General features: G+C 43.1%; 1 protein-coding gene across 1 annotated transcript; it reads right to left on the bottom strand.

Moving 5' to 3' along the window:
- Positions 1 to 1,049: 1,049 nt before the first annotated feature.
- LOC144271838 (TGF-beta receptor type-2-like) lies at positions 1,050 to 30,517 on the bottom strand. Its single transcript, XM_077829426.1, has 8 exons — positions 30,445 to 30,517; positions 29,791 to 29,808; positions 27,464 to 27,614; positions 16,546 to 16,748; positions 8,676 to 9,490; positions 7,785 to 7,926; positions 5,222 to 5,349; positions 1,050 to 1,385 (listed from the first exon to the last, which is right to left on the bottom strand). The coding sequence occupies exons 1-8, from the start codon at positions 30,515 to 30,517 to the stop codon at positions 1,203 to 1,205; spliced, it is 1,713 nt and encodes a 570-aa protein (XP_077685552.1). The 3' UTR covers positions 1,050 to 1,202.
- Between the last annotated feature and the right edge of the window lie 30,431 nt (positions 30,518 to 60,948).

Raw genomic sequence — 60,948 nt, 5'->3', positions numbered from 1 at the left:
AGACTTATGGGCAACGTGCCCCTCTGAATGCCACCCCATACATTGCCTTCGTGGAGATGACTTTATCGTGCCAGAGCTTGCAGGCTTCCTTGCACAGCAGAGCCACACTCTTCTCATTGCCTTTCAGTCCTCGCTGTGCATGGGAGTGTGTGTGTGGAGGAGAGGAGCAGGGTTTGGGTCAACGAAGAGGTTTGGAAGTGGGGCGTGACTTACCTTATCTTCTGCCATTCAGCTAAGAGCCTTTCCAGTAGAGGGGGGGAGCCCAACACAGTATTGCTGTAATTGGAAAGGAAGGTCCAAGCCCCACCAACCTTCATGTCATTTGCCACTTGACTCTTAGATCACAGAAGATGGAGATGGAAACCATCTATGTGATGAACTAGACATTCTCCCCAGTCATCCTGCCGATATCACCGTTAAAGTGCACGTGCTGTTACAATATATCTTCTTTAGTTTGATTTAGAAGATAGCTGGGAGTCAGGAGACATGTGACTTGAAATTAATACTTAGCTGACATTCCGCATAAGTGCTATATAGAGTTGAACCACATTCTCTGAATTGTTCTTGTTCGTTTTTTTAGCCAAGTAACTTTGTACTCTTAACACACAGCTGGAAAAGTCAAGTATTCCCAGGAATTATACATTGGAAAAAGATGCGTTGGTGTTAAAGCCAATCAGGCTTTTGCTAATCTAATTTCAGGTATCTCCTTGCAATATGAAAAGGGCTGGCTGATCTCTGAATGGGTAATCGGAGACAATGCCTGTTTTAATGAGCTCCTGTCTAACACCTGAGGTTTGAAAGGCTAGAAAATTAGGGGTAAAGCTCAGTGGTGCAAGAATGAACATGAAAAAAATAAACTTAAAGGAATAGAGGTGGAATCCAGGTGCTTATTAATAAAGGTTAAACATTAATTTTAAAATAATAAAGAAAATGTATTAACATTGTACACTAAGTACAAAATAATAAATTTCTAAACAATGTGGCACTTTAGCCAAAGTATTGATCCCAGGGCTCTTTGCATTGTACTTATGGAGTGAAAGGTTCCGATAAATAAGTTATAAACTAGCTCTTAGTTCATTTTAGGAAGATGAATTGAGGTCTGTTTGTTTATTTTTTAGAGCCACATGTTTGTCTTTTATCTCCTTGTTTCTTTTTGATACGAGGCTTTCATTTCCTCCTGTCACTGGGTATTTCTATTCCCGTCACTGTTCCCCACTTAGAGGGGCTGTTTTGCTGCCTTCGTTGTCTGTATTGTTGTTGAGGATGTCATCACAGTCCATTTGTGCCATCAGATTGAACCGTTCCGCCACACAATGGGCTGTAAGGCGAGCCTCGGGGTCATGGTCCCAACACTCTGTGATGGTGTCGCACAGAAAGTGCATTCCCTGAAACGAGATGATCTGAGATCAGGTTTGTAGGGTCAGGAGAGAGAGGCATGGGAAATCCACATTTTGAAATTCTAGGATTACGGTGCTTTAGGTGATTGATTGTCTCAATAAGAAAAGGAGTACTTGTGGCACCTTAGAGACTAACCAATTTATTTGAGCATAAGCTTTCGTGAGCTACAGCTCACTTCATTGGATCCGATTAAGTGAGCTGTAGCTCACGAAAACTTATGCTCAAATAAATTGGTTAGTCTCTATAAGGTGCCACAAGTACTCCTTTTCTTTTTGCGAATACAGACTAACACGGCTGTTACTCTGAAACCTGTAATTGTCTTAATGTTACTGCAGTTATTTCCCATTCTAAGTACACAGGAAACAGCGGTTTCACAGATACTATTGGGTCATAACTGGTGGTAAATGCTGCCATTCTAATTATTACTTAATATTTGTATTACAGGAACACCTAGAGTCCCTATCTCAGATGGGGCCTCTCACTGTGCTAGGCATTACCTAGTCTCATAGCTAAACTGACTCAAAGTTTATAACCTAAGAGGGAGATTTTTAAAGGCGCTTAAGGGAGTTAAGTGCTCAACTCCCTTAGTCTCCTTTCATCTGTTTTGTCTAGGGGGTTGGAGCCTTCAGAAGGTGGGTAGCAGAATAGGCTCAGAGAGGTGAAGTGACTTGCCCAAGGTCATACAGCAGGCCGGCTGTAAAGCTCAGACTAGAACCCAAGTCTCCTGACATGCATTCCTGGGACGCATCCCCTGGAGCACGATGCCTCTCTGTGTGGAGAAGAAATGACTTTACCAGAGCAGTTCGTCTTTCCTAAACTTACCCTTTTTAAAATCCAGTGTGCTGTACTGCCGTTTTCTCCCCAGGAAATCATGCCAAAGAACATAGTGATACACAAGCAAAAAGTTTGTTTACTGACCACCAGAGGAAATACTTTTTTCACCCAGGCTTGTCAGTGCACTCCCTAGCACATTAGTCTTTCCATTATAATAGCCAAAACTCTGTACAGCCGATTACTTTTTATCCTATAGTGCTTTTAAAAAGAGACCAGAACTGTCAGGTGTAGAAATAAAATGGCAGTTGACTGGCCAATAATTTTTTCTGTGAGCTAACAACTGCACAGAAGCTGTGTCTAACCTTCCTTTCACCCCACAATTCCTAATTCGTGCTACTGCATTTTACATCATCATGTCAAATTTGCAACAGACACTATTGGAAAGAGGAAATTCTTCTAAATAAAACATGTTCACAGTTTTCAATGGATTTGTGTATTCTGTGCATTCACAATTACAATATCGCTAAAAACCTCAAGGACCCTAATGCTAAAGATAAGTATTATATTTTGAAGTATTTCTCCAATACTCTCTATATCCTTTTCTGACCCCTCACACAAATCTCAGACCAGTCTCTCTCTTCCGATTAAGGAATATACATTGGGATGACAAAAGTTAGAGAGAATGGAGTTGTCTATTTAAAGTGATAGAGACCGCATTTCAATACTTCCTAAAATAATTCATGTATTTGTCTTACTGAAAAGATTTAGATTCACTTAACAATGAACAAATTTCAACCTAATCTTTTAATAAAGTTTTCACAGATAGAACCCAGCTTTGCCATCTGTCCTGGTTGTATTGATTAAGTAGTAGATTATCTACCACTTTCCCGAATGTCTTATTTTACCCTGCAATAAACATTTTGTTTTTAAAAAAAGTTAGTTTAGAAATAAATTAGATCCTTTAAAACAGGCGACTTCTAGGCTAAGAGGACAAGAAGCAAGTTGAAAAAAGTTTCTTCTTGCTTTTCTAATGGCACAACTAGATATATATATATATATATATATATATAATATATATATATATATATTTTTTTAAATTCAACCTGATTTTACATTTCAGTCATGTCACATTTACAATATAGGGTAGTAAATTTGTCTGTGGTTGTTTTAACAGCTTTACGTTAAAGTTGGAATTTCCAACAGTCTAAGGGAGTTTTAGGCACCAGATCTGGGTGGCTAACTCATTTAGGTGCCTTTGATAATCTCAGCCTAAAATGGTCAGGACAAAAGGAGCTGGCATTTTGAGCAGTGCATTGAACTTGGAGCCTGTTCTCATTTTTTCTTCATGGGAGGGTTGTGGGTAACTCCCATTAAAATGAGTAACTTGTGCCAGTCTCTCAGTATCAAACGGATAATGTTCCTCTAAGTAGTAAGGACTGTGACAAAGTTCCTCCTGTACCTTGGTGGGTCTTGCGCTTATTGGCGGATTTGCTCACTTTGAAGCTTCACGGCAGCCCTCAGTTTGACCGTTTTTGTGAACCCACGGTCCAGGTCAACTCCTCCTGTGTCTGACCAGGAGTTGAGAGGTTTGGGGGGAACCCGGGCCCTCCCTCTACTCCGGGTTCCAGCCCAGGGCCCTGTGGAATGCAGCTGTCTAGAGTGCCTCCTGGAACAGCTGTGCGACAGCTACAACTCCCTGGGCTACTTCCCCAGGGCCTCCTCCCAACACCTTCTTTATCCTCACCATAGGACCTTCCTCCTGGTGTCTGATAATGCTTGTACTCCTCAGTCCTCCAATGGTATGTATTCTCACTCTCAGCTCCTAGCGCCTGTTGCTCCCAGCTCCTTACATGCGCACCACAAACTGAAGTGAGCTCCTCTTTAAACCCAGGTGCCCTGATTAGCCTGCCTTAATTGATTCTAGCAGCTTCTTGATTGGCTGCAGGTGTTCTAATCAGCCTGTCTGTCTTGTCTCCAGAAGGTTCCTGATTGCCCTGTTACCTTACCCAGGGAAAAGGGACCTACTTAACCTGGGGCTAATACATCTGCCTTCTATTACTCTCCTGTAGCCATCAGGCCCGACCCTGACATCACAGGACCTTTGGTGGTAGTGGGGTGGGAAATAGTTGTAGAATGAATAAACACATGTTCTATTTTCCTCCCAGCAGGTGGCTGTCACACACACATTTTAGGAGAACTAACTCTAATGTGCCAGGGGAAGATAAGGATCATGATCTGAAACACAACACTTTTTCAGCTTAATAAAAATCAATCGAGGGAGAGCTGGGCCTTTGGAATCTAGCTTGGCATAGCCTCAAGTAGGTGCATATTTTATCTGCAGTTCCAAATTTTACCTAAAAGCAGGTAGAGTGCAAATCTGCACCCTATGTTCAAAAATTTAAAGAACATAGTTGTGAGATTTGAGGGCTAATGACTGGCTTCAAATGCAAGTTATAGCAGCTGAGTGAACATTGCCAAAAATGTGCTCACAAACTTTCTTCCAGCTAGAAGCCACAGATTCATTTTGACACTGTTTACAGCATGGTTCTTTCCATTCCTACGAGTGTTTATACAAATAGTGTTTTGTTAGAGAGGCTCATGCAAAATGTAGCAAATGCAGGGCTCAAATTTTATTCTGCAAGTGTTGTGTGTGTGGCCATCTTGAAAACTCTTTGTGGGTTTAGAGGACCTCCATTTAGGAAGCAGAAACCAATACCCTGTGAATTAAGTGAGCAGTTGCACAGTGTGTACAGGTGACTTGCTCTGAGCTATAGGTTTTGGCTCCTAACATCGAGTCTATTTCTCAAATGAGCTAAGTTGCAGAATAGGGGTGGGATTTTTTTTTCAAAAGTGCTTACATGATTTAGGAGTTCCTAAGTTACCTAGGCAATTATGAAACACCTCCTTCCTCCAGTGTCTTTGTGATTCAGGTGATTTGGACCATAGATATACTGATATTGTCATTCAAGAATAATCATGTCCATTCCAAGTCAGGACAATGTATAGATGACTTGGGTTGCTATAGTCTTTTCTTTGATTTAGTATTTACCTGATGCACTAGCCAGTTGCAAGGTATCTCTGGGCGCCCTCTGCCGTGCAGCACAATGTCTCTCATGGTATCCACACAGGGTTGCTCCTGGACTTTCGACCCAAAAGGTAGCTCGTAACTTTTTATCTCTAAGTGATAAATCAAAGGAGCATTACCGGATGTCTTTCATGGTTTGGTGGTATGCATGTGTTTGTTGATCTGGCTGCTGTCCATGGCACTGAACCAGAAAGAGTATGATTTTTGTAGACCGGTCTAGAGCCACAAAGTTTGGATGCAGAGCTTAATATCCTCAAAGGTCAGGAGTGTTGGAGCAGGGTTTTGGTTCAGGATTAACTTTGGTTCATCATTAACTTAAAATGACCCCTTCCCCCACTGAATTTAAATTTGCAAAAACATGACAGCAGCCCCTGCTGTACATGACCTCAGTGGACTTGCAAATGAAAAGGCAGGAGGAGAAAACACTGATTCTTAAAAAAAAAAAAAAAAAAAAAAAAATTAAAACATTTCAGAATCTTTTCGTTGGAAAGGATTTTTTGCTTTTGGCCTCCTGCCTCCTTGTGACGGCACTATTTCATCACAGATTCGGTTAGTGTTTTCAGGGAGTGACTTTGGGAGCGGAGACCCACTCACAGACTGTACATGTGCCCTCTTGAGAGTAGGAGACCGGGAAGTGTTCCCGATGGAGACTCCAGAGCTGTGGAAATAGCTACCTCATGTGGCATGGGGGAGTTGAGAGACTTACCCTTCAGAATACGGTGCAAAACTCTTCTTGCCAGCTAAGCTTTTGTCAGGAAGGGTCTAAGATACAGTGACTCGCTTCAGCCTTTAATTTTCAGATTTTTGAGGTGCTTTTATATCCGTGTGTATCAAGTTAAAAAGGGGAATGGTGGGAGGTTTCTAGATGCCACAGCAATTGTAAGTCAGACTCATTTTCCCTTTTATGTGAGCCTTGTGAGCCTTTTTCTCTTTTGCTCTGTGGTGTAGCAGAGGGGAGGGTTCTCGGGCAGCTTTCATGGCAAAGAATGGCATTTCTTGCTACCCCTTGGTTTGTGTAGGGATTGCTGAAAGAGGAGGGTAGGATCTCCATTGCTTTCTCCCATCCCAGATCCTAGCAATGGTCCTCTTTTTTTGATGTGAGAGTCTCCTCTGTTCCAGGAACCATTCCACTCCCTGCACAGGGCATGGGAAAGGGGACTGGAGTGAATTGTGGGGGCATAAAAGGAGGTCAGGAGAGCTCAGAGAATGCAGGAGGGGGTATGGATAGCGGGGAGAGAGGGCTGAGGCGAATGGGGAGACTTGGATGGAGGTGGGGGGGGATTAATCATAAGGAAAACGGGGGAAAGCTGAAAGCCTGAAGGAAAGACAGGCAGAGAAGGAAAAGGAGAAAACTTAAGAATCATACTCAATTGTTGTACAGAAAGATTGGTGCCAGGACATGACAATGAAATAGATACTGATCAAAATGTCATGGGGACATGACTGGGTCAGATGCCCAAGCTTGTGAAGCTTTTGGATGGGAGGTAGATGAGCTTCATGGTGTTGTCTAAAGGGACGGGGAGCCTGCTTTGGTTCTTAATATATATATATATATATATATATAATATAAATTATTTTTTTTGCGTTGTTAATGCAGTTTGCAATATTTTTATGTGCCTGGCTGATGGGAAATGTGTATATTCAGGGCCTGGTGGCTTTGATATATGTTTGTTGTTGTTTTAATAGAACATAACTTCCCTCTGGTGAGCTAGTTAATTCCCAGGCTAGCTCACTGTCTGCACTCACGTGTATAATCTGCCTTCTGAAATGCCGAAGTCTTCACTGGGTGCTTCACATTTTGGGGGGATGAGAGCCCCTAGGATCCCATCAGTCTCTAGTCAAAATCATGTCATTTTTAGAAACTGGGAGGAGCACCAGGAATGTGCCCCTGCAGGGCTCTGCTCTGTGCACGTAGGTATGTTTACTTGGCTGGTTATGGGCCTGCTTGGAGGCGTGGGATAAAATCCTGGCTCCTCTGAAGTCAATTAGGGAAACTCCCATTGATTCCAGTGGGGCTAGGATTCACCCAGGAGCTCTTTTTAGACCCACCTTTTTCTCTTGTTCCCATTCCCTCCCCTTTGTAGTATTCCATCACCATGGACAACAGCCTCCAAAAATGGGGAACTAACGTGGAGATCCTGCTCTTTTCTCCATGGGCATTTGTTTATCCTGCACACCATCATGGCTTCTGAGAACCTGTGCCTGAAGACCATTCTGCAGCTGGCATGTAGCAAGCAGGGAATGCTTAGCAGATCGCAGGCCTGATCCTACCAGGTGCTGGAGAATCTAACTTCCATTGGTGCCCAGCACCCCTCAGGAACTGCTGAGCATCCAAGACGGAGCTGTATGTGAGATGAGCAGCAGGATTGTATCAATGGGAGATGTAATGGACTGATTGTTGCTTGGTGGGAAGAGAGCATGGAAACTGTTGTCTAAAGGTGATTCAGTTACAAAAATGCTGGGGCTAGCTTGTATGGCCTTTGGTTCTAGAAAGAAGGGAATACATGGGACTATGCAGTTTTCCTACCTCCTACAACCTCACACCTGGAGGCCATTTCCCATAAAACCAGGGCCATGGAGTAGACGTCCATTTGTTTGAAGGACTCCAGGTCTTCCAGATTCACTCTAGACTCTAGAACCTCAGGAGCCATGTACCTGGCAGTGCCAACCTAGCCAGAAAAAGAAGAGAGATTAGCAAATATATCTGAGAGCAGCTGCAGCATGGTAAGTACCTGCCACGTTACAACTGAGTTGAGTAGGTGAAAAACACTGAAACATCTTCGTGGCCTGATTGTTCTTGCTCAGGAGCAAACTAACACCAACTGCTAAGCACTAGGAGTATATAAGATGGTTTTCCAACCTCTCTTCCTCCTGTTCAGCTTCATTATGAGCAGCCACAGGGAGTTCAATGACCACGCACTGTTTGCCTAATGACTCCGCAGGTGGGCCCCATCACAGGGTATCTGAGTCTCACTCCTGCACCAGCTCTTTTAGAAAAGCTACAGTAGATAGTTTGTGCGTTATCATCATCATTAAACATTACTATGCAATGAAACATCTAAACTCCCTCCCTGGGGCCTGAAGAAGATCAATGACTGTACTGCGTTTGCGTGTAATTTTAAAGATAGCATCATGGTTTGCAGGTATGCCTAAACACATCCCAGTCCAAGACTGAGCACATTGATCAGATGAGCAACTCTAGTTTGTTAAATTTCTGCTTTAAATCTAAATGGCATATGAGTGAATTCATAAAGTTCTCATACTTCCCCTCTCCCCACACACTCTGTCTCATTTCCAGCATAGCCTTGCATTTGGCAGCATGTGGTTTTCAGCTTATGGAATACTTGAGATGTATTGTTAAGTGACACCAAGAATTTCTGTAAAGTTAAGTCAATAACCCAGCTTTGGCTTCGCTCACCTGCCCACTGTTAGCAAAGTCATCCGCTGTTAAGGAAGGGTCTAGCTTTAGAGCAATGCCAAAATCACAAATCACGCACTCCCACTCGCTCTTCACCAGGATGTTGGTGCTTTTGATATCCCGGTGAGCGATTGGGATCTTTGGCCTGCCACAGGCAGTGTAGTCGCTGTGCAGGTGGGCCACGCCGTTCACCAGGGAGCTGGCCAATTTTTGTAAGTCTATCCAGCTCAGAATGTGTCGGGACAGATAGTCCTTCAGGTTGCCCCTGCTATGGTAGGCAGTGATGAGCCAGTATTCCTTCCGGGGCCCAGACCCTCTGTCCTCTGCTGTAAGGAACTGAAGGACGCTCTCATGCTTGAGGCTGGCATCTGTAAAGATCTGGCTTTCGTTTTTCCAAGAGGAATATTCCTCGCATGGGAAAATCTTAACAGCTACTGTCTCGTATTGCCCTGAAGTGGTGTGGTTCAGCTTGGCCCTCCAGACCTCGGCAAACTGGCCTTTCCCCACTATCTCATCCAGCTCAATGGGCAGCAGCTCGGTGTTATGGTTGATGCTGTTGGCACAGGTGAAGTTCATGCTGGAGTGATTGTCATCTGTCATCACAGATAATTTCTCATCGTCCTCAGCGGCTTTTCCTGGCTTGGGCAAAGCCTGGTGCTGTGTGTGCTTTTGACCCCAGTCCTTGGCTCTCTTTCTCCGCTTCTGGGTGCGGCAGAGGTAAAATATCACCGTTATCATGACAGCCACGAGCAGAGGGGGGAGCAGGCTTATTGCTGCTACAGGAATGACCTCTTTGCTCTGCAGCATGGAGTATCCTGCAGAAAGGAAAATGAATAAGAATCTGCTGCTATAAAATACTTGCAACAGCTAGTTTTGGTAGTGCCTGGGGAGAAAAATGGGAGCTAGTTAACTAAGTATTGCCAAGGACATAACACACGCTGCCCGTAACTCTGAGGGTAAGAATTCACCTCTCTCTGATTATTAAAGGGATGCTGTCAGCTAGTTTTAGGCCTTACATTTAGCTTGTGCAACATGGTGAGGGTTCCAAAAATTAGTATTTTCATGCACTAGCTCAGTGAGTGTATGTGCCCCACTGCTCTCTACTGGATGGAATCAGAACTGCTCAACTGTTGGCCAGAGGTCTTGTAAGCTAGCAAATTCTGTCTTACCGGGGAGCTGAAACAATGTATATCGTGGGGATGCTGAGAGCCATTGAACCAAGCTGTAAACCCTATATCTAATGGAAACCACTCCAAGCCAGGGGGTGCAGCAGCACCCCTAGTTCCAGTACCTATGCTGTCTTAGCTCAAATGGTAGAGGTTTCTTGTAAGATGATAATGTTGAGTTCTTATATAGCACTTTTCATCAGTACACCTCAAAGCACTTTACAAAGGAGGTGAGTATCATTATTCCCATATAGGGAAACTGAGGTACAAAGAGGTGAAGTGACAAAGTCAACCAGCAGACCAGTGGCAGCACCAGGAATAGCACTCAGGGCACCTGGGTCCCAGTCCAGTGTTCTGTTAGGCCATACTTGCTCACCAAATTTCAAGGTATGAGAACATTCATCTTCTCTGTAACAGATGAGGTGGGATTCAACCTGTGACTACTTGCACACAAAGCCCAGCATATTTCTACTGCTCCACTAATCAAGAGAAGAGTTTTGGTTCTATCCCTGCTGTCTCCGTGAAGTCCCAAGTGGCCTTGATATGCAGCATCCTCACTGAGGTCACGTCAGGAAATCTTGTTGGTTGGTTCGTCTACATCCTTTGATTATGCAGTGTGCACACCACCCATGTGTATATTAGTTCATCAACATCTTGGACCTATTAAAACTGATTTATTATAAACTATGTGCACAAATCGTCCAGTGATCTGAAAGCCAATAATGAAACAAAGCTGGAAAGTCTGGATTGGCATTTTGAACACCTCAAAGATTGGGATAGTTTGGATCTGGGAATCTGGTTCATAAACAGAAGCCCTTTGCAAAACAGTCAAAACCAATGGTGTTCTAATCAAATGTAAATTGTTAATGGAGATAAAGCTGTGGATTAAGGTGGAATGGAGAACGAGACTCTTCTGTCAGTGCATTAGATGCAGTCTTATATCGGGCTAAATTCTGCCAGTATTAACTGAGGAGTATCTTACTGCACAGTATTTCTATTGAATTCAGTGAATCTACTCTTGTAGCAGGGCGCTATTAAAAATGAGCAAAGATATCTGAATCAGAATGATGAGAGAGAGAGAGTGAGTTCCTGGCATTACTGCTAGTGTGAATGAATATAATTTGAGATTAATGTGGCTGAGGGTCTGACTGCCCATAGAAAACTTTTAACAAAATATGAAAAACAAAAACGTTTCACCCAAATATTGACCAAGAATGTTTTTAAAAAAATCCCTCTCAGCATTCAGATCACTTGAAGAAGACCCTCACACAACATATAATTAGCTGATCCTTTGATGTTTGCAATTCCTGGAGTAAAAATGCTGACTTCAGTAGAGATATTCAAGTAAAATCTTACTCAGATATTTTTCTGCCAAGTACAATAACTGAGGGGAAGGAATATAACATGCATTCCTTAAGCAAAATCCCCGCTGTTTTGACCTCCGTGTACAGTTTATAATTCAGGCTCTGGAAAAACGGATCCCTTGGCTTGTTTTACTTGGCAAATTCCAAAAAAATCCGTTGCAGCTAATTTCTGCAAAGCTGTGAAAGTATTTTTACAATAGGCATCAGGTTCAAACCACAAGATCAGCCCAAAGGGCTATAAATCGATAACTAACCCAGGAATATATTGGTTTTGGAAAGTGCTAGGCGTGGGTATCACCTACTGCTCTGAAGGGTTTACCCGATGTATATGATCACTTCTTTGAAAAGCTGAAGTTCAACAGAGTGCGAGTAAAGAATTTTCAGGGTGTTTTTTTTTTTTTTTTTAAGGGAATTACATGTATGAATCCTGCTAACAAATAGTCAGAGCTGTGAGCATAACTTTTGCCAATTCCTTAACAATGATGTTCCTCCATGCTGCAAAATCCCCAGATGTGAGTGTGGCCACTAAATGTGTAGATTTTTTTTCTGAAAACACAGGCAGCACGTTGAAAACCAAATATTGCAGTGTGTTACTGGGCATTTAATTCAATCCCTGTCTGATGTGAATTCGAACTCCTAGGCCAAGCTCCATCAGCACAACGTTTTGAAAAGTCACCTCAATATTTAACAAGAAATGGCATCTTCTGAATGCATCATTTCAATTTCCACCACCAGCGCCTTGCTTCCTAGGCTGGGGTTCTCAAGCATAGCTTGTGGGAGGGGAGGAGAGGAAATGACCCATCTGCACATGTAATGGGATCACTGATGAGCTCCAGTGTAGACATGTTGCATTTGTGTAGCTTAGTCCCAGCGAATTACCAGAGTAAATCATTCCACTGCAAATTTTCTTCTACACTAGTGCAGTGTCACACTGGGAGTCCCAGATTTCCTTAATGAAGGCTGGCCCTAAGACTGTAAATAAATGGAAAATTGCTTTGGAAAAATGCTTATCTGCTTTAGTCATTTCCTTCATAATCATTTGTCTTTAATCAGATTTTGTGTCTCTAATATTTAAGGTTAAAGTTTGAAAAAACAAAATGCAAACAATCTTCTAAAATCCTATAAGAAGATATAAACCATTTGTAAGGAGATGAATCAAGTCTGGGTCTTGCAAAGTTGTCATTGGCAAGATGGGCAGATGATAAATAAAAGCAGAAGAGCAATTACCTGATTGCCTTCTATGATGAGATAACTGGCTCTGTGGCTATGGGGAAAGCAGTGGAAGTGATATATCTTGACTTTACCAAAGGTTTTGATATGGTCTCCCACAGTATTCGTGCCAGCAAGTTAAGAGTGTGGATTGGATGAATTGACTTTAAGGTGGATAGAAAGCTGGCTAGATTGTCGAGCTCAACTGGTAGTGATCAACAGCTCGATTTCTAGTTGGCAGCTGGTATCAAGCAGAGTGCCCCAGGGGTCGGTCCTGGTGCTGGTTTTGTTCAACATCTTCATTAATGATCTGGATGATGGGATGTATTGCACCTTCAGCAAGTTCACAGATGACACTAAGCTGGGGAGAGACGTAAATATGCTGGAGGGTAGGGACAGGGTACAGAGTCACCTAGACAAATTGGAGGATTGGGCCAAAAGAAATCTGATGAGGTTCAATAAGGACAAGTGCAGAGTTCTGCACTGAGGACGGAAGAATCCCATGCACCGCTACAGGCTGGGGACCGACTGGCTAAGTGGCAGTTCTGCAGAAAAGGACCTGTGGGTTACAGTGGACGAGAAGCTGGATGAGAGTCAGCAGTGTGCCCTTGTTGCCAAGAAGGCTAATGGCATATTGGGCTGCTTTAGCAGGAGCATTGGCAGCAGATTGAGGGAAGTGATTATTCCCTCTATTCGGCACTGGTGAGGCCACATCTGAAGTATTGCATCCCGTTTTGGGCCCCACCACTACAGAAAGTATGTGGACAAATTGGAAAGCGTCCAGTAGAGGGCAACAAAAAATTATTAGGGATCTGGGGCACAGGAGAGGCTGAGGGAACTGGGCTTATTTAGTCTGCAGAAGTGAGAAGAGATTTGATAGCAACCTTCAACTATCTGAAGGGAGGTTCCAAAGAGGATGGAGTTTGGCTGTTCTCAGTGGTGGCAGATGATAGAACAAGGAGCGAGTAGGGGAGGTTGGATATGAGGAAAAACAATTTCACTCGGAGGGTGGTGAAGCACTGGTATGGGTTACCTAGGGAGGCGGTGGAATCTCCATCCTTAGAGGTTTTTAAGGTCCAGCTTGACAAAACCCTGGCTGGGAGGATTTAGTTGGGGTTGGACTAGATGACCTCCTGAGGTCTCTTCCACCTCAATCTTCTATGATTCTATGACTGACTAGTCTGAAACCTTATTGTTTCAATTTATAACATTTTGATATATCATTTGGCAACACAATACGTTTTGTGAAAATATTTGGTGGCAGTGGCATTTCCAAAGAGCCAGTCACTATTTTTGTGTAAAATGATATACGCAGATATCAGCATTTGGACTTTGCTTTGGACTTCTCTTCCCCTCCTCCCCCAGCTCCCTGAAATTCATGTACCTGCTATATTTGGCTTTGGAAACTGTAAAGACCTGCAAATTTAGCATCATTTACATTCTTAAAAATGATTTGTTTACTCTAAAAATTCATAGTTAGTGTTATTAGGGATTTTCTCTATTAAGACTCACCTGACAGCTTTCCACTCTCAGGTAGATAACTGTTCTGTTTTCCTAATGATATGACAATTAGGTTCCTTAAAGGACTGGAAAGATTGTACCCTCAACTAAGGGAACCCATTTCCCGTTGGGATTTGAACTTCGTTTTGTCTCAACTTTATGGGGCCACCAACTGAGCCTCTTGCAACATGCTCCTTACTACACCTTTTGCTGGAAGGTGGTTTTCCTAATTGCTATCACTTCTGCTAGAAGAGTCTCCGAACTGCATTCTCTTACATCTGAACCACCATACAGTGTCTCCTGTGAGGAGAAGGTGTACTTATGCCCTCCTCTGAAGTTTCTCTCTAAGGTAGTTTCAGATTTTTATATCAATAAATCAATTTACTTTCCTGCATTTTACCCCAAACCACATACAAATAGGGAGGAGCAACAGATATATACAGTGGGCGTAAGACAAGCACTGGCATTTACATAGGCCTTGGCTACACTTGCACGTTATACCGCAATAAAGCCGCCCAGAGCGCTCTAACTCACTCCCCGTCCACGCTGGCAAGGCACGTAGAGCGCTCTGACTCCCTGGCTAGAGCGCTGCTGGTATTCCACCTCCCCGAGAGGGATAAGGTGTGCTGCGTATTGGGTAAGACGCTACAGCGTCCGTATGAACGAGGAGTTGCATTACAGCGCTCTGATTGCCCTCCAGAAACGTCCCATAATCCCATTAACTGAAGTGGCCTCTCTTGTCTTTGTTGTGAACTCCGTCAGGAATGCGGAAGGGACCCTTTCAAAGTTCCTTTTCTGCGGCATGCTGGCTGCTTATCAGTGCTGAGAAAAAAAAACAAACAGCTGTTTGCTTTGGGGTGGGGGGGGGCGGGATCTGTACTTACAAGACAGCATGCTGAAACACTCTCAGCACCCCAAAAACCCACTGTTGCTCCCCCCCACATATACAGAACACACTCCACCCTCGCCATTTGAAAAGCACTTTGCAGCCACTTGAACGCTGGGATAGCTGCCCATAATGCACCGCTCCCAATGCAGCGGCAAGTGCTGCAAATGTGGCCACGCCAGTGCGCTTTCAGCTGTCAGTGTGGACACACTGCAGCGCTTTCCCTACTGCGCTGTACGAAGCTGGTTTAACCCAAAGCGCTCTACATCTGCAAGTATAGCCAAGCCCATAGTCAGGACCAAACCATTTTGGCGGCCCACCCAACTGTTCATGGCCATAGTGGACAGAATTGAAAGGTCTTTCAATCTCCACACAGAATTTCATTTCGGATAACTTCTTGTATCCACATGTGTTATGATCTGGCAGGTGTCTCTCTCCCAGACAAGCTGACTGCCCCCTCTGCAAGATATCAGGCATCCTCAACAGCATTCCAGTGCAGATCCGTATCCTGGACATTAGCAAAGCAGCAACCAGGTCATCTGTGCACACTTTCTCCTGCCATTGCGCCGCCATTCAGTATTCAAGAGATGATGCCAAATTTGGTTGATCTGTATTGCAGTCTTTGTGACCATGAACTCTGATTCCCCAGCCTATTTAACTGCTTGGCAGTCACCAAGAGTGGAATGCACATGTGCAATCACTTGAAGAAGCAAAAACAGTTACTAACCTTTCATAATTGTTCTGCGAGATGTGTTGCACATGTCCATTCCATGACACAACACCCTCCCCCCCTTGGCACTGGAGTTTCCGGAAAGAAGGAATGGAGTGGGTAAAGGGTCATCTGGGCCCTTTATACCATCCCCAGCATCACACGGCTGCAGAAGGTGTTTGAGCTGCCCCCACAGGTACCACTGAGTAAAAAAATTTCCAGCAACTGAGTGGAGTGGACATATGCAATACATCTCGAAGAACAACAGTTATAAAAGGTTAGTTACTTTTTTTTCTGCTCTCATTTACACCTGGGCAATTCCTGTGAGGCTTTGCCCCCAAAAGGTGAACTAATGTGTGCGAGCAATCCTGCTCTAAAATCCTAGTGGAGACAAGGCTCTATAGTTGTACCATGAAGTAAACTGGGTGAGGTGAACTGTAGTCAGGGGTTTAGTGTTGACCTCCCCTAGCTACCTTACAGTAAAAGCTACAGTGTCTTGTCTCCACGGGGATTTTAGAAAAAGAATAAGTCACACATGTTAGTTATTCTGTGGTTTTTAAAAACACTATCTTTTTTGAAGTGAAGACACACCCTGACATCAGTGGGATTTCATGGGTGTATCTGGGTAGAACTTGCTCTAGAATTTCATGACTTATTGTAGCTACAATTTTCAGAAGTGTTGACTAAGTGTGGGTGCCTCAGACTTTCAGTTTCTAATCTGAGCCCCTTGTGCCACAGGAAACACAGGCCAATGGTGGACTCTTCATCTCTTGATGACTTCAGTTTAAGACTGGATGCCTTTCTGGAAGATCTATTTTAGTCCAGTGCAAGTTATTGGACTCAGTGCAGGGATAACGGCATGAAACTTTATAGCCTGTGACATTCAGGAGGTCAGGGTAGAAGATCTAATGGTCCTCTCTGATCTTAATACCTATTAATCTGAATTTCAAAAGTGCGGAGGGCTGCGGCTTCCAGTGGGAGTAGTGCACCTTTAAAGTGACATGCCGTCATTTAAATAATAATAATAAATACTCACCATTGGTGTGGTTTTCAAATATGAGTTTATCGTTGCATTCCTGTTCATCCACACAACCACAGATGTAAAATATTCCTTCCTCACTAGACTGATGGGTCATGATGCACCGTGAGGTGTTGTAATTTGGAACCATTACATTTTCTACTGGGAGCTGTGGGTTGTGGCACAGAGTGCTGATCTTAATGCTGTCATTGTCTTGCTTCCTGAAAATATGCAAGGAATCAACAATGCATCAGGCCAAAATCTCTGCATCCAAAAAATATACAATCGCCCTGTATGATAAAATCATCTCAAACCTGGGCTGCTTGTTAGTTTGATACCACGTGATGTATGGATTTTTTGTAATGGGTATGGTGCAGAGCAGGGGTCTCAAACACGTGGCCTGCGGAGTTATTTACTGCGGCCCGCCATAGGCATTGACTCCACCGGCAGCCAAGCTCCCATCACCTTCTGTACCCCCTTCTTCTCCCCGCTCCTCCGCCTACCTCCCAGCACTTCCCACCACCAAACAGCTGTTTTGGTGGTGCTTAGGACTTTCCAGGAGGGAGGAGTGGGGATGCTGTGTGCTCAGGGGAGAAGGCGGAGAAGAGTCGGGACCAGGGTGGGGATTTGGGGAAGGGGTTGGAATAGGGGCAGGGAGGGGGTGGAGTTGGGGTGGGGACTTTGGGGAAGGGGTTGGGGTAGGGACTTTGGGGAAGGGTTAGGGCCTCATGGAGGGAGTGGAGTGGGGGTGGGGGATTTGGGGAAGGGGTTGGAATGGGGGGTTTGAAATGATGGTCAAAATTAGCACTGACGTTTTGCATTACAGTTTTAAAAAAGTTAATACATTAACTTTTAATAGCATACTATATTACTCTTCATTTTTTTCATTTTTGACTATACTTTTGTATCGTTGTATGAAAAGGTTTCAGTGATGCAGCCCTTGGGTCAATGTACTAGTCCTCATGTGGTTCTCATGGTGACTTGAGTTTGAGAGCCCTGGTGTAGAGCAATAGCCCTCAACCTTTCCAGACTACTGTACCCCTTTCAGGAGTCTGAGTTGTCTTGCATACCCCCAAGTTTCACCTCACTTACTTACAAAATCAGACATGAAAATACAAGTGTCACAGCACACTATTACTGAGAAATTGCTTACTGTCCCAATTTTACCATATCCTTGTAAAATAAATCAATGGGAATATAAATATTGTACTTATATTTCAATGTATAATATATAGAGCAGTATAAACAAGGTGTCATATGAAATTTTAGCTTTTGCTGACTTGCTAATGCTTTTTATGTAGCCTGTTGTAAAATCAGACAAATATCTAGATGAGTTGATGTACCCCTTGGAAGATCTCTGCATACCCCCAGGGGTATGTGTATGCCTGGTTGAAAACCACTGGTGTAGAAAGATGTTGAAAAAAAGTTACTTTTCTTGTATGTCAATGGGAAATTTACAATAGAGATCAATAGCAGGATATGGGGCAAAGAATCCAGCTGTTATCAGTAGATTACTCATTGGTTAATTATCTGTAATGCAATGTGGGGTTATCAGGTAGCTCCTTTGCCTTAAATGGAACTAAGCTGATTTACGTCAGGTTGAGGATCTAGTCCATTGATTCCAGAAGTTCAAGGAAGAAGCTGCATCCTTCACATATTGATTGAATGGTGCAACTCTTCCGATAGTCCATGGACCCCTCCTGACAGTACAAAGCAGTGAGCTTTTAAATGTGGTCCGCCTATTTTCACTATGATGGTAGGATCTGATCCTGAGAGTTCTGAACTCCAACTCATTGCTGTTTAGCACCCGTCTGAATTAGGTTGTAAATCAGCATTTATGTGCCTGGTTCATTGTGACACACCACTAAATGTTCTTTCTCTCTCATACTTAGTTACTGTGTCAACTTCTTTTGGGGATTTTTGTAGAAAAGAAAATATAGTGGTACATCTGTGTGTAGCCCTTCCCCCCAAGCTGTGGCTTAAGCCTCCTTCCTTTTCTTGCCCTGGTACTTACTATCACTATTATTATTTGGAGCAGCTTCTCCCCTCTCCTCACATGGCTCAGGTCCTGGCTTCTGTTCTTGGTGCTTGGTGCCTCCACTCAAAGGGACTCCTCTCTGTGCCACGGGAAAGGAGCCACATCAAGGTCCCATCAAGGTTAATGGGGGTTTTGCCATTGACTTCAGTGAGTCCAAGACTTGATCTAGTTACCATTGCAAAGTCTACTGAGGCATTGTGAATTTGCATAGTCTATATTCAGAGCTCTTTCAGTGCCCTGCATTCATGGCTTGTAACTAGTGCTGTTGATTAATCACAGTTGACTCATGCAATTAACTAAAAAAAAATTAACTGCAATTAAAAAAATTAATTGCGATTAATCGCACTGTTAAACAATAGAATACCAATTGAAATTAAATATTTTTGGATGTTTTTCTACGTTTTCAAATATATTGATTTTTATTACAACACAGAATACAATGTGTACAGTGCTCACTTTATATTTTTATTACAAATATTTGCACTGTAAAAACAATAAACAAAAGAAATAGTATTTTTCAATTCATCTCATACAAGTACTGTAGTGCAATCTCTTTATCATTAAAGTGTAACTTACAAATGTAGATTTTTTTTGGTTACATAATTGCACTCAAAAACAAAACAATGTAAAACTTTAGAGCCTACAAGTCCACTAAGTCCAACTTCTTGTTCTGCCAATTGCTAAGACAAACAGGTTCGTTTGCATTTACGGGAGATACTGCTGACTGCTTCTTAGTTTCAATGTCACCTGAAAGTGAGAACAGGCATTCACATGGCACTTTTGTAGCTGGCATCGCAAGGTATTTACATGCCAGATATGCTAAACATTCATATGCCCTTTCATGCTTCGACCACCATTCCAGAGGACATGCTGACGATGCTCCTTAAAAAAAAAAAATTGTTAATTAAATTTCTGACAGAACTTCTTGGGGGAGAATTGTGTGTCTCCTGTTCTGTTTTACCCACATTCTGCCATGTGTTTCATGTTATAGCAGTCTCGGATGATGACCCAGCACACGTTTGTTTTAAGAACACTTTCACAGCAGATTTGACAAAATGCAAAGAAGGTAGGACTGAGTGGACTTCTAGGTTCTAAAGTTTTATATTGTTTTATTTTGAATGCAGTTATTTTTTGTACATAGTTCTACATTTGTAAGTTCAACTTTCATTATAAAGAGATTGCACTACAGTACGTGTATTAGGCAAATTGAAATATACTATTTTGCTTTTTACAGTACAAATATTTGTAATCAAAAATATAAAGTGAGCACTGTACACTTTGTATTCTGTGTTGTAACTGAAATCAATATATTTGAAAATGTAGAAAACATCCAAAAACCTTTAAATAAATGGTGTTCCATTATTGTTTAACAGTGCAATTAATTGCGATTAATTTTTTTAATTGCTTGACAGTCCTACTTGTAATGTAAAGTATTATTCCAGCACATGGTCTTCCCTTAGAGGGAGCTTTTCACTAAGGCAGATTTCATGGGTAGTATGGCATTATTTGATGTGGTCAAATATCTTCTGGTGACTATAATGAGATTGATACTTGTTGTTACATGATCCTGCTTCGAAACCAGGTCTGCTGGAATGACACGCTTGGTGCCCAACTCTTTGTAGCTGCTCCATGTGTGAAAAGCTGAGAAAATGTCTGTATTATCTCTTCTGAATATTGTGTGACTTCGTTTCCCAGTTCAGTTTTGTACTGCAGCCTGCTTGACTGCACAGAGCTAAATCAAAGGAGGCTGTTACAGAGCTTAGCAGGAAAGGTAAAACAATGATAGAGGTAAAGTCAGCCTCCCATACATAGCTTCAAAGGATTTAAAGTAACAATGGCTGGGCCGTTAATGGCGGCAGAACATAGGAGTTAAGGTAACAATGGCTGGCTCCGTCCAGGCTAGGAAGTTTAACCCTTCCCAAGGCTAAGTTTGAGATCAAAGGGAACTCAAAAAGCTCACAGAACCTAGAAAAGGTAGGGATTGGGGTGTGTGGTGAGCTGTGAGAAGCTGGCCAGCATGCATTAGTGAAAAGGCTGACTGTGTGACTGAGCTATTCAGAGACAGTGAGAGAGCTGCAAACAGAGTGGGCCATTTCTCCTAAGTCCAAGATGGGGAATAAACCAGACTCCCTGGAGCTACAGATAGAGAGGTTAAGCTTAGGTAAGTCAATATGCGAGTGGGTCTCTTTGCTATTTTAAATCTACTTCTCTTAATCACTGTGTAACCTTTGGTGCAAAATAAATTATGCTCAGTTTTTAGAAACTGTTTCTGTGTCACTGCAAATGAAAGCTGTCACAGGTTCCCAAAGAGAAAGCTGTGCAGGGTCCAACAATTGTATTGTGGTAGCACCAAGAGATACTAATACATGATGATGATGATGATGATGATGATGTGTCTGCAACTAGTGGTGGTGGTGATCCAAATCTCTGCTCTCCAAGATGTGCCAGTAATTTAGCTGATAGAAATGTTCACTCAGAAAAAGGTACTTGGATAAGCACTTCTATTTCATTCTTCTTTTTCAGGTGGAGCCAATAAATGGTATTTTCTGGACTCTTCCTCAGTTTGGTCACCAAAGTTTGTGGTTTAATTGCTAGGTTTAACATGCTGTCCTTGAATGACCACCCCCTGTCTGGCTTTCATTCCATAGGGGACAGAACTAGTCTCTTTGGATAACTCTTCACTGTTTCTAGAGATGTCTTGACCTTTTGATTTGACAAAATTATAACATGCAGGAAATAGGGCCCTGAGCATGCCCAGTATGTGTGTTGTGCCCAGGTTTACATAACAGATTCAGGTACTGAGTAACTACTGAGCAGAAAGAATGGGTGATGTCCCTTCTGAGCATTATCTCCTAGTATTTGCCATCCAGACATCCCCTGAGGGAGGCTTCAGGGATAGCCACCAGCAACGGCCTGCAAAGGACAATGGCTTTGGAAAGAGCTGTACTGCCATGAAAGATGGGAACGTTGTGGAGGTTCTTAGAATGAAATTTCCCTCTGGATCTCAGAACAGCCATGGTTTAAGGGGCAAATATCCTTGTTTCTCCTTACTCAAAATGGGACAATTCAGAGGAAACTGAGACCTTGATGTGTTGGAGGTTCCAGGAGAATTTCCCCCTTCAGTGGGTTTCTATGTGGAAGGCAATGACTGGGTTTTTTTTAAACATGACTGCACCATTTAACTACACCCAAGTAATACAGTGAGCAATGCCCTGAAAATGCATGCAATAAACCTTATCAGAGGAATAATTCTTGATGACATTGTTATATGAGGTGTTACAATGTAATCAATCCTAGAGTTGTACAGTGCTCCAGTTAAACAATGTTTCTAATGGACAGAGTTCATTTACTTTTAGTACCATAGATTGCCAGCCTTTTTAACAGGGACTTTGTGGAATATTTTCACGTGTCTAAGGGCCAGATTTTTAAAGGTCTTTAGGCACCTACCTGCATCTTTAGGTATTGCTGGGCTTAACATTGAATGACCATTCCATATCTGGCTTTCATTCTAGAGAGGACATAACTAGCCTTTGGACACTCTTTTTACTGTTTCTAGAGATGTCTTGACCTTTTGCTTGACCAAATTATAACGTGCAGGTAATAGGGCCCTGAGCATGCCCAGTATGTGATTATGGTGATTATCTGTTGTGTTCATTCCCTTTGGGGCACCTGGCATTGGCCACTGTCAGAAGACAGCATACTGGGCTAGATGGACCTTTGGTCTGATCCAGTATGGCCATTCTTATAGAAATCGTATTATAATATCAGTAGTAATTGACTTCTCAAGAGATTTTACTTTCTGGAATTAATGCATTTGTTTGAACATCATGCATTTTGAATTAAATATTGATGAATTTTCTGAAACCCTGTAGCTGTGTTGTTTTAGTCAATAATAAGAATAGTTAAAATATTTAAGGACCTGATCCTGAAAACTCACTCAAGAAGCTGCGTTCACTTCAGTGGAATAACTCACATGAATAAGGTTGGCAGAATTGGGCCAAAGCTATTATAGCAATAGTCTGTTCCTTGAGGTTTTATTTTAAATTAGTATTCTATATTATGTCATGTTATGATGTCAAACATTCTTCTAACGTACCACAAATTTTGCTCTATAGAGAATATCTGGGGTTCCTGTTAAATTCAATGGAAATCCTTTGTGCAGGCATTGAGAGTTCAGATCTAGATCCAAATTCGATAGGTTGGGTCCATTTTTAGTTATTGTTTACTGCTTGTATATCACCACAATATATGTAGTGCTTTACAATATAGATGAAGATTAGATTAAACTGAGAACAAACAGGAAATGGTAAGAGAACTTATGGTTATGTAGGCCCTTGGATGCTTGGTGCATGTGTCTTGGTGGTAACCAAGTGTTACTTCTGAAATAAATTAATTTAATAATAATAATATCAGAGACTATAGTAATGTAACGCACCTTGAGAAGTGGGTTTGGAGAAGTGTTTTAGGAGGAGGATGCATGGGCTCAGAAACTAGGTTGCTAAACATTGTATGAGAACCTATATAGATTAGAATGACTGATAGGGACAGGAGTCTGTCTTGGTACATGGCCTACATCACTAGAGTATCTGATTAGGACACTGTGGTCAGGTAGTCACTTGGGCCCAGATCCTCAAAGGTAATCAGTAGAAGTTAGGAGCCTAGATACCTTTTGAGGATCTGGGACTTGGAAGCTACAGTGTGGCATTATTCTTGGGATATCAGTCAGAACAAAATAAGGTATGAAAGTGGATGTGGGCAAAAAATACAAAGGAGTACCTCCCCAGAGAAGCAACTTGGGCTAAGTGAAAAGGTGATCAGGGTAAGAGAAGAGAGGTCAGAGGAGGAGCAACTTTGTGAAGATTTTTGAAGACGAGGTGCTTGATACTGCTCTGAGAGGGAACAGTATGAATTTGTGCATATATCAGTATTTGTTATAAGGGTCAGAAACATGGTCTTGGGGCTGAGACACAGGAATGGGAGTCAGGAGACCAGAACAATATTCCTGGCTCTGCCACAGACTCCCTGTGTGATCTGGATACTTAAATTCTCTGTGCGTCTGTACTTCATTTCATCTCATGGGTATTGTGAACTAAATGTCAGTAAAGTTCCCTGAGATCCTCAGATAGCCGGTGCTCTCAAAGCGCAAAATAGTGTCCTTTGTATAGCACCACAGATGTACACAGGGCTGGATGGTGAGTAACATGAATGGCAATAGTAGCCTCGTTCCATGGGGGTACCCTGCTATATGGTCATTACAGCTGGAGTGCCTCATAAGGCCTCAGACTTTTTTTTTAAGGAGCGGAGGGTGGGCGCTTGGCAGCCATTAACTGGGAGATTGTTCCAGCTCTAATGGGTGGCGCATGTGTGTGTGCTGTATCGAGCCATATCTATTTAACAGCTAATAGAATGGTTTCCTGTTAGTAACTGTGAAAGCAGCATTCCAGAATTAGATGTGTGTCCCTGGCGCTTTGCAGAGAGCACTAACAACGATCTCCAGGGGGAAGAGCTTAACCGCGAAACTGAGTCGTCGTGTTTTCTTTGGGCTCTGGAGTTTTTCTTTCAAAACCAGCTTTTATCAGCATGTCAAGAACACAAATTTGGAAGGAAATGAAAAGCCAAAGCAAAGCCAGCCCCCGAGAGTGACTGAGGTAACTGTGCCACAATCTCCAGTGAAAACAGGCGCTTTTTCCATGTCACATTTACCGCTGCTAGGACTGTGAGCATGTAACTCTTTCAGACGGGCCTCTGCCATGCTCAGCACCAAGAGTGGCAAAGAAACCCTGCAATGGGCAAGCTGTCAGGTGGATGCTTTCCCCGCTCGTGGGGGGTGGAGACTGAAGGTACCCACCACACGTCTCTCCAGAGTGGGTGAGTGCAATGCGCTTCTAAGAGCCCGAATGCCTGTTTCAAAGCCCATTTGTTTCATTGGGTTTGGACTGGGCTGCTGCTCTATGGCAATCTGTGTTTACTAATAAACAGATTTCAGGCATCAAGGCATTGGAAACTATATGGAGACCTAGAAAAAACGAGGCTAGGACATGCATCCTGGGAGTTCCTGTGCATAAAGAAACTATAAACATAATTACCTTTGCACTCATGATGTTCTGCACTTGCAAGCATCTCCCATCCTGGGATCGCAAAGTGGGGTAAATGAGGTACAAAGAGGTTCTATGACTTGTTCAACATCTCAGAAAGTCAGTGGTAGAGCCAGGGATAGAACCCAGATCTGCTCTTTTTTAACCACTAGCCTATGTGGAAAACTGAACTACAATCCTGAAATCTGAATGCCAAAGGACACCTGACCTAGCACATCAAGGAGGCCCCCAATAACCTTGAGGGAAATAATTCTGAAAGTTACAATAATGATCTTCCTTCTGGGTCACTGAGAACAAGATTGTATTTTGGGGGTGAACTTGTCACTTACATCTGGAGCATACGGGAGAAAACACTATTGATGTAAAGCTGGGTACCAAACAAAAGATGAGGAAAGGTCACTTAAATGTTCCTTTGTCAACAGAAGATGGGATCTAAAGCCCACTCTAGTCAGTAGGAGTCTGTATTGACTTCAGTTGATTAGCCCTGAGAGATCAATGTCTTCCGGGGGGTCTTCACACAGGAAATCTGAGCTTCACAAAACAGAACAAGCTGTATCCTCTGTGGCAGACTAACAGCTTGCCAGCGCAGGATAAGATAAAGTGCTAACAACTTCTGGCAAGTGAAGATGCTGATGAGGAGGAAAGAGAGGTGAGGCTGTGTGGTGGCAGGCTTTCATACCTCCGACTCTGTCACAGCTCACAGAAACATACCTCTTCCTTAGTGATTTATTAATAAGGATCTGTTATCCTGTGGCCACTAGGTGACTTCCTCACCAGACAAGATGAGTGATTTTGCAAAGGATTTACGGTCTGATTCCATGTGAGGCAATTAATGGTGGTGTTTTGGTTTCTCCGGCAACTGTGGGCTTCTCCTGATAGAGCCAATGAAAGGTCTCAGGGTTACTGTTCCCCAGAGAGAGACTCAGTTTTGTTTTCAGACTTTAAGGTCTTGTCTTCACTTAGAAGAAAGGTGTGTGTTTACCTCGTGTTAGCTAACACATGGTAACTGAAGGGAAAACCATAGTGAAGACTAAGCAATTTGCAGCTTTGACACTAATTAGCAGGTTGAGATAAATTCTAGGCTCCCCATAGCCTTCATCTCAACCTGCTAGCTAATATGAAACTACAGGTTGACTGGCCCAGCCAATCACTGCATTTCCCTATATCGTGAATAGGAGATTCATAGGTTCCAAGGTCATAAGGGACCATTGGATCCTCTGTCTGGGTGCAGGGCTACAATTTCTGCCGAGTGTTATGGCACTGGCTCCAGGCACTTTTACATTCTGTTATGTAAAGTCTGTATCTGTCCATATAGCCATCAAACGTGAAATACCTGACCGTGTAGGAGGGCATAGACTCATAAATATTAAGGTCAGAAGGGACCATTATGATCATCTAGTCTGACGTCCTGCACAACGCAGGCCACAGAATCTCACCTACCCACTCCTGTAACAAACCTCTCACCTATGTCTGAGCGATTGAAGTCCGCAAATCGTGGTTTAAAGACTTCAAGGTGCAGAGAATCCTCCAGCAAGTGACCTGTGCCCCACGCTGCAGAGGTTTGATTGATATTAGTTTGTGATGGCTGCATTATTCCAAGAGCTAAAGCCATGACTGAATTATTCAGTGTCTTCTAATGTGAACGAAGACTGCCCACAAAAGTAAGAGTTTGACATATCAGGCTGTGAGGAAGGATTTGAGGATCTGGCCCCATGGAACTTGCTTGCAAGGTTAAATTCATGGCAGCCCTGCTGGAGTAGGGTTGCAGGATTTGGCCAATAGTAAACTTGAATGTAGAGAAATTTCATATATAGTGCATTTGAAAGTCTCAAATTGTATCCGTGCAAATTGCAATTGTGAATACAGTGGAATGAATCAGAGCAGGGAGATAGGTGGGGAAGATTATTAATGGAGAATGTGTCCTGTGTGTGTATATAATATGTGTAGCATGCTAAAAAGCAATCATTTCACACTGGTCCTTCTTTTGCTCTGTAAATAATTCAGGTACTTTTTGCCGTACTGTCAGGGACTCATTGGGCCAATGCTCTGGAACTGCTCCGTGGGAAGCCAGCCAGGACTCTGCGGGAGCATGCCGCCTCCTCTTTCTGAGCATACGGTCACCCGGGCAAGAAGCTTCCACCTTCCTAGGTCTGACCTTGGAGCGTGCAGCGTCCCTTTCCACACCGTGCGCTTCCCGCAGTGAGTCTCGCCATGCAGGGTTCCTGGGGAAGCCAGAGGGCCCTGCACCCCAACTCTGCAGTTAGCAGTGACTCTCAACCAGTGTAAACTGGAAGGTTTATTAGTCGACAACAACACAGCGTAGAACAGTGTTTGTTAGCACAGAAATCAGTGACTTTCATTCAAGTTCATCTTGGGGGACCCTGGGCCGGACTCCCCCTCTTCCAGTTCCCGCAAGCAGGCTACCCAGGTTCCAGCAACCTGACCTCTGACATGCCTGATGTTCCCGACCTCTGACGCACCTGATGCTCCTCCTCCTCGTCTTTGTCTTGCTTCCCAGGCAAAGTGTCACCTGGTCATCACCTGGTTGCATCCCTCTCCTGGGTCTCAGAGTACAAAGGTCAACGCAGCTGGAGCAGCATCGCCTGCCCTCGAGGGTCTCAGTCACACATCCTTATCCCACCACATTGGTGCAATACACAGGGAAACTGAGGCACACAGTATTCATGCAAAACAGTAAAATTCATATAGGCTCAAGAGTAAGACAGCCATACAACATAACAAGGGAAAATCCCCGCTTCGTGTCACATACCGAAAGCACCTTGGTAATAGGGTTGTTGCTTACCATATGGCCACACAGATTTCATATGGACTCTCACAATAGGAGTTCAAATGACAGTTGCTGTAGCACACCTTTTCCCCACACACTGGGGAGGTGGAGTCACACCATTTACACAAGTTGGTCTTCAGATTTCTTCGTGCCCCGGCAGAACATGCTGGAAACAGAAACAAAGCCTTTGAGTTATCCATTTTCTTTGTCATTCTTGTCTCGAGTCTTAGCTGGCACTTAGTTTGCCTATGGGAAAAAAAATGTGTGATTCACATAACCACAGGAGGGGAGAGGGAACCCTGCACACAAGCCCAAGCTGACTCTGCTGTTTGTAAGTGCTCTTGTTTATCATTTTCCTTTGCTGAACTCTTAGGTCAAGTGTATTAGGCCAGAGTTCAGACAGCAGTTGCAGTTACATGAGCACCAAGGAAGCAGGTCCTGCTGGAGAGTGCTTATTTCAAAGCTGAAAATTCTGAGCTACCGAAGATAGGGTAGTCCAGTGGATACTGCACTGGACTGAGAATTAGGACACATGGGTTCTATTCCTGGCTCTGCCACTGACCCACTAGGCAGTGGGGGAGGGACATACTTTATTGGAGGTTCATGGATTCCAATACACCCACAGAAATCAGAAATCCAAGGGTGCAAAAACACCCAGCGTGGGAACAGGCAGCTTAATTTCCTCCTTTGCACAAGAAGCTGCACCTGGCTCCATAGCCCAGGCCATGGTGGCGCTACTCCTGGCCACATTGCTGCATAATGATGTCAAAGTCTCTACAGAGGCCCAAAGGGCAAAATCTGCCAGAGGGAGTGCCATGGGACTCGGTGTGTCCCAGTCTCCAGGCAACAGGGACACGGAGCAGGGCACTGGGCTCATGGCAGGGAGTTTCTGAGCAGTGGGAACAGATGCTGAGTGGAGCCACGTCCCCCATCACCTCTTGTGTGGGGTGTCTCTCACTGCCTTGCGTAACTGGGACTGGCCCTGCAAAGCAGAGCAGGCCCTGCACTGAGGCTGGGCCTACCACCAGACCACACACCCACCCCCAGCACTGTCATTGTGTCATCCTCTCTTTGTACTTTTATTGTTTTTACACAGCAGTTACACTGGATTTAGTATAATGCACTGATTTAATTGGGATGCTACGTTCACCCCTGCTCCTGTGTGACCTTGACTGTGATCACTTCACCTCTGTTACTCCATCTGTAAAATGGAGACAAAGAAAATTCCTTTATAAAATGCTTTGAGGTCTACAGATGAGAAGCGCTATAGTGGAGCTAAAGATCAGGGTTGTTTTCCCTTTAATGGGTGTTGAGAGATAAGAGTGAATCACAGCCTTTCTTCCAAATGCCCCTGAACTTAGGGACAGGATGAGGAGATTGGAAATGTTGGTCTGAATCTGAAATTAGCTCGTGTCTCTGACCCTTCTAATGGGCCAGCCCAAAACCTCTCTTCTGAACAATGCTGAACTTTGGGGGAGGGGTTTCTGGATTTCACTCTGGACCCAAACTTTTCAAGGGGAGAGCCCCCCTCTCATTTAAAGCCTTTGGTTTGTTGCGTGGCACTTTCCGCAGCACAGGTTACTGTTGTGTAGAGAGTCCTTATTCTAAACACACCATGATGAAGAAATAATTTCAGCAGGCGTGCAGTAGCTGCTGTGTATATGGCATGGGTACAAAATCCTATTTATTTTTGTACCAGAGCTGAAGGAACTATTTTAGGTTAAGGAATAAATCTCAGCTAAATTTAAACTTCCTGTTGGAAAGCCGTTTGTTTTTGATTTTAAAAAAGCAACCAAAAGAGCCATCAAGGAAGTGTTTTAAAAAAATGGCCCAAATGTAGGCATCGAATTAAAGCAGCCTGATTTGCAAAGGCTCTGAGTATCTAAAATCCTCACTGATTTTGATGAGAGCTGTCAGCTCTCTCCACTTCACAATGAGATTTTCAAAACTACCAAAGAGATTTGGACACCCAATTCCCAGTAAAACCCCACTCTGCCTGGTTCTGCTGTGACAGTGATTGGCTTTATAGCCTTAATATTAACATCCCATTAATTTTCATGGGTAATGGGTTTCCAAATCCCCTATGTGACTCTGAAAATCTTAGCCTTTGAAAATCAGGACACTCTAATTTAGGAGCCTAACTTTAGGCACCCAGATTTGAAAACTTTGGCCCTGTGTTCATGTGTTTATTGTTACAAAGGGCTAGTCTGAAACTTAAGTTTCAAAATAAAGCCCCAATCCTGCAAACTCCCACTCACCTAGCTAGGTCCTACTCACATGAGCCGTCCCACTGATCTCAAAGGTACCTCTTGCCTAAGTTGCCTAACTCCTCACAGGAGTACGGATTTTCAGGATCAGGTCTTTGAATGCCAAGTGTCAGTGAATTAAGAACTTTGTAGCAAAAACTTCAGGAACTCTTTAAAAGAAGCACCAATGCCACCAGCCCTACGGTATGTTAGCGGGGGATGCTGCAGTTGTACTCACGAGGATATTGTGCCTTATTTTGCTGTGTCAGAGAAAGGATTTGTTCCTTTTAATCTTATCACGTATGGCAAAAAATCTAGTAGCAGACCATAGCAAAATAAAAGGCCAGTTAATATATACGGAGTCCTAATTTTCGGTTGCTTGGGTTGTCTGTATTAAAGTACCCCAGGCAGAATGTGCTTTGTATCCAGATTTCTCCAAAGGGCTCATATTTAGGCACCTGCAGGAAGTGACCAGGTACTCAACTATGCTGATCACCCTACAGCCGCCACTGTTCTCAATAAGGCATCCTCAGTGCAGTCCCTATCAATTGGATCTTCCAGCTGCTGAGCACTTTGGGCATCCGACCTCTTCTCTTCAGTGCCTAACTCCGAGCTCCTGAAAATGTGGCCCCAAGTATCTTAGTTATTGTCACTTTATATTTTGGATAGCAGTGCCAAAAATCCAGTGTAATAACATTCTCTCTAGGAATTGATATCACACCCATCACTGTGGTAACTGAGTGCCTCAGCTGAGAATAGTCATCCTTCTCCAGTATCTTTGTGTCTTCTTCATCTGGGTCGTATGGAGTTCAAAGTTTTCCATCATTAATTATCTAAAGTTTATTCTATGAAAAAGTCAAATTCTGCCCTGGGATGTGTGTCAGAGTTTCCTATTGACACACATCTGGGGAAAGTACTTAGCCTTGGATGTTCCACGTCTACACTACCCGCTGGATCGGCAGATAGCGATCAATCTATTGGGGATTGATTTATCACATCCAGTGTAGACGCGATAAATCAATCCCTGATTGCTCTGCTGTCGACTCCGGAACTCCACCATGGCAAGAGGCGGAAGCAGAGTCGACAGAGTGGCGGCTGTCGATCCCGCACCGCGAGGGTGCAAAGTAGGTGATTCTAAGTCGATCTAAGATATGTTGACTTCAGCTACGCTATTCTCGTAGCTGAAGTTGCGTATCTTAGATCGATCCCCCCTTAGTGTGGACCAGTTATCCACTAGTGTGGACCAGTTATCCGCTAGTGAACTCACAGGCATCCTGTTGTCTAAACACAGGTAACCTGCACCTGGGGGAGAAAACCCCAAAGACAATCTGTGAATTAGAGAGGGAGTGGAAAGATGCCTCATGGCATTAAGGGATTTTAGCTTCCTTGCTTCCCAAATCTAAGGCGTGCAGGCTGCTCTAACACCATCTCGTGTGCCTAGTGTGATCCTTCCATCAGCACTGCTGCCCCTCTGACGTGCATCAATAAAAGAACACTTGGGACCCTTAAACACAGAAATAAACCATTTACAAGCTTCCGTGGCTTCAGATCTGAGACCAGTGTTCACAACCAAGAAGGAAGCCTGGCTGGAGTAGACAAATCTGTTGATTCCGTAGGCTGGGAAGAGGAATTTTTTTTTAATTGACCTATGAAAGAGTCAAAATGCCACACAGCAAGGATGTCTCCAAGAAGCAGCATTGTGGCTGTTAGATGGGAATTTGGGAGGGGTGGGGGGATCAAACCAAGAAGATGGGCAAGGTTACTATAAAACTTCGGTACAAACTGATACGAAGAGTTCTGCATTTTGGGCCAGCTCCTGGCCCTATTGAAGTCAATGGTAATTTTGTTGATGACCTCAGTGAGACCAGGATTTGAGGATAACCTCCCAAGCACACTGTTTTGAACACTGATACTGGACCTCCTAAAACTGGCCAGAACTGAAACCCTGGCTCCAAACACCTCTTAGCTTTAAAGAGTCGATCCAAGTCTGGATCTCACCAGCTCATCTCTCTCTCTGGGTCTGATTCTCATTTTACATAAATGAACATATACTTGATGCCTCCTTTAAGGTCCCTTTACACGTTTACAGGAGTGATGTTAGTGTAACTGAGTCTGGCCCTATGTCACTACAACTGTGGAGAAATTGAAATCCAGCTCCCAACTTTGCTGCAGGAGGGCTCATTGCAAACACTCCCTGGTGGATCTAGGTGAAGAGTGTGATGCAGATAGAATTTGGGTGATGACTGCCTTCCTCAGGAGACGAAGCTAGAACGTTGGTGACAGGCTATGCTGAAAAGCTAGATCAAGTGGGAAGGCTCTGTGCTTTTCTTTACAGATATTCTCCCCGAAGCCCAGTGAACAAGACAGTGCTTGAGCCAGCCTGTGTCAAATATTCACCCGGGGAAACTCAGACTGGAAGAGGATTGCTCCTCCGTTGTCTGCAAAGAAGAGGAAGCACACAAGGTATGGGGGTAAAATGAAAAGAAAATGAAAGTTTCCATGTGTGAAGATCTGGGGGCCTCCCTTTAGAATTTTTGGATCTTTTTACTAAGAAAGACACTAATAGATCATGCTTGATTTACTGCCATTTCTGTGAATAACCCCTGTTACAGTCAATAGGAGTTGTGAACGTGGATCAGTAATAATACTCAGCAGTTGTGTGGTGCTTTCTATCTTCAAAAACTGTTACTGCACCCATACAAGATAGATAAGCATTATTATTCTTGTTACAGATGGTGAAACTGAGGCATAAAAGATAGCCAGTGACAGAACCAGGAGCTCCTGGCTTCCAGTCCAGTGTTCATTTCATTAGTCCCCACTTCAGTCCATGTATTAGCCTGTTTACATTCTGCTTGTGACAGATATGGCAATTCCCCACAATATCCCTGAAAGACCTCCTTGTATTATTGTGGGCCAGGATTGTATGTAACATTTCTAGTGGGGAGATGTGACAAATGTGAGACCTGGGAGTTCAAAAGACTAAATTGGGACAATAAGTGTTAAGAGAGAAATTAATGCAAATTATCGCAATTCTGATTATGCAAAACTCCAGCCTTTTGAAGCTATTCCCTGAGGTGAGGGTTATTCTCTGACTGCCTGTCACAGAAGGCCAAGATCAAAGGCCAAAGCTGTATAAAGAAATGGTTTTGGATCTGGATCTAAGCCACATGAACTTGTAACCATGGGAAAAATCCACTTGTGTTTTGAAGGACTAAAACCTAGCAGAGCCTGAGGCTGGAGTGAGAGGTGACCTGGCACACTTCTTAGCATGCCTTTTGTTTTAGCATGTTTTCTCTGTCATGCTTTTACTTAAGAATAAATGTGCTTGCTTAGAAGAAGCTATGTCATAACTTATAGTATCGGGTGATCCACTGGTCACAGCCCTTGGAAAGAAAGCCAGGCACAAACACTGGCCTTTTAGGCAGTCTGGCTTGCTGGGGATTAAACAGAGTAAGGCAGGGAGCTGTGTGGCCTTCAAATCCAGGAGGTCAGGAGGAAGTGAGATGAGGTTCTCTGCCCAACAGAGGTGACATGTGGAAGCCTGAAGTAGTTGCCCTTTGTGGACCGCAGAGGGGAAATACAGGTGCAGTTGCTCTGAAACGGACATTGCTCCCTATGTGTTTGCTTGGAAACAATGTTTTGTGACTGTAAATACTGGAATGGAGTAGTGAATGGACTATGTGCAATTTTAATAGTTGCTGAAGTGTGTGTGTGTGTGCGTGTGTGTGTGTGCACACACGCACAGGCATACCACGTTCTCTAAAGAATGGCTTGTTGTTTGTTTATGCCCCTGTCCTGCAAAACACCACATGCAGTCAGACCCTGCACATTCATATTGATTTGCAGGCTCAGGGCCCCAGCTTGTTTAACCAGACAATATTGTACCAGTGCCTGTGGAGGAACTAACTATTTGGCAGTGTCATTTGTACTGCAAAATGAAGAAATAAATGCAAATATCCGTTTAAAAAAAAAGTCTAATATAATTATGTAAATAAGATCCAGAAATAATGTTGCAACGAGTCAAAATTCTGTGGAGATTGTCCTAAACTATGTTTTTCATGGATTCCATTATCTTTTCTGAGAGAGATTATGGCAGGAACACCTACACTTATTTTTACTTGTTAATAAAGAGAAAGAAACCCACCAAAAGTTCCTTCAGAACTTTGTGTCCCTGAACAATTAGCTCGTAGGCACAATTTAGCTGCCACATCACTCAGAGTAGTCCTAATTAGACCCAGATGAACACTTTCAATATTAATACTCAGATGATTTAATAAAGCTGCACAAGCAGTAAAAGTAACAATACGCTTCCATAAAGGGGTTCCAGATGTTCCTGAGGCAAATGCTAAACATCAAAATAAAAACTTCAAAAAAAAAAAAAAAAACTGGATAAGCAAAACTTGGAACGGACTATAAACTAATTAAATGCGGGGTGGGTTTTCCAAAAAATAAATTGAAGCCATAAGGATGTGATGTGAGCCAATAAAATAATAGTTAGTCAAAGTTACTGTGAAACAACAGTTTGGAAGGGTGGTCTGAAGTCACCAATAGGTGGGTTACTTTGTGCTTTGTCTCTTCCTCCACAGTAATTTTTTGCGTCCTTGTGTATGGGAACAGGTTCATGCCTTTTGGTGTTGGTTGCTATGAATCAGGAGCTGTTCCAGATAGGATAAGAGCTGACTCTAAGCATTGGAACACAGACATGAACCACGAAAAAGTTTTGGGGTTTCTCTTACTGGAGCAGCAGAATTGATACCACTGCCAAGGGGCTTTAAAGTTTGCTTTTCAGTTGCTTTAAGGGGCCCGTGTTCCATCTGTATAGAAGACCATTCTATCAGTAGCTTTGAGAGGCCCATGTTCTACCCTGTTGCCTGTGTGCTATTGCTCACCTCAGCCCAGAGGGACCCATGTTCTACCATTTTTGCACTTACATTTGTCCCTGTGACAGGGTGCTGTTAACAGCTTCAAATTGGGCTCTCTGGAAGCCAGCACCCTGGTCACTTAGAACAGTGGTCTCCAAACTGGAGTGCGTGAACCCTAGGGGGTGCGGGAGATGATCCCGGGGGTGCGCGGCAGCAGAAGTGCTGCCGGACGGCATTCCACCCTTTTTTTCTTTGGCGGCAGCTCTGCACGTCCAGGGCTGGTGTTCCCCTCCGGCAGCCCGCCTGCGGCAGATCTTCCCGTCTTCTTCCGTTGGCGGTGAGTCTGCAGCAGGTCTTCCCGTCTTCACCTTGGGGGTGCATTAGCCAAAAAGTTTGGAGACCACTGACTTAGAACACCCAGGGCACTGGGTGTGTTTAAGATAGAAGGGAGCATTTGCACTTGCTGGTTGTCTGATGAGTTAATGAGGTAATTAGCTCACCAGCTGGAGAGCCCAGGTAGGAAAGCAGGAAGTATAAAAGGCCAACCCTGGGAGCAGGAAAGGGGCTCCTCATAACTGTTACTCACAGCCTCAGACTTTGAGGTCAGAAGGGAGCATCATGATCATCTAGCCTGACCTCCTGCACATTGCAGGCTAGAGAACCTCACCCATCCACTCGTGTAATAGACTCCTAACCTCTGGCTGAGGTACGGAAGTCTGCAAATCATGATTTAAAGACTTCAAGTTATAGAGAATTCACCATTTACACTAGTTTAAACCTGCAAGTGACCCATACCTTATGCTGCAGAGGAAGGCAAAAAATCCCCAAGGTCTCTGCCAATTTGACCCAGGGGAAAATTCCTTCCTGACCCCGAATATGGCAATCCGTTAGACCCTGGGCATGTGGGCAAGACCCACCAGCCAGACACATGGGAAAGAATTCTCTGTTACTATGTGGCTGTAGTTTGTACTGGAGTTTATGAAGGAGACAATCAATCAACACTCATGGTGATGGTACTTTGGTGTGCCTGTGTGCTGCTTAATTCACCAACAGGTCTCATCACTCCAGGAAAGGCCTGGCTGGAAGAGGGAACCCATCACAGTCCCCTTTAAGCAGGGCCGTCCCTAGCAATTCTGGGGCCCTATGCAGTCCTCCTGCAGGGGTGTGGGGGGCCCCAGGCCTCTGAGGGGGGAGAGCAGGTGGGATGGCTCCAGGTCTCTGTGGGGAGGGGTGGGGCTGGCTTGGGGGGCAGGGGGGAACCACCCCACAGCACTCACTGGCGGCATGGCTGGGTCTGGGTCACTGCACTTCCCGCCGCTGGTGAGTGCAGGCCCAGCCCTACTGCAGAGCTTGGGGGAGTGGGGGCAGGGCAGAGCAGGGCAGGAGCCCTGGGGAAGAGCTGGAGCACCACGCAGCTGTGTAGGGCACCATGAAATTTGGTGCCCCAAATTTCCTAGTGCCCTACGCAGCTGCGTACTTTGCGTATGGGTAAGGATGGCCCTACCTTTAAGATACTTGTTTTCTACACGTGATGCACCATATTCTCCCTGTTTATATGGTGACCTAAAATCGCTTTTCCAGCAGCTCTCTGCACTGATCTTGTGCACCTCAGTAGACTTAATTCAGTCCCTGAAACATCAGGCTCCCAGTGGATAATCTGAATGCACTGCGGGAGGTGCTTGGATAACACAGTGATGGTTGAAGTCACTGGGAGCACACAAGGGAGCAATCATCTTCCACAGCACATCTCAAACAGGTCCCATATCACAGTTTGGCTACATATCGTGTAATGTCTGTGCTGGGCCTTCTGCAAAGTCACAATATCATTGACCCCAAATGATAACCAGTAAGGATGGCAAAGAATTTGTAGTATATAGCATATGTGCCAGTGAAGCAAAAGGCATCTTCCAGCTGAAACAATGACACGTGCTATGCAATTAATTTCACATGTGCCTACTTTTGAAAACTGGGCTCTCCATATGGCACTGAAGTACCAAGTGGAGCTTTATACATCCATTAGAAGGTGTCGATGAGTGTGAGCCATTTATTGATGAATAGAGACAAAATGCCCCAGAGAGTGTCCCAAAGCCACATGGTGTCCCCAAGGGCTAGATTTCATGTTTGGGTCTTTGCTTTAACTGACAGCTGTGTCAAATGACATGGCAGCAAGGCAGCTTCTCACTGAATATGCTGTGGAGGAGACTTGTGCACATTGTTAACTTCCTCATGTGTATACAGTAATTTCCACTTGGCATATTTGTTCCTAATATGCCTGTCTGAGACAATAGGCAATGAATAACTGGGATGCAAAGCTAAGGCCTCTCATGTGGGGTCAAACCACATCAGATTGGAGCCCAGTCAGACACCAATGAGGAAGACGTGCACACACGTTTAATGGCACTGGGATCATACAGAGCTGCTGCTTAATGCACAGGATTCCCTGCACCTCTCAAAAGCACGGATTGAGGCACATTTTCATGAGGTGTACGTGTGTATCTGAGCCCAGGATTAGACTTCAGAATTGGATTTCATCCTGTGACTAATGATACAGCTATATAATAACAGACCTACTCATAAAATTATTCTGAGAATGACAACATTCTTTCCCTGTTATACACTATTTGTTTCTCAATATTAAAAAGAAAAGAAAAGCCAATGGGATCTAGCTTCCCTTTGATCCATGTGAGAGAGCTAGAAACTTTCCCCATCAGCAAGTTTTTCCATAACTGCCTACTGCAGGGTTCCTTTCATGATGTCCAGTGTCAGAGACAAGATACTGGACTAGATCCAGTGTGACAATTCCTATATTCCTGGTCCCCAATAGATTTGTACACTGAGAAATTACAAGGCCAGGTTAGTCTCTAAGGTGCCACAAGTACTCCTTTTCTTTTTGCAAAGGCCAGAAGGGACCACTGTTACCCTCTAGTCTGACTTTCCTGCATAATACAGGCCATAGGGTTTCCCTGAATTAATTCCGATTTGAACTAGAGTAAATCTTAGAAAAACATCCAATCTTGATTTAAAAATTGTCAGTGATGGGGAACCCACCAGGCACTTGGAAAATTGTTTTAATGGCTGTTACTCTCATTGTTAAAAATTTGTGCCTTTTATCTAGTCTGAATTTGTCTAGCTTCCACTTCCAGCCATTGGATCTTGTTATTCCTTTGTCTGCTAGACTGAAGAGCCCATTATTTTCAAATGTCTGTTCCTCACATAGATACTTTTAGACTCCATATATACACATGGGTATCAAGGGGAAGGCAGACCAAATTATTTGAGTTGGAGAGATTCAGAAGCAAATTTTCCAGGATACCCCATGATGTGCAAAGCACATCTTCTATTAGAATCTAAGTGATGCTGGAACAATTTTTATCGTGAGAGTACTGAGAGCCATTGAACCAAACTGTGAACTCTGTACATAATGGAAACTGCTTAGAGCCAGGGGGTGCAGTTGCCCCCCCTCCCGCACCCTTAGTTCCAGCACCTATGGTGTTGCTTGCACTTCATTTGGTCCATACAACTGAATCCTGCCCTCACGTTGCCCTATACAGTAAACTAGTGCACTTGTGAAGGCTGGAGTGAGTCCATAATGTATCCTGGTGAATAAAAAAGGGTTGATTTTGATTGCATTAGACACGGTGCTTCCTAAGGCCAAGTCAGACATGAAGTATACCCTTTGTGGACTAGCTGGACCTTTTTCAAAGGTAGGATAGTAACTGACTTATTCTGTCATTTATCTTTTGTTCTTAAAAGTATCTTCTTTAAATTGGAGTGTTTTGTAAGTAAGGCTTAGTCCTATTACAAAGTAAATGCTGATGTGCAAGGGCTAGACCAGGAAAGTTCTCAAGCCTGATGCAAAATAGGAATAATGGAGATCTGTAGAATATCATCTCCCTCCTGTCTGGCTGTCTAATCTATTGTATTTCTAAAAAAAGAAAAGGCGTACTTGTGGCACCTTAGAGACTAACCAATTTATTTGAGCATAAGCTTTCGTGAGCTACAGCTCACTTCACTTCAAATAAATTGGTTAATCTCTAAGGTGCCACAAGTACTCCTTTTCTTTTTGCGAATACAGACTAACACGGCTGTTACTCTGAAACCTATTGTATTTCTAATCACTAATGTTTAAGCGCCATTGTAATTACTAGGCTTTGCATGCGGCATTTGCCTCATGACAGTTTATCATTGTATGAAGAAGTTTTATACGGTAACGTATGGGTGCAATGTCACAAAACAAACATCAAACTCTGCATGCGATTTCTGCAGTCAGTACCAGCGCAGTCAAGGGCATCATTCTAGCTAACAGAAAGCAGGAGTAAGCCCAGAATGATATGCAAGGATTATCTTATGTTTCACTTCAATTTCTTTGGCTCATGCAGTTGTTCTCGAGCTCTTGAAATCACAGGAGCATAGAAATTAAAGATAGAAAAGATGTATTATCTAATCTGTCTGTCTATGGTATTCTTTAATGTGCTCCTCAACATAATATCTAGTTGCTGTTACTGCCTGTCATCTAGCTGATCCCCAGTGAACCATTCCTGCATTACATCTTACTATTTTTTAGTGCTTTGCCCAGTCTGATGTTAAGTGTCCTGAGCAATGGCGTTTCCACTTCTTCCTTAGGTAGATTATTCCATTCTTAGGAATTTTTTTCCTGCTATTAAGTCTAAATTTTCCTATTCTGAATTTTATCCCATTGCGTCTACTCATGTCCCCTTGTATCACCTGGAATAGAATAGAACCTCAGAGTGACGAACACCAGAATTACGAACTGACCAGTCAATCACACACCTCATTTGGAACTGGAAGTATGCAATCAGGCAGCAGCAGAGACCAAAAGAAAAAAGCAAATAAATGTACACTACTAAAAAATAAAGGGGAAAGTTTAAAAATAAAAAAAGATTTGACAAGGGAAGGAAACTGTTTCTGTGCTTGTTTCATTTAAATTAAGATGGTTAAAAGCAGCATTTTTCTTCTGCATAGTTAAGTTTCAAAGCGTTATTGAGTCAATGTTCAGTTGTAAACTTTTGAAAGAACCACCATAAAGTTTTGTTCAGAGTTACGAACAACCTCCATTCTCTGAGGTTCTTCGGTAGTTATTCCCTCTCCTTGGAACATGTGCAGGCAATTATTATATCCCTCCTCCCTTAGTTGTCATATAGCCAGCTATCCATATTTAAAAGGCTGATCCTGGAAAATTCTTGATCACATAAATAGTCCCTTTGATTCTTGCGTGAGAAAGGGCTGCAGGATACACAATGCTAAGTTCTTTCAGTCTTTCCATTTAAGCCAATCCCACCAGCCCTCTTACTCACAGATGTTGTTCTTTTTCAGAACTCCCACTAGTTTGTCTCCCTCTTCCTGGTAATAAGGTGCCCAGTACTGAATATAGACTTCCCGGGGGCGGTCTCACCAGCGTGCCGCTGCATTATGATAGGTTTGTTGCAGCACAGTGGTACTGAGGATTATTTTCCATATTGGGCACCCTCCTTTTTCGTTTGAAAACAACAACAGTGCTGACTGACTCATCGCGCCTACAGCCTCTGAGTCATTTTTTTATTTCTGGATTCCACCGTTCCACCCTTTGCAGTGCAATGACGAGCACATACACACACATACAACGTGCAGTTAGAGTTCACATTTTCCCAGTAATAATGAAGCAATTGCCATACCCTTGAGGAGAAATGACTGTACTTTGCACGCTCTGGCAATTGTTTTCCATCGTGTGAACTCTGCACATGAAATAAGGACGGTTGTAAACTAAAACTGTTGTTGTTTTCACTCCGCTTGGCTGCAAGCTAGCGGGAGGAGTCATTTAGACAGTCAGCTTGAACTTTGAAAGTATAGGAATTGACCCTTTCACACCCCCACCCCGCATTTTCTCTCTGGCTGGTTAGTAGCCGGAATCATGGCAGATAGGCACTTCCTGAGCAGGCGGGATGAGTCGTGAGGAAGTCCCAAGTGGTCACACTGAACAAGTAGGGGCCATTGGTGGAAGAGGTGTAATGGGGAGTGGAAGAGGTAGGCAGATGAGTGTGGGGAACCCCCAAAGTGAGTGCTAAGAAGGAGGCGGGAAGCAGGGGCTGCTGAACAGGCAGTCAATGGAGGGGAAGGGATAAGTGAGTGGGCCTGGATGGTGGCTGACCAGTCCTCGGATGAAGGGCTTGCATACTGTAGGACAGGGGAGAGGGGCTACGTGGTGGCAGGCTGGGGGAGAGGAAAGGGAGGTGGCCCTGGGAGGGCTAGGAGGAGAAATGACCCAACTCCTGCCAGCCATTAAGAACGGACTGTGATGCACTGTAGCCTTTTGATCAGACAGCTGTTAAGTTTATGTTCGACAGAGCCCAGCGTGTTGGCTACAGATCAGAATTTGCACAGGTGGCTGGAACTGAAGAGCTAACGGTAACTGACTGCTGTAGTCTCTCTAATGGATAGAGCCACCTTCATAGCATTGTCACCAGCTCTTCTCTTGTCCTGCTGTGATCTCCTGCCGTGAGGCCCTTAGCTAACAGGCGTGCATTGGGAATAACCCAAACAAAACCAACACAACCAGTAGTTGATTTGCTGATTCAGAGCCTGATTCTGGTGCCTGTTGCAGTGGTATCTAAGGGCCATATGGGTGTTGCACGGGGTTGAGGGAGAATTACTTCTGAGCAGGAGAAAAGTAGGGCCAATGTAATCAACATGATATTGCCCCTCCTCCCTACAGAGAGTGTAGTGCTGGGAGGGTGCGTGCCCATAGCACTGAGCACTATGGGGGATTCCAGGTGGCTTTGCAGCCCACAGGCAGCTCTGGGGAGGCCATTGTAAGTTAGAGCAGCCTCTGGGGTGCTATTTTATCCACACAGCAGCCCAGAATCCAGACGCAAAGCTGCTGCTGTTCCCTCTCTTAGTGCTGCCCCTTCTGTATTGTGCCCTCCCCCCTTTATGGGATCCTTGAACACAACTTCCTACCAGTCCTCCTCAGCTTTGTGTATAATAGGTACACACAAGGCGTAATACACGACTCCAGCCAAATTCTTCCTGCACAGAGTTTGGGGTCATAAAAACCTCAGGGGGTTGGGGGGGTTAAACAGGAGCAGCGTGCACAAGGTGCTGCCTAGCTTGGTAACCACCTCTAGTCTCCCTTGTGTATTGCAGCACTTCCAGCAGCCTCCCCACCAGCCAATGCTACTAGAGAAGCATGTTTGGGCCATACAGCCAGATCTGTAAAGGCATTTAGGCACCTAAAGATGCAGATATTCATCTCCCATTGGGGAGTTAGATGTCCAGGCGCTTCTGAAAATCCCACTAGGTGCCCAGATGCATCTTTAGGCACCTAATTACCTTTAAAAATCAGGCCCATTGCCTGCACCTTGAACTGAGTGACTAATGCAAGGCAAGTCAGTTAATCCTCAGATTTTGCCTCTGCTGTGCACAGAAGGCTAGACTGTGATTTGCTAGGAAGGGGAAGAACAACCTGGGTCATCCCAGGAGCAGTGAAGGAATCGTTCCTCAGGCAGTCACGATTCCTTCCCTGCTCCCTGCGCTTGGTCTGGGGGCGGAGAGGAGGCAACTATTTGATATGGGGCAGGACACAGCCAGGGATCATCTCATGCCCCACCCACTTGCTTGCAGGGAATATCGGGTGGTATTCTGGAGTCACAATCTGAGCAGGGGAATGGGGGGGGGTTGTGCCTTTGCTCCCCTGTGTAGCTGAGAAAGGGCTGTGACAATCTACCCAAAACGTATGGTGCAATTGCAAACTGATTGTTCTTAACGTATTCATTGTACAGGAGTATATACATTTTTTTCCCATCGTGCGACTAGTTCACAAGCAGATGATGGCAAATGACATTGGCATTTGTGGTTTGTTGGCTAGTGACCTAAATCATGGTACTGGTTCTCTTCCCTGCTTGGATTATTTGTTTTATTAATATTTCTTTTGGATTTATCCAGTGCTTAACATGCTGTAACTAGCTTACCACCCCAGGGTGCATTTTGAACTTTGAATATTAGAATCAAATATATAATTTATTTGCTTTGGCTGAATATTCAAGTTTGAATTAATTTTCTATGACCGTTCGTGCTAGCAAACCTGTGCTGATAAAATGTTTGTGGAAAGTAAATGCAAAAGGGTCATGAATGGGCTGAACTGAAATCCTTTTTCAAATTCAAAAGAATAATTACAGGATGCTTTTCCCTCTTGCTCCTCATTCAGGCTCCAATTACTACCCCTTAGGAATAAAGTTATGGAGGGATTGGGCTGTATTAAACTACAAGCAATTATAAGGTAATATTCTATATTTATTCTTTTGGTTTAGATGATTAAAGTAATAACATTTATTGTAATGAAGCAATATTTCCCTTTTTTATGGAGCCTTTCCCATGTTCATTAAAATGTGGGTATACTGATTTATGATTTGTGTTTTACTTAAAGCAATTTTTTTTGTTAAAATGTAACCATTAGTGGGCAAAGGAAGACGTATAAAAAAGAAAAACAACAACCTATGTATCTGAGATTTTGAAGTTAAGGAGGACCTGATAGAAAGTCCATTAAAGTCAGTGGAAAGACACCTATTAAATTTAGTGGGCTTTGGATCAGACCCAGAAAGGATATGAATGCAACCAACAAGAAGTATAGAATTTACATACATTTTGAGGGCAACCTAAATCAATGTAACTCAACCTCAGGCTGTTTCAGGAGTGATGTTTCTTCAGCATCGAGTGACAGGAGTATGGCAAACCCCACAGGAATCTCCATAGTTTGATGTTTAAGCAAATTTTACTGTAGCCACTTATATTTTAGTTTCATACAGAACTGATTGAAATCTTTTTACTAGAAAGATAGGCCCATTGGAAAATGTTGCTAGAAATTATTCACAGAAACGTCTGCAAATATTTTGTTTTTCTGGACCTGGTTAATCAAAGCACTCCAACATTTTGTTCTGTTATGAGTCACTACCATTGTTTCTCAACTCAATAAGGTCCAGATTCAGCAAACCTGTTAAGCACTGGCTTAACTTTATGCATATACTTAATTACATCCCTATTTGGCAAACAACTAAGTCAAGTAATTAAAATTAAGTACATGCTTGAGTGCTTTGCTGAATCGGGGCCTTACTAGGTTGAGAAATAATGTAATAACTTGTAACAGAATGTTGTTCTGTTGTGGTGGTGTAATTTTAAAATGATTGTCCATGGCTCCCTATACGTGATTCCTGTGCCAGACTAAGTTACTTTGACTAGTCCTAAATAATAAAAATCACCATCTCAGGGAAGGAACAATTTAATCAGGGCATCTGATAGGGTCCTACTGCAATATATGGGACATGACAACAGGAGAGCAAGTGGGAATTGGCCCTGGGTGAATTCACAATTCAACATGAGTATTACAAGAGGTTGGCACTCTGCCTGTAACACATCAAATGAGCAAAGTTGTTCTAAAACAAGGCATGGGTGGTTATAATTCCTGATACACAGTTACACCCCTGAGGTTAGTAGGCACCACGTTTTCAAAAGTGCTCAACACCCAGTAAATCCCATTGAAAATCTGGCCATAGTTGGGTTGTATGTCAGCACAGTGGTAGAAATTACAGTAATACTTCTAGTCACACAGGACATAAATATTAGATAACTGCTCTTTAATGACATGACGGCTTAATATTGTTTTAATACCATGTAACTGCATAGCGTGTACTGGCACTTGCAGATTACTGTGTAATTACATTCGGTATGTCCGAAAGCAATTACCATGTGATGTAAACTGGCATGGAGGAGAAATGCAATTGTGGGTTTACCCTGTGATAATTGTTCCTAACCTGTTAAAAATGTAGCAGCTGTATGTTAATTACAGTACTATGAAATTCAAATGTGAATAGTTACTATGTAAACCATGGTATCCAAACTTTTGTCCAACTAGGGGGCCATAGGGGCTGCTTGCCGGTTGCTGGAGGAGCATGTCTAATTGCCTAATTTAGTGAAAATGGAGCAGAATATGTCTATCATCATCTTTAATATGGAGATACAACCCATGGATCCTAGAAGCAATGGTCCATCTCATTATGTGTGTGTACTTCAGTTTATTAACATGTGCTCACCCAAAGTCATGTGTAGACTCTTTATAATAATGTCATACCAATATCCAAAAGCTAAGAACAACCTAGAGCCCCTCCAACCTAAAACTCTTCAATTACTCCCCCCTAGACACTCTAACCTCATTTCCCTCCCCTTTAGGTCCACCTAGAAAAGCCTGAGAGCATACAGAAGGGCCTTGCAGTGTGACTTGAAGGTCCCTGAAGTGACCAGGACCTAGAGCTGGTTGAATAACGACAATATACTCATGAAATTCTACCAGCTCCCCAACGACCCCTACCCATTTACGACTTTACAGACTAAAGCCAACACCTCAGAATACACCATATCACGACTAGAAAGAAGAAACTGCAGCCCCATGAAGAGCACATGGCAATAATCCCATCTCCAAGTGGCTAAATCATGGGTCATTGAGGTGAGGACCCCATGAGAAAGAAAAACTATAATCTACTGGCTGGTACAAATGCCATGAAGTGCTTTTGTCTTGAGCTACTATCAGGATGTCTAGAAGCTGCTGAAGACAGTCCAATGGTTAGGGCATTAGCATGGCACTGGAGAAACCTGGATTCAATTTTCTGCTTTGCTACAGACATCCTGTGTGATCTCAGGCAAGTCACTTAATCTCTCTGTGCCTCAGTTCTTCCCCTGTAATATGGGGGTACTAGCACTTCCCTACATTGCAGGGGTGTTGTGAGGATAAATATATTAATGAGTCTGAGGCATTCAGATACAAAAATGATAGGGTCCATATAAGATACTTAGATAAAATACAGGTTGCAAACCTGAGTGGCAAAAGGAGGGAACTAACACCAGCTCTGTCTTTTTCTGCTTGTTTTTTCTGGGCTACCAACAAAAGGTTAGATTGGATGATTTTGTCTCCGCCAGCTCACCTTCATTCAAACCCCATTCTCAATAAGACACTGACCAGGGAGCTCTATTCTTTGTAGGCCACCTCCTGCCCGTATTAATGGTGAAAGTAGCAATAAGCCAAAAGCAGAACAAAGTGAGCTGTATTTGGCCCACCAGCTGCTATGCCTTGACCACCTTGATCTTAAGAAAAATATTTCTATATTTTTTTGCCCAGGAACTGAGCATTGTGTGTATTTTCCTAGCTCTGCAGGAGCAGATGGAAGTAGGAGAACAAAAAGGGCAATAAAAAAAAAAACCCTAAAGATATCCTCAGAATAGGTAAACATAACAGAAACATTATCTGGGTCACATTTGGGCAACAGAGTTTGCTCTGTTTCAAGTGCAAATGGTTTACTGATGATTTAGATGAACTTCCTGGGGAGTGTTTGAAAATTCCTGGCACACGTTCTATTTACCATCTGTTAGGAGGACTTTGATGAGCCAGCAAAGACATGCTGGAATGGAGTAGTTGTTATAACTGAGTGATCCACTAACTTCAGCATCTTTCAATCCTTTTGATTATTTACAGTGATGTAAATAAATGTACTTTTGTCAGAAAGTTCTAACACTGACTATTCCTTCATATCTAATACAACTCTTCTACGTTTCTACCCTAACGTGGAAATAACAGTCTCAACAAGCTGAAAAATATAGAAATTTCCTTCCTAAAGATCTTCTTCTGAGGTGTTATGAACAGTCATAATTTATTTGCATTGGTATAGTACTTCATCTTAACATTCCCACCAGGCCCATGTGCCCACACCTGGAAAGCAAACTGATGGAATTTTTTCATAATTTTTGTACAAGAAATGTTACAATTTTTGCAAAAATTTCCTCTGTTTTTCAACCAACTAAACGAACTGGTCAATAAAATGTTTACCAGCTTTATTTGTAAATATTATAGCCTACAAGATACCAAATACTTTATCCTGTTGTACCAGACAAAAATGTTGTTAAACTGAAGTTAAAGTTGAGAATACATATCCATAACATAAAGGTTTAAAAAAAAACACCTTTATAAGGGCACTGTAATTATTAAAACCAACTATGCTCCAAACCTCCTGAAAAAAACAAACCAATCAAGCCCAAACCAAGAAACTGAAAGTAAAGGTTGAACTTAAGAGACCCAAACTTTTGAATGCGCAGGTATACGGCCAACTGATCAACGCTGTGCCTTAAAATGAGGCTACTAACACTTCCCTACTTTACCAAGATGTTGTGAGGCTTGCTTAATTAATATTTGTAAAACACTTTGACATCCTCACATGGAAGGCAGTATAACACTGCAAAGTATTATTACAAAATATTAATTACAATTTGTATATGTATATACAAGATTAAATTATGATCTTCTTTCTCTCAATAGGTGTTCATTGCCTTTTATAGTAATGTGTCATGGAAAATAATTAAATCTGATTTACCCAGACATAATGTACATATTTTTGCCAATAAATTAATAATATAAATGATATGCAAGAAAAACAGTGAAACATAGTTTCCCTTTGGAAACTGGTGTGAAAAACTCTTATGTCTAAATACTGCCAGACTATCATAAATTTTAATGTGGAATATTCTTAACTGTCAGTGTACAGTGATACTGAGCAGGTCATCCGTATTTTCCATTTTTTGCAAGAAACACAAATGATGAACTAAATCAGTTGATAGTTGGTGGTGATAAGTGAGAATAGTTTCCTCTTCCAGGTATGTGGAATGATAGTTCTTTTTTCTTTCTGTCTTGTTTTTTCTCTAGATAAACCACACTTAAAATAAAGTCCACTAACCTGGACTTTAGTTGCTGAAGTCAGTGGATATGAGCGTACTCAGTAACAGGCCTTACATTTGTAAATTCCTGAGTATATTGGTTGAAATTTTCAAAAGTGTTAAGTGATTTTCAATTGTTGAGTTGGAGACACCTTAAAGAGGTCTCATTTTCAGAAAGTGCAAGGCACCCATACTCTAAAAATAAGGCCCCTGCAGGGAGTCTCAGGTTGGGGCACCCAAAAATTGAGGCATGAAAGTCACCTTTTAAAATTGTAGCTTTGTTTACGCATATTCTTTGATTCAAATACTTTTCTGATTGTGACCAATTGGGCAAATCTGTGAAAAATGTAAATTAGCAACGACAATCCCATGTTGGTGTGGATTATTGTCATACGCCGTGTGGGAGAATGCATAACAAAAAGAATTTTAGCTGAATGCATCCCGAAAAGAAAGAAACATCTCTGCACAAAGAAGACTATTTCTTAAGAGAAAACTCCTCAAAAAGTGCCTGCAAGTCTTCTGCACACAAAACTAGCCACTGAATTTAATGGGAGTATTGTGTGTGTGCAAACCTGGTCCCTAAGCATAGCCTGAATACATGGGCTATGGACAAAGGAATTGACGTGGGTGAGCAGCCTGGAATGGGGAGGATGAAATTGCACTTCCAGTGTGGAAGCAGAACATCCTCACAGACAAACCATGGCAATTAGTGTTTCCAGCCAACTATACAGCTCATATATGTGGTGTTTGGGTAAAGGGGATGGAACACAGGTGGATTCCCTTTCAGGGCATTCCTGTGCCATAAATGTGGCACAAGAGTAACATAGGTGGCTCTATGATGTCTTTGATGGGGTGCCCACCCCACACAAGGCCCAAACAGGTAAAACAGGCCAATTAAGCTATAGGCTGCACCTGGCAGAAAGCCAGGGACTGCTAAAGCCTTATGACTGATTAAGCCTGCTGGGGTTGAGCTGGGATAAGTTTATAAAGAGAGGAAGTTGGTGTAGGAGAAGGGCTGCAGGGAGGAACTCTGCAGTCACTCCCTGGAGAAGAGGAGAGTTGGCTAAAGGCAAGGAGAAGTTCTAAGGGGTCAACCACCAGGTGGACAAGGGTGACCCCTGGACTTTAAGAAAGCCTTTGACAAGGTCCCTCACCAAAAGCTCTTGAGAAAAATAAGGAGTCATGGGATAAGAGGGAAGGTCCCCTCGTTGATAAGTAATCACTAAAAGATAGGAAATAAAGGAATAAAAGGTCAGTTTTCACAGTGGAGAGAGGTAAATAGCAGCGTCACCCAAGTATCTGTACTGCTGGGACCTATGCTGTGCAAGTATTCATAAATTATCTGGAAAAAGCGGTAAATGGTGAGGTGGCAAAGTTTGCAGACACTACAAAATTACTCAAGATAGTAAAGTCCAAAGCAGACTGCGAAGAGTTACGAGAGGATCTCACAAAATCGGACGACGGCAATGCTGAAATTCAAAGTAATGCACACTGGAAAACATAATCCTAACTACACACACAAAATGACGGGGTCTAAATTTCTGTTACCAAGAAAGAGATCTTGGCATCATTGTGGCTAGTTCTCTGAAAACGTTTGCTCAATGTGCTGTAATGGTCAAAAAGGCTAGCAGCATGTTAGGAACCAATAGGAAAGGAATAGATAAGATGACAGAAGATATCATAATGCCTCTATATAACTCCATGTTACGTGCACACCTTGAATATTGTGTGCAGTTCTGGTTGCCCCATCTCAAAAAGATATATTAGAAATGGAAAAAGTATAGAGAAGGGCAAGAAAAATGATGAGGGAGATGGAACAGCTTCCATCTGAGGAGAGATTAAAAAAACAGGGACTATTCAGCTTGGGAAAGAGATGACTGAGAGGGGGATATGATTGAGGTCTATAAAATTATGAATGGTGTGGAGAAAATGAATAGGGAAGCGTTATTTACCCTTTGACATAACATACAAACTCGGGGTCACCCAATGAAATTAATAGGTATCAGGTTTAAAACAAACAAAAGGAAGTACTACTTCACACAATCCACAGTCAGCATGTGGAACTGGTTGCCAGGGGATGTTGTGAAGGCCAAAACTATATCTGGGTTCCAAAAAGAATTAGATAAGTTCATGGAGAATTGGTCCATCAATGACTATTAGCCAAGATGGTCGGGGTGCAACCTCATGGTCTTGGTGTCCCTAAACCTTTGATTGCTAGAGTCTAGGACTGGACGACAGGGGATGGATCACTCAAAAATTGCCCTGTTCTGTTCATTGCCTCTGAAGCATCTGGCACCAGCCACTGTCAGAAGACAGGATACTGGGCTAGATGGACCATTGGTCTGACCAAGTATGGCCATTCTTATGTTCTTATGTTATGTTCTTAAGCTCTGGGATCCTGCCTTGGAATACAGACTCTGGGAAGAACCCAAGAGAGGGTGAAGTAGCCATAGGGAGCAGAGGAAGCTCCAGTAGTAACCCAGGGGGGGATCTAGAAGATAGGGAAGACAGGTAGGAAAGAGCCCAGGGAAAGAGCAAGAAGGTGGGAGCTGGAGCAGACTGTGGTTGCTGGGCATAGGGTTCCTGGGCTGGCACCTGGAATAGCAGGTGGGCTTGGATTCCCCTACTAACCATAGGGAAAATGGCACAGTCTTTTTTGGGAAGACTGCCTGGAATGGCACCCGGACAGTGGGTTCAGTGAGACTTTGTTACCCTGGAAGGGAAAAACTGTATAGTGACCAGGCCAGAGGGCCAGGCCACGAAGACGGAGGGCCAAGTGACAAAGAGGAAGCACTGAGTCTCCTAGAAAAGGGATATGACGCGAGTGAGAGACAGATGGGAGCATCAGTCTGAGCAGAGCTAGTCCCAGGACACAGCCATAAGGGTGCATCCCAGCAGTGAGAAGAATCCCCATGACATACCCTGTCTCGCAGCCCCTGGTATAGGTGCATGGCAGAGATAGATAGGAAGGGGCATATTGGGAGGGGTGTGGCCAGAGAACTGCACACTCTGGCTGTTCTGGACTTCAGGATTGCTACATTTGGAACTGTGAGCAGCAGTCACCCCAGCCACTAGATAAGCCCTGAACTGGGGATAGAAAGGTGGCACATAGCCACTGCTGTGTCCCCCACATGCCCCAGGCTATGTCACTCAGAGGTGCAGCTCATAATCTGGTCCCTGTTCTGCAACAGTTATTTGTTTTACCAACCCTGCTCCTGCTCGGCAAGTTATCCCTGAAACATGCTCCAATGAGTGTATCACTAAACAACAGTTTTGTTAAGCAAATTCTTTCCAAGCTGAGGCCTTACGTGCCATAGGGGATAGTGCTGATGAAGATATATGGAACGGGATCTCTCACTCCTCCTCCACTGATGGTGTTTTACAAACACGCAAGCATAGAACAAATATACAAAACTGGATTGAACGTGTGTTGGAGGGAATGCAACCTGAAAGTTACCTTCCTGCCCATCTGGTGAGAATGTCTTAGAGTATTTTCCAGCAATCCTGGAAAAATGCCTGTTGACAAATTAAAGACATAACAGGAACTAAACTCCCACAGGATCCATTGCTCTTGCTTCTGTGGATGGGTCTATTCCATGGGTCTATGATTTGGAAAGAATTGAATTAATCACCCACGTATTGGTAGTAGCTGGATGTATTATCACTTCCTGTTGTCAGAGGAAGGACCCTGCTATCTCTCATGGAATGGTTTGGCTAAATTTGGGACATTTCAAACATGGAAAAAATCACTTCGTTGAAAGGACAATTGAATCAGTGTCTTCTAACCTGGGATGCTGGCTTTTAGATTCTCTTAGTGTAAAATAATTCAGCAAGCAAAGACATAAGCAAATCTTTATTTTCATGTCCTGATTTCTTGCAGATTGCTGACTGGCTTGGACATAGAGATTTGCTCTGCATGTGCAAATGCAGGTGCGTTTTTATTTCATTAAAATGATTAAAACAAAAGAGAGGTTTTTTAAAAGCAATATCCATGTAGAATGCTGCCCTTTGCACGTTATTATTATTAGTTTTATAGAGCCCAGAGGTATCGTAGGCACTTAAAAAAACACACATGATTCAAGTTTCATCAAAGAATTTACAGTCTTAAGGTCCTGGTACTGCAAGCATTTCTTCACATGAATAATGTTGTCCGTGTTAGTAATCCCATGCACATACAAAGTTGCAGGACTGAAGCTTACATGCTGCAATTGACTGACACGTGAGGATATAAAGAGCACTAGGAAGGGGAGGAAATGGGTTACAGATATATGATAAACAGCCAAGGTATACATTCGTCTTGGTGGTACAATCTCTTTAAAGTGAGCACACACATTTTCCACCGTGAATGCAAAATACAGAGTAAAGCTACCTTGTTTGTGAAATACTGGCTGAAGTGACAAAAGCACTGTGTCAAAATCTCAGTAATCTTTCTGTCCCAGGTATTGTGCATTATAGCTCTTAAAACCACCCCCTGTTCGTTATGTGCAAGTACACACCAGTAGCTGCAGAGAGTTAATGAGATGGGTCCAAACTAGAACCTCTTATCCACCCTCACCCACAACTCAGATGTTACTGCTTTGGATAAAATGAGATCTGGTGAAAGTGAAGTGGAGACTTTAGAGATGTCACATAGTATCTCTGTGCCTCAGATCCCCATTTGTAACAGCTCTTCCCTACCTCACAGGGGTGTTGTGAGGATAAATACATTGAAGATTGTGAGTTGGTTATTACCGTGATGGGGGCTATGTAAGTGCCTAGGAAAGAGAGGGAGAACCAATAGTTGGACGGCGGAACAGATGGCTGCTTTGTCACTTACAGCCTTAGGTCTGGTGCTGACACAAGAGGAAAGGCATGAGCTCTCTGTGAACTCTTAGGGCCTGCCAGAAGGTACTGCTGTCAGAACCTGGCATAGGGTTGAGGATCGACGCATCCTCGAGGGAGGCTGGTGGCCCTGCATGAGACTGTGCAAAGTTCTTTTCACTTCCCTGCACCAAGGGGAAAAGACTTCACCAAACCTCGACCTGTTTCTCAGAACAAGATCCTGAGGGAAGATTGATAAAAGCCTTCAATGGACAGCCAAGAGGGGGAGAGTGGGATGAAGAATGGCTGATGGAGCTGCTGTTGGTGGATTGCTTTTTGTGCACTCCAGAAGAAGGTGGAGTTTTTGTTTTGGCTGGAGGACTAAACTACTCAGAGAGAGGAAAACTGACCCTCATCCTCCACAGTCAGAGGTAAGAGACTTTGCCACACTGCCCCAGGCAGAAGAGGGCAAGTGAAATTTTAGGCCCCATAGAAAGTCCCAGCCCAAGTGTTTTAGCAGAGTTCTCTCTCTACAACATAGAGGAGAGTGGAAAAGTGAAGTGAAATGCAGCAGCTGCCAGAAGTGGCACTGTAGCTAGGATCTTTAGTGCAGTCTGTTCTTATTAATAGGTGCAAATTGTGCACTGTGTAAAATGATAAAAAGACGTTTAAATCTGATTATACACAATTCTGTCTTGTCAAGAATAACATTTCAATTAAGGTACATTTTAAAACTGCCAGCATCTATGCAGGCAATGATTGTCAGCTTGCTGTAAAATGTGAGATTGCGATGTACAGCTGGATAAATTAATTTCCCAAAAGACAAGATGCAGTTGCTCCAGTGCAAATCAGCTGTAATTTAGCTTGTTAGGCATGTTTGTGGCTTATCGCAGGGAAGCGAAACACTACCAATGGCTGCAGTGCAATAACTGCTTGCAGGGGTAAATCCTGTTCAGTGCAATTGTTTGGAGCAGAGCCTGCAGTGGTGGATGCAAGACCTGTGAGTGCTCACATGTCTGATCTTCTGAAAAGGCAAACAGCTATCAGCAGTTGACAGTAAGAACTGATGTTGTCTACGCTAAATAGAAGGACCACTGGAAGAACAGAAACATGCCTATGATGGGGCTTTTGGATCCTTTCTGGAGATTGGTGAGGAAAGAGTTAATTCTCTTCCTCTGGACAGAGGCAGGCAGGATCAGGATTGTTTTCCTGGCATTCAGGGAACTACAGAATAGCAAGGCTGAGCCAGTTATGACCCACTAGCCCAATCCTTCAAGGCCCTGAAGAGCCTGTTGGGGACCTTAGCACATAGTCTGGGTCCAACTATCTTCTCTTGGTGCACACAGATTTGATAATGCCGTAGGTGGTTGACTGGTCTATTGCCCCTAATAAATGCTTGTCTTTTCTAGAGGTAGGTTTTATTCTTTAAATTTATTTTTGTTTCTCTTACATTTGGCACTGGGCATTGAACCTTTTGATGTAAACAGAGGAGCAAGATGGTGTAGTTCAGAGACCATTCCAAGTCATGGACACCGATTGTTTCATCTCAGTCCCCATCAGGGTAGTTTGCTGAGCTATGCTTAATGTACTGTGGGTACTTCTTTTTTATGAAGATGTGGGATGTTGCACATCTAATAAAACATGACAGTCCACAGTGGGGTGCATTCATTTTATTCCAGATTACAATACAAATACATAAAGGAACAGATTGAAAGCAAACACGATGATGATGATGAATCATTGCAAGGAGGGAGAAAAAACATCTTCAGAGAGACACACTAGACAAACGGTGGAGCTTCGTGGAGCTTACAAAAAACTATATAAATCAGGGTAGACAATAGATGTTGGCATTACTTCAGAATACAGGAACACTTCAAGAGTCCCCTTTAAAAAAATTTTTTTAAGCCAGTGATTGCTCATTTCATGATCAGTGAATCTGAGGAGTAAATACATTATGGACTTTGATAAGGAACTGATAAAATTGACATGTGTTGTAACTAGAATTGGCTGAACATTTTTAAACAAACGAATGACTTTTGTATTAAATGGAAATTTTGACAACGATATTTTTTTCCAGTTTTTGGGTGTCCAAAATCTTAAAACTTTGGGGTTTGATTTTAATTTTTATGTAAACCTGAGACATTCCATAACAAAATTTCTACAAAAATGAAAAACTTCATTTTTTTTCAAACTTTTTCACAGAAAATAATAAAAACATTTTCCAAACCGCTTTAGTTGTGACCATCCTGCTTCAAATCTAGATCCCTGTTCCTCCTTCTGGTTGCGTTGCCCTGCTCAGGCAGCATAAAATAGCTGGAAAGGCAGGGGAAATTCCTGCGTGGCATAAAGCTAACATAATCAGTAGTATCCCACCTGCTCCCTGCCCCACAATTAGGGGGAATTCTGCAGGCATAAGGGATAGTGTACAGAGCAAATTGCACTCAAGCAATCCTGGGCCAGTTGGAAGAGCTCTAGGGAACCATTACTGTCAGGGTAATTTAGAGCAGCCCTGAGGCTGCTTTAAGTTATACCAAGGGCTAAAACAGTCTCTGTCTCATCCCAGTATGATGGGGAGGGGGCAGAGAAGGGGATATAAAGATGAGTTAGAACCACGTGCCCCTGTCCCTATTTATTCCTGAGCCAATCATAACCTGGTTGGACCCATGAATCTGGCCATGCATCTTCAAGATTGTTCTCAGCCTTCTGAAGGGTTGAATAGGTTCCTATTCCTTTTATTTGCTTACCTAAGAGCTGTTGTTTTAATCCAGCTCTCATTCAGCCTTTTCATAACGTCTGTGTCAGGTTTCCTTTACAAGGAGGCAGAAGCTGCCCAAAGAATCAAATATTTTTCTCCCCCATGGACACAAAGCTAACTATGGGCAGAAACCATTGATTGGTCCTTTAATCCATTATCAGATTGAAGGGGGAATCAGTGAAAGTTTTGATGGTGCTAATTTGCTCTTGGGCATTTCTGGCTATTAATGTAATAGCAAAAATAAATAAAGTCAAATCCTCGTAAGAGCAACACCTCCCTTTGCAAAAAGTGAAAACAAATTCACATGTGCCAGAAACAAAACACGCCCGCCCCCCCATACCTCACAGCAGAAGTATTTAAATGAGAAATGTGCACCAACTACCCACCTGGGTACCCATGCCTCCTTTCAAACAATACTGCCTCCCCTTCACTGGTAAAATGTGGGTTGGTTCTGTTTTGATCTCCCACCTTTTAAAAAAAAAAATCCAGGAATAACCATTTGAATCCCTTTGTTGCCTTATTTTGTGCCTTACCATGCATAGAATATCTCCCCCTCTACTCTTTTCAAAGTAGTGGTCGAAGTGGGCCAGTACAAATGGATACATTTAGAGGTCATGCTAAGGCAGGGAATACTACTAAATATATCAAGGTATTATAATGCTAATTCAGAGATGTAGGTCTCAACCTGTTTTACAAAGGAAAGTGTCTCCTCTCCTAAGCTCCACCTACAACCCACTCATGTATGGCATCAAAATGAGATGCCATCGGGAGTAGATTGGGCTAGTCTTCGCAATATGATCATCCCTCTCCTGTCTTGCATGTGTTTCGGGTGTCTGTGCAGCCTAGTAGTGTTTTCCTGCAGAGCTGTGGGAAAGAGTTGCCATGTAAACTTGCAACAGTGAATCCAGGGCAGAAATGGTCTCCACAGCCTTCCTGGAACACTGGTTTTGACTCCAACTGCCATAGAAACAAGAGCCCCTCCTCTTCGGAAAGCAGCCTGAGGAGCCTGGGATAGGTCACCAGAGATCTCAGAACAAATACTAGGGATGTTTCTGTGACAGCTTTGGAGCTGCCTGTGGTAATTTATGAATACTCTATATTCTATATGTTTGGCTGCTTGTTGTAAGAGTGTTTACCGCATGAATATGTGGGGTTCGTTCAAGAAGAGGCTGGCTGCATATAAGCAGGAAAGGGAACAATGGCTTCAGCTAGCCATACAGCTCCCGACACTTGAGGTACAATGCAAGCGCTTTTACTCTGAAAGTCCATCACCACCACCACCCTTCTGAGGTCACTAGATTGTTTTTTGGGCAGTAGAATAAAAAGGGCCTGTTAAATTGAAAACAATGGGTTTTGGCTGGATTTTAAAAGACAGTGCCTCAAGGAGAGGGGAAGGAGAGTTAAGAGGAACAGAATGAAACCTAGTCTCCCAGAAGTTAGGGGTTTGGAGCAAGATAGACATGCTTGTAGACCCTTTTTTGTTTAATAAATCTTCTCTTATGCCAGGTTTTGGCCTTATTGTTAAGATTAAGCAACACTTTGTTATAGGAGGGCTGTTTTGGGTCACTGTAATCCAGACTCCTGAAGCAAAGAATCTCTGGTGCCCAAACCCAGTTAGTCTTTCTAGGTAAGCACAGCTAATCCATAAAGTACTGTAGTCTAGGGACAGTCTACGAATGGGAGAATTGTAGGATTATATCCCAAGAGAGGTAAAGGCCCAAGGTCTGAGACCTGACAGGACGCACTCAAGAGACCAGAAGAGGGGTCATAAATTCAGCTACCCTTTCAAATGTGACCATTTACCCAAAGGGAGGAAGTCTGAAAGGCTGAGGATAAACAGCCCCAAAGTTGGGAGAATCACGTGGGAGTACTGTAGGCATAGCCAGAGCTCCTGGCTTATTCTCTGCAAGTACCAGTCCTTGCTGCTGCCACAATGAACCAAAGATCCCTGTTTACAGCTTGTGAGAACTTCAGAGACCAAGGGAGGAGAGACTCACCACAAGTGGATCTAGGTAGCCTCCTGCTACAGTTTAGGGTGGGCTCTCCCACCTCACCCTCATACAGAGAGGCAGGAGTTCCCGAGAGAACGTTGTGCATCTTGTATCCTGCCCCATTACTGGAGTCTCTTATCCCCACCTACAAACAGAGGAATTTTGAGCACTTATGACTGAATGTTTTCTTGCCATTGACTAGTCAGCATTCTTAGCTAACCCATAATGTGCGTTGAATTTAGTTTTGCATAAGGGAGATCTGTTGCGGGGGGGGAGTTTGGATCTTAGGGGTTATAATGTTAGCCTACAATCACCTAATGCAGTAAAGGCAGTCAGCCTTTTTTTTACAGTAATCTATTTTCAGATTCTTACCTCTTGTGAGTTTATACAAAGTCCATGTGTGCATCTTATTAACAAATCAGGTCACTCCCATTAGTGTAAATGGGGTACTCTGGGTTTCCCTGCAAATGAAGTTCTGGGGGAGGGGACTAGAGGGTGCACTCAGGGTGTACCAACTGCTTTGCCCGCTAGAGATGCCACCCATTCTTTAATCTGGTACCAACATCCTTCTAGAAGCCCCCTTCTCAAGGTTCCAGTAGCCCCATGACTGTTGCTAAAACCCTGATGACAGCTACTCAGATGACAGTGCCCTTACTTGGAGCCAAGTGAGTGGAGTCCTTCTACAGGAGGTCTTACACTTTGATCATCAGTGAAATAGTTTGAAATGTTGACATTTATGCTGCTGTTAGGCTTCAGAGTTAACACCTCATTGGGATGGTTAGGTGCAGTCCATCTGTCTCTCAGAGCTACTATTTCAGGCTGTCAGCAGGCGCGGGTAGATATCAGTGCAGTCAGTAGAGTTATGCCAGTTTTACACTAGTTTAAGTGAGAATAGAATTAGGCCCGGGGAGTTTCCTCTCCCTTGCATGGATTATTCCTATTTAAGGGTCAATGTGGCTCTAAATTACTAAAATCAAGGGAACACAAAATTAAAATGAACAAAAATATTACACTAATGCACTGTGGCCTATACTGGGAATTAATATGAGAAAGCTGAGTTAAGGAAAAGAAAAATATACATCTGTGACCCTTGTAGAAAGGGTACTCCACAGAAATGGGGCTAAGCAGGAGACGAAAGGACCATGAAAGTCACTATCACATGAGACAACAATATTGAGAGTCACTGATTGCAAGGATGACAATAACCTGATTATTTACTGCACAGAACTGCTGAGCATCAGTGACTTCCATTGGAATCAGTCCTTTCTCAGGAGGGTTTACTGATAAAGTATAGGCTCTTATGCTGAGTCTTATGTGACACAAGCAAATGATGTGAGTCCATTTAAAAAACTGAGCTGACCCAGTATTAGCAACAAGCTGCTTTTAGAATCTAGGCGGCAGAATTGTGAATTATGCTGGATGTTGTTTGTAGCAAAGGCCATCCAAAATATTACACTTGAGTTGAACCGAGCGGGGGGAGATACTTTTCTGAGCTCCAGACACAAAATAAGCTCTGCCCACATGAGACAGCATTCACTATATATTGTGCAGATATTCCAAGAATGATCATGCACACCCTCTAGAATCCTTGGGCTCAGTTTGCCATAGGTGAGATCCAAGTACACCTATTAGCTCAGCTTGGCTTTCTCTTGGTGAGGCTCACATCCCCTGCTGGACTTCCTGAGCTTGATTCACTCCTTGGGTGCTCAGATGCCCCATTGCAAATGCAGACAGATGTCACTACACCAGTTACATATTTCCAAGAACATATTCATAGATTTTAAGACCAGAAGGAACCATTATGATAAACTATTCTGACCTCCTGTATAACACAAGCATTAGAATTTCACCCAGTAATTCCTGCATCAAGCCCATAACTTTTGGTTGAGCTAGAGCATATCTTTGTAGAATCATAGAATATCAGGGTTGGAAGAGACCACAGGAGGTCATCTAGTCCCATCCCCTGCTCAAAGCAGGACCAATCCCCAACTAAATCATCCCAGCCAGGGCTTTGTCAAGCCTGACCTTAAAAACCTCCAAGGAAGCAGATTCCACCACCTCCCTAGGTAACACATTCCAGTGCTTCACCACCCTCCTAGTGAAAAAGTTTTTCCTAATATCCAACCTAAACCTCCCCCACTGCAACTTGAGACCATTACTCCTTGTTCTGTCATCTGCTACCACTGAGAACAGTCTAGATCCATCCTCTTTGGAACCCCCTTTCAGGTAGTTGAAAGCAGCTATCAAATACCCCTCATTCTTCTCTTCCGCAGACTAAACAAATCCAGTTCCCTCAGCCTCTCCCCATAAGTCATGTGTTCCAGTCCCCTAATTATTTTTGTTGCTCTCCGCTGGATGCTTTCCAATTTTTTCACATCCTTCTTGTAGTGTGGGGCCCAAAACTGGACACAGTACTCCAGATGAGGCCTCACCAATGTCGAATAGAGGGGGACGATCACGTCCCTAAATCTGCTGGCAATGCCCCTACTTATACATCCCAAAATGCCATTGGCCTTCTTGGCAACAAGGACACACTGTTGACTCATATCCAGCTTCTTGTCCACTGTAACCCCTAGGTCCTTTTCTGCAGAACTGCTGCCTAGCCATTCGGTCCCTAGTCTGTAGCGGTGCATGGGATTCTTCCGTCCTAAGTGCAGGACTCCGCACTTGTCCTTGTTGAACCTCATCAGATTTCTTTTGGCCCAATCCTCTAATTTATCTAGGTCCCTCTGTATCCTATCCCTACCCTCCAGCGTATCTACCTCTCCTCCCAGTTTAGAAAGAGATCCAATCTTACTATTCATGTTGTTCCAATGGGTAATTACCCTCACTTTAAAAAATCTGCACTTTATTTCGCTTTGAATTTGTCTAGTTTCAGTTTCTAGCAAGTGGATCTCATTATGGCTTTCTGCTGGATTAAAGAGCCCTCTACTATCAGAAATTTTCTCTCCGTTACAGACTGATTAAGTCACCTCTTAACTGTCTCTTGGATAAACTAAATAGATGGATCTTCTTTAGCCTCTCACTGTAAGGCAGGTTCTTCAGACCTTGAATCATTCTTGTAACTCTTTTCTGAGCCCTTCAATGTTCCGTCAATATTCCTTTAAAAATCTGGATTCCACAACTGGCCACAACCCGCACTCCATGTGCAAAAGGATTCCTAGCTTTCCAGAACTGGAGTTCCGTAAGTTAATAATGTAGTCAAGTATCAAATTTTGCTGGGACGCCACCGAGAAGTTTCCTGTCTTCACGTTCAGCTTTAATGCTCTTCAAAAAGCAGCCACAACAAGGAAAAAATATTAAGGATAAAATTTTGAGCAGAATCTTGTGTGTCTTTATATAATTTACTAGTGAGAATTATGGAAATCCTCTATTACATTCATAACTGTACATCAAACTACAATCCTTGCTTTCATCACATACAGATGAAAATATTCAGTTACATTATCTAGTGACTGATGAAAGTAATATGGAAAAGACTGTTAGAAGCTGATAATGCACCAAATATGGTTCTCTACAGCACCAGTGTAAATCCATAGTAATGTCCCTAAAGTGGACTACATAACCTCTTGACGCCCCTTCCAGCCCTGCATTTCCGTTATTTTGTGATGATAAAGACTGAAATTCATGGGATTATGCTGGTAATTGAGATGGAATCCAGCCCATTTTCTTTATTATATGATTAAGGATGTGCCATTTATGCTGAGAGGAGTTAATTTCCAGTTGCCACTAAACAGTTAATCCAGATGCCCTTTTACAATTAATCAACATGGTTTGGGGAATTTGTCGCTTTAAGGGTGATCAAATACTTATTTTAAAACATTTGGTAATTTGGGCTGGGAATTTCAAAGGAGTCTAAGGGTGTTAGGTGCCTGATTCCGATTAACAACAATGGGATTTGGGCACTAATTTCCTTAAACTCTTTAAAAAATCTCAGCATTACTGTACAGCTGATCTTAACTGCATGCATCAGAGAACAGGAGGTAGCACAATAAAAATAGCATTGTTGAACTAAATCCAGTAAAAGAGATTCTGGCTTTTTCCTCCCTGAGACATTATATATTTAAACACTCAAAATTAATTGAATAACATTAACTTTGTT

This window comes from Eretmochelys imbricata, chromosome 11, assembly GCF_965152235.1.
Source record: "Eretmochelys imbricata isolate rEreImb1 chromosome 11, rEreImb1.hap1, whole genome shotgun sequence".
NCBI classification, from domain to species: domain Eukaryota; kingdom Metazoa; phylum Chordata; order Testudines; family Cheloniidae; genus Eretmochelys; species Eretmochelys imbricata.
This window is presented reverse-complemented; position numbering and strand designations above follow the sequence as displayed.

What these genes read in the sequence shown, in the direction of transcription:
- LOC144271838 (XM_077829426.1), bottom strand. Translation starts at nt 30,517, where the DNA reads ATGGAAAACTTTGAACTCCATACGACCCAGATGAAGAAGACACAAAGA. An exon ending in CAGGTGTGAGGTTGTAGGAG is followed by an intron (nt 5,350 to 7,784) that starts GTAGGAAAACTG and finishes TTTATCACTTAG; the next exon opens with AGATAAAAAGTTACGAGCTA. An exon ending in GCAACTGGCTAGTGCATCAG is followed by an intron (nt 1,386 to 5,221) that starts GTAAATACTAAA and finishes ATCTCGTTTCAG; the next exon opens with GGAATGCACTTTCTGTGCGA.